Here is a 57,029-nt window from a genome sequence, read left to right as displayed (position 1 = left end):
CATCTCTTCTGGAATACTTGCCCTGTAGACAGTCTGGTTTCCACTTTAGCATCCTTGTGCAGGCTCCTTTTCATGTTAAATTCAAATTGACTACAGGATGGAGCAACCAAGGTACAGGCTTGCTTTCCCTCTGCAGACAGGGAGAAGCTCCAGCACAGATTGAAGTGGGTAACTGAGTGCAGGAATGTCTTCATTCCCCTTAGTAAGACTGAAAGGAGATGGCCATTAGGGCAGTTTGCAGCCACTGCAGCCAGCATTAGGTTCAACAAAGTGCACACGTGGCCTTCCCTCCCTTGAGTACCAAGGATCACATCAGCAGGGCCCACATGTTCTGGTTCCTGTGCCATAGGGGAACAATAGAGATAACTGAGCTAGGAGCTGGAAATTGTGAAAGCTTTCATGGAAATGAAAAAAAGCTTATTTGCCCTGAGTTCTGAAAAAGCTAAAAATCTCCTAAAGAAAATCCATTGACAAAATTACCCCGATGCTTCAACTGCAAGATTGGGTGGTAGCACTGTTGATGCATGTGTAATTCAGTCCTTCATCCCTCATTGAGAGAAGATGAGGGAATCAAGTATTGGGTCTCTAAGGTAAGTGTTTTTACTGCTAACTTTAGTTACCAGGGTGAATTAGCCTGCTCATCCCTTCAAATTCTTGTATTCAGTGAAGCAAGAGTGACCCCACCAGATGAAGATCAGAAAGCTAGATATGAAACTGTCACTTAATGTCTGAAAGAACCTCTCTCCTTACATTAACTGTAGACGAACCTAAGCAAAGGCCAGTTGGCTAAGCTAGAGGCTAACTTCATAAATCCCAGCCACTTGTGGGAAGGGAGGGGACAAATCTGTAAGCCCAAAGTTCATGTGGGAAGAGGTAATGAAGGAATATGAGCACCTCAGAGGAAATACCTGTGGAAGCAGCAGCTGATGATCTCAACTACTATGACAGGAGACACAGGGAGGGAAAATTCCTTTAAGAATTTGTTCTACTCTCGGGGATTACAAACCCACATCTCTCCCAACTGCCAGTGGTATGTCCAAACCAAACTCGGCCTTGGAGCAAACACTTGACTTTCTAAAGCCAGTGGCGCTGTAAGCTGTTAACAGGGAGATGCTGTAAATAGCATGGGATTGCCTCCTTCGGAGCTGGTTTAATACATTGTTTGGAAAGATACAGATAGCTCACAAGAGCAGATTTACGTCAAGACTTGGTTTTTCCTGCTCTTCCCCATACACATATTCAGGTTTGGGATTGCTGTCCTTGTTCTCTGTTGCACACACAAGGTAACACCAGTCCTCCTGACAGAGCTGGGCTGTTCTAGTTCATTATACCCAAAACTCAGCTTGTTCCAACATAATCCCTCAGCTCGGATTGGTTTTCCGGGCAGGCGGGGTGATTACATCAAGCTACTGCCTCACGCCAGGATGCTTCGGTTCTGTCTCGGGAACAAGAGCTCGAGATCTGCAAGAGGCAAAATGCTTGCTGGAAGCACCACTGCGCCAAGCTGAGTTCCTCACACTACTCCAAGCAAAAGGGAGAGACCCTACAGAGGAAACAAGCGGGCGAGCACCCAACACCCCCGGTACGGGCACACATTGACACCGCCCCGGAGAACACCCCGGTACGGGCACACATTGACACGGCCCCGGAGAACACCCCGGTACGGGCACACATTGACACGGCCCCGGAGAACGCCCCGGTACGGGCACACACCGACACCGCCCCGGAGAACGCCCCGGTACGGGCACACACCGACACCGCCCCGGAGAACGCCCCGGTACGGGCACACATTGACACCGCCCCGGAGAACACCCCGGTACGGGCACACACTAACACGGCCCCGGAGAACACCCCGGTACGGGCACACATTGACACGGCCCCGGAGAACGCCCCGGTACGGGCACACACCGACACCGCCCCGGAGAACGCCCCGGTACGGGCACACATTGACACCGCCCCGGAGAACGCCCCGGTACGGGCACACATTGACACCGCCCCGGAGAACGCCCCGGTACGGGCACACACCGACACCGCCCCGGAGAACGCCCCGGTACGGGCACTCCCGGACGCCGCCCCCAGGCCAGCCCCTCCCGCCGCCGGCGCCGTCGCTTCCCAGCCGCATCCCGGAAGAGCTCCTGTTTCCCAGCGTGCCCTGCGCGCTCCTTTCCGGCCGGTGCCCGGGCAGGGTGAGTGTGGGCCCGGGCCGGTGCCGCGGAATCCGCCTCCATCCGCCCCGCAGACCCCGCGGCGCGGCGCGAATGCGGCCCGGCCCGGCATGGGGGGCGGCCCGGCAAGGGGGCACCGCATGGGATCTCCCGGCGCGTCCGCGCTCGGCGGGAATGGGGCCTCTCTCCTGCCCTCCCCAGGCCCGGGGAGGCCGGCGGGACTCATGGGACGGGGATACGGCTGTTGCCCCGGGGAGGAGCCGGTCTGGCCCCGTCATGTTCATTCCGGGACGGGCTGAGCTGCGCTCCTGAGTCTCCTTGCAGAGGGAGGGGGCTTGGGCTGGCCAGGAGGCCGATGTGAATGCGAGGTGGTCGAAGAGTCTCGGATGTGCTTCCTGCTCTTCTCAGGGAGATGAAAGTAAAGCACCGGTGATGTTGGGAAGTTGCTGCGTGAAGCCTGCGACTGGTGCGACCCCGGGGGTTAAGGAAGCTTGGGTTTAAATTTCTGAATGCGGGAGTTTGCGGTTTGCAATGGGCTGGGGACGGCGGGAGGGAACGGGACGGGGAAGATCCGGGATCTGCGTTTGATGTGTGCGTGGTGCCTTTTAGCGTCGCTGACATGGCTCCCGCAAAGAAAGGCGGCGAGAAGAAGAAGGGGCGCTCTGCCATCAACGAAGTAGTAACTCGGGAATACACAATCAACATTCACAAGCGGATCCATGGCGTGTAAGTTCTTTTTATCAGCGAAATTTGCCTTCTGTGAAGTGGCATTTGGAAGTCGGTTCGGTAGGTTCTAAAGAGCAGAGAAGGACTGTCCTTAGAGTGTTGTTTGTGGTCCCTTGTGCCTCTGTTGTGTCCCGAGGCAGCAGCTCTATTCCTGTGCAACCCCAGACTTGCCTTGTGGCTTTCAGGGATAAGCCCGTTTCTGTGATTGTGAGTGTTCTGGGACTTAAGTTAAAGTTAGATCAATTTACTTCTGTGCGCAGGTTGTCATTCTTTCCCAAGCAAATGCTTAAACTTCAGCCCACTGAGAAAGTTTTAGAAATTAAATACTGCTGTAGTCAGATTACTGGTTTCATGTTTATCACAAAATTGTGTGAGGTGTAAACTGGAATATGAGTTGTGTTAAAGGATATTTGTTGTTTGTAGGCAAGAGTGGCTTTTTAATTGACCAGATGCTGAACCTCATGAAACTGTAGTGGAGAAGTGCTTCAGAGGAAGCTGCAGTGCCTTTGCATTCTGTGTATCTCTGCAGGCACATGGAAGGCACCATCCAAATCCAAACATTGGTGCAGTGGCTGCCATGGAGTAGGAGAGAAATGAGGCAGTGGCTGGGAATGGAAGGCAGTGGTACTCTTAAAATGGCAGTAAGATGTTCTGGCCTTGCCTGTTGATTAGCACTTCATTCTGTTTTAATGGTTGATGGTCCTGCTGTCCACCTTTCTTTTTGTGCATGATATGCCAGAGTTAAAAGCGAGTTTAGTGCTTGTCTCACTTGTGATCAATACCCACTTCCCATTTCTAGCACAAAGTATCAACAGCAGTGTGCACATAGTATAACTAAATATAACCCACTGTGGGACCTCAGGCACTACTGGCACAGCCCCGTGTCGCAGTGTGGGTATAATATATATGGCAGAACACTCATGGTGCAGCTCTTCTGCTGTGGATGCCCAGCCCTGCAGGATCTGGCCATAATGGGCATGAGACTATACGGAGGGAAAAAAGAGTTCTGATTTGGTATTGGTGCAGTCCTGGTAGTGTGAAAGAAAGTAACCATCAAGTACTGTTCAGCAAAAGCTGATATTCAGAATAACATCATTTTTGTTCTTCTGCTGTTTATTTCAATACTGATAATACAGTTCTGTCATGTTTATGTTACTATTGCACTGCTTTGCTCATAGGGCTTTTATTCAGAGTGTCTGTGACACCTCTGATCTCTTCAGTGTTACTGAGATATTCAAACATGTTGACATTTAAATGAAGGTTTAAGACCCAGGAGATCTTGTGATTGCAAAATTTTACTGAGATTATTTTACCTAAGTGTAAGTGGTTTGTGTTACAGTTAGCATCTGCCTGCCAGGGTAAAGGTCTAGTCAGGCTGGTGCAGCTGTTTGCTGTTGGGGGTTTTATGTTGGGAGAGCACATGCAACAAATGTCTAGTGCTGACAGTGTCCTGAAGTTAAAGAAATGGCTCTTTTGTTTGTCCCAGGGGCTTCAAGAAGCGAGCACCACGCGCCCTCAAGGAAATCCGTAAATTTGCGATGAAGGAGATGGGTACTCCTGACGTTCGCATTGATACCAGACTGAACAAAGCAGTCTGGGCTAAAGGAATAAGGTGGGGTTTTGCACTTCGTGGGTCCTAGGGTGAGGAAAGACATGGAGGATTAGGAAAAAATTTCATATTTCTTGCAGTATTTGAGTTTTCTTGGCAAATGCTTCCTTCTTGTGGCATACACACCATCCTAATCTGTCACCTCTGTGTTCTGGTCAGCTGGCCTGGCATATTTGTAACAAAGCTTTGGTAAACTCTAGGATTGAAAGAATTTCCTTCTGCTTTTAATGAGAATAAAGCAAAGGAAAGAAGGAGTGCATGTTTGGGAGTTGAGGGCAGGGAAGAGAAAGGATTGGGGTATTGTAATTCTGTAGTACCTTGATCCATTTTGTAGCAGATAGTTTTTATAAACCTGACCTTTTAGTGATACCTACAAGCCCAGGCTAAGTGGGATTTATGCAGTGTGTCCAAACAAGATTAGGTTTTGAAGCATGCTGAATAAATGCTGCACAAAAGGAGGTGTATTTTCAACAGGGCCATTAATCTTGAAAGTACAAATAAATAAGTAGTTTGGGGACCAAAAACTACAGCTTGTGTTTAATCACTGCTACAAAGGCAGCTAATATGACATATGTAAAGATGGTCAAATAGAACTCCTGTGGGGAGTGGGACCTCTTAAACGCTAATAAAAGGTTAACTGATTGGGACTGATGCTTTGAGAGATGCACATGGTTTAAACCACATCTTCTGGAAATTAGATCCTTGAGTCTGGTCTATGACATACATAGAATGCTTTGCTTGGCATCATGTGGCCAACCCTTCCTTGAAAAGCAGAGTGGGAGGATGAGACTGAGTTACTGGGTCTTACAGGCAGGGGTTCTCTGTCCTCCCTGTTTAACTGCCCACTTCATAGGGAGTGAAGAAGTAGCGGTGGAACCAGGAGACAGCATACATAACCCCAGAGCTTTGTAATGAGGCTGCTAACCAAGACTTCTTGTATTGACTGGTACAAGTGCAGTCTGTGGAGCAAGGAGTCGCCACATCTATTTTTCCAATGTGAATCTGCAGTTTTTACTAGTTAGAATATGTAATATGTGCAAAGTAAGGTATTTTCCTCTGGAAGGATCAGCAGAGACTAAAACCAATATGTTGGCTGGAATGATAGCCGGTGATCTACATAAACTAATGAAAAATGCTTTTGACTTTGGTAGGAAGGGAATAAAGCAAAGCCAGTTCCTGTTTCTAACTGCTATGTCTACCTGATGCAATAAGTATGTTCTTGAAAAGGCTGTTCTTGCAGCAGGGAGGAGGAGCAGGTTCCTTCACATAGTACTCTGAGCAGGAGTTACCTAAAATCTTGAGTTCGAGGTGGCAGGTTATGTGAAAAATGGTGTGGAGAAAAAAATTCAATTCTGTGCCTTCCCTCAGCAGCGTATTTTGGGCATTATTAGGTGAGGACACTGAGCTGTGATTTGCCTATTACAAACAAAATCATTAAACAATTTAGTTATGATTCCATGGGCTTTGTAAGGAAGAAATTATAATAATTTTTGTGCCCATAGGTAAGAGCTTGGTTCAGTCTTGATGCTCACTAGAATTTCCACGGCTTCTGGCATAAAGATAGGCAATACTCTGACTTTTGACAGAGGCATTGGGCTTTCAGGGTAGATTGTTGGGTTTTTCCTCACTATTTTATATTGTAGTAAGAAAAGCTTGTTACTAACAGCTGCTTTGCTGATTGTGTTCGGTTGATGATCATCTTCAAGGTTCATTTCCTCAGTAGTGAACTGATGATGCACTTCTGACTTCATGCTCCTCCTGGATTATGAATTCATCTTACTCAAGGCTCAGTTAAATCTTACCTGCTAACTTGAATAAAACCAAGCAAAACAAACAAACAAAAACTCCTCTAAGGCAAACAATACAGTCTCTTAAGGTACAAGATTTTGCTCTTGGTGTGATGCTGAGAAAGAACTTTCCTATGAATTCATAGGTTTCAGTACATACTTCACTGCAACTTTATCTGCCATCTTCACTTTAGGAATGTTCCTTACCGTATCCGTGTGCGTTTGTCCAGAAAGCGCAATGAGGATGAGGATTCACCCAACAAGCTGTACACTCTGGTTACCTACGTACCAGTCACAACATTCAAAGGTAAGGCAGGTTCGTGCATCTCCCATGCCGTGTTTTTCTGAACAAGAAGCAAAGCAGGACAGCTCCTCCTGTAGTGCAAAAAGCACGCTGCAAGAGTCAAACCACTGGCCTAAACTTCCAGCTCTGCTATAGAGAACAGGGCTCCCTGATCCACATCAAAAAGGAGTAAAATGATCATGTAAATTTTGAGAGATTGAAAAACACAGACCATAGTCACTAGGGTAGTTCCTAAGCCCATCCTTTGCTGTCAAAAGCTCAGGCAGGTTAAGCCCTCTCTGCTTGTCATCTGATAAAAATCAATTCTGTAAGTGTCACTAAGTTTTTGTTTTAGCATTTGCAGGAATACTTGTCTATATAGTTTGCTTTTCCAGAAGTAGATCAGCAGACAACCCTTGAAACTGTAGGTGTAATTTCTTGGGAGGACTTCCATATATATAACAGGTGGTGATAAAATGTCTTGTTTTGCAGGTCTACAGACAGTCAATGTGGATGAAAATTAAATGAATTTTCATTACAATAAAAATACAAAATATATTCTTTAGTTGTTGTTTTTATTGTCCAGTCTTTTCAAGCTCTCAGCTGTGAAGCATTGAGTTGAACAGGTACTAGCCTTTTAAAATATGTTTCTTTCTTTGAATTTGAACATAAAGGTGTAATTTTCTTAATTAAAGATACACTAGATTTCCATTACATGTGAATGGAATAAGGAGGAGATTCAAATGCTCTTTGTGGGTGGCAGAGTTGTGGTGGGTTTATTTTGTTCTGGGTATTAAAGAGCCTTTACCACAGGTATTTTAAGTTTGTTTAAAAACAAAACATGAAAAACTCAAGCAAAACTGCTAAATCATATTTCATGTATGTAATCTCCTGTGGATGATGTGCCCCACTGGCCTCTTAAGCAGACTCAGTAGGCTTCTCCCAAAGCAGCTCTGTGTACAGCATAGAAACAGGGTTTTGATTAGTGAAATAATTGTGATCATGCTATCTCAGGGTATTTGTTTAAAGCGGTAGGGACTAAAGGTACTTAGCTTCCCTAAACCAGTAAATACTGTCAATGCCAGTCTTGTACAAAAAGGGTTTATTGAAAAGTGCATGTTTTCACAGACCAACATCAGAAGCACAGTCCATGTACACTTAACATGTCAGCAAGACATAAAAATTGGAATACAATCAAATATATTAAAATAGTTTCAATTACCAGCATTGAAACAGTTTTCAGTATTAGTGCAAAAAAGACAACTGAAACAAACTGTGGACAGCAGATGAGAAGTGTTTTCCCCTGCTTAAAAAAAGACAACTGGAGCCAGCCTCTGCTCTCCCAATGCAGAAGAGGGCTTCAGTTTTTCACCCTGTAGACAGATGTTTCCTTTTACATTCAAAACAAGAACATAATAAGTCAATGGCAGAAAACAAATCTACCCACCCTTTTAGCTTTTAAAGCTCTTAAACTGAAAACCACAGACCCAACAAATTGGATACCAGAAGTCCACTGCCAACTGAAAGCCTTTTACAGTATGTCCTTTGGCATCATTTCAGTGCATTTCATTTTTGCTATGTTTGCTGCTACTGCATGCTTGGTTTTGCATGTTCAGTCCGTGACTGGCAGCTCATTCCATTTGTTCTGAGACTGTATTGATTTAGCTTTGCATTCTCAAGCTTTGGTTTCAGTTCTAAGGGTTTTTCAAAGAAATTAACTAATGATTGTTCAGTCAAGAGGGAGGCTAAAATATGTTCAAAAGAGACAGTCCAGTCCCCTTCGGTCACAGGTGAAGGTTGAGAGTCTTTGTGAGGGGTCTTCACAGTGTCAGTAAAAACGGCATCCTGGTCTGAAGCAGAGGCCTCGGGCTGTAAGTCCTCAGTGAACTCATCTGATCCACTCCCCAAGCTGATGCTCCTTTGTCCTACTTCTCCAATCTGAAGTAACAGTGTGGTCACAGTGGCAATGGCTTGGTACAGATCATTCTCCTCTGGATCTTCATGAAACATGCTATACAATGTTTTGCAGAACTGAATGAACTCCTTCTGTAAAGGATGAAAAACGAGCATCAAAGTCCTGAACAGCCACACTAAGGGATCACTGCAGGAGTCAGGCAGGGCAGTGCAAAGGCAGGTGGAATGCTGTGTACATTTATATGTTCTTTTATAACTTCTACCTGCTTTTTAAAAACTCTTAGTGAAAGGATTTCAATCCCCAGTGGTGCTAGGAAACCCTGTGCTGAAATCAAAAAGAGAAGAGGGCAGTGAAGTACTTTGATGAAGGAAATCAGGACCTGCCAGATGATCTACGGGCAAGTGAGAGACAAGGCAAGGGAAAATCCCTTATTGGTGGCTGCTACACAGAGTGGGTTACAACCAAAGTAGCCATCCACAGGCCTGCAGGCAAACTTCCCTTCTGTTTCTCTCCCCTCTTTCCTAGCTCTTCTAAAACAATTCAGAGATCTTCCCTGCCCAGCTCCTTTTTGTCTCTCCCTTGCTCACCCATTTCAAGTGGTTATCAGGCTACAGAGGATGTCTCCATATATCCTGTTAGGAGATCGTGAGCCCCTGGAGAGCTGACAGGCTAGGTACATGCCACCCCTTTAAAACTTCATTTAGAAACACAAGCACAGAAGGGATTCTGGGGGCAGTCCCATCTTTCTTTGTATGTCTGTATATTTGTTTTATTAGTATGGGGCCCTTTTCCCTCCAGTAGCTTTCCTTATGCCAGCAACACAAAGCTACTGGCATTAGGAAACAGATGGTAAGACTGTGACAGCCTTCAGCTGTCTCCCTGCAATTCTAGTCAGTGTTTGGCTAAGACAGGGCAAGTTCCAGGTGTGGCAGACTAAGAAGCTACTGCTTTGGTGTAGAGGAGGTATGGAAAACAGAACAAAACTGTGCATTCTTGGGAATTCTTTGGCTTAGGAGGAGGCCTTTTTCCAGCCTGCATAAGCCTATTTGCTTGCATATTCTGCTGCAGCTGAGGGCGAGTCTGAAATTCTCTTCACCAGCCAGTCTGAGCAGAGGGAACTGCTAGGAAGGTAGCTTTTTGAAAGTGAAAGTTTTTAAGCACCTGCTCCCCAGATCAGAGGAGCCCAATCCTCAATGCCTGAAGGACTGAATCCAAGTTCAGACTGAAGTTGTACTTCATGAGAGACAGCCAAAGTGTTGAATTCAATAATTTCATTTTTAGTACGCTTCTTCAAAAACAGTACAGTCTCTAAGGTACATACCTGGCTCATTTTTGGCAATTCCTTTTCAGTTTTATTATCTTTTTCTTTGGCTAGATCCTTCAGCATCTGCTTCAATTGCTTTTGGTAATCTACTGCATCACCTTTTTTGGAGCAGACATAAAAAGGATAATTAATTTTCAAGTCACTGTAGTAAATTTACATTTCAAAATAAACCCCAGAGAGCAGAGATAACATGGTAGGAATCACAAGTGGAAAGTTGGTTATCTCATGCACTCACATTAGAGAACCATTCTGGACATACCGTTTGATTTTCCAATGACCAGTGGTCTTGATGTTGACAGCAAAGGATTCTTTAACGGTGACTGGCTCTCTCGTTCATTTTCTGTAAGAGCTATTCAAGATATGTGACAAATTTAATCCTTTGAATTCGGCATGATGGTTATTTATTTTTCTAAAATTTACATACTTGAAGAAAGTGAAGTAATTGTGCAAAGATGTTTTGCAAATGCTTTCAGGTACTTTATTAAATCATACTATAAATCATGTTCTTTGTAAGACTGGTGCTGCAGTTGGAAGCTTGCCAAGAACTGCACATTTAATTAAAAACTTTGCACAGAGAAACTACCACAGAATTTTGTCACCTAATCAAAACTGGATCTTGTATATCTTTACAAGGAGATCTCTACTGTACATGGAGTACAAGCCATTCAAAATGTTACTTCAGTTCGTATTTTGTCTGGAAGTAACCATATAATTGGCTGCAAAAGATCTCTGAATGCAACAGATGTGTGAATTTTGACATTGTAATCTATACATTTCATCTAAAAAGGTTCCATTTGTAATTAATGGAGTAATTTGTAAAGTGCAGTGAGTGTAACTACAAATGCACATCCTGTATGCTCCAAGCTGGAAGGAAGCAAGATGGGGTTATTCATGAAGCAGCTTTTTCCCAAAAGCAAGAAATTTTTTGGGGAAACTGAGGTATTCATTTCCTTTCAGATTTCTTACCTGGTGGGATATGCAGCTTATACAGTAACTTTATCTTTTCATTCATTTCTCCATTATACATAACATCTGCAAGGAAAATAAAGTACAAGAAGGAAGTGAACCACAGCATTTACCTCCACAGTTTAAAATAAATCAGGCACAAAGGATAATTGTTTACATGGACAATAAACATACGGCCAGTGTATAACTTTAGGTTGTGCCTGTCAGTGAGGAACAGCAGGTGACAGCCATCTGTTTTGGTCTTTGTTCTTGTGAAATAGACTGGGAGCACCTCACCCTATGGAGCTTCAGCATCTAAAAATATCAAGGAGGATGGCAGGGAATCTACTAAAGGCTGCTTGCTGCCACAGATTTACAGAAATGTGAGGGTGGGGGTGGAGACAGATAATGTTGGGGACATCATATTCTTAGCATTTCTCCCCTTCAGCCCTTACTGCTGTTCTATAGAGTAAGCCCAAAGGAGGTAACTCTTTCACATGTAATATGATTCCCATATTCAATGATCAATAAAAATAAGATTCTAAACTTCCAAATGCGCTCAAATACTGTGGAGAACTTTAAATTAAAAGTTGTATCCCTCCAAGAATCAAATAAAAAGAGCATACAGGGTGCCTTAGTGTTCACATTAAAAAATCTAAAAATCTTAAGTGGAAAGAATACAAAATCACTGATTTTTACGGAAGCTTTGACTTTCATTTTTTTTCACTTGAGGTCAGCCAACAGTTGAGATTTGCCACTTTCTCTTCAGCCAGATTTTGGACAGTCAGTTTCACCCATTAGGACAGCTGGTGGCCTCAAGACCAACCCTAGCATAGCTCTCAGTCACTGCTGGCTGGCCAGATTTTTTTTGTTCTGCTTACTGCCAACACGCAAGGCAGGCAGCAGTCAGCCTGCCTTAATCTGTGTAAGGTTAAGTCTTCAAGAAGCAGTTTCAAAGAGGTACACTGAGATTTCAGAGGTATACTCAGAGCAACAACCCGGTAGAGAGGATTTCCTAGCATTCTGTGCAGACCCGAGTGTAATTCTTCATTCATACAAGATTTTTGACAAAATTACTATTGTCTGAGAAATCAAATATTTTAATACAACATTCAGTCATGTCCTCAGGCTGTCTTTTAAATCAAATTGACTTCAGATGATTGAAACACAAAAGAATGAGTAAAGGTCACTGATAAGGGTAATTACAAGCCCTAGAAACCATCCTCTCTGCCAGTTAGGTGGCATTTTAACACTCCTGTCTCTCCCACGTGCCACCCCCAGCTCTGCCCCGCGGCCCAACCCGCAGCGAGCCAATACCCAAGCAGCTGGCGAGCCCCTTGAACTCGATGAGCTGGTCCATGTTCTCATCCAGGAGGCGGAAGGTCCTGTGGGCGAGGAGGTCGGTGTGCTCCCCACAGGTCCAGGGCGAGAGCAGGCGGTAGAGGCTGGCAAACTGCTGGGCGTCGATGCGGTACTGCTCGGCGTACGGCCTGCTGGGGTCGTGGCGCTCCGACACCACGCTCCTGCTTTCCCAGTAGCACCTGATCAAATGTTCCCTCTAGGAGAAATCGGACACGCGAGAGTGGTTGTTGCGGGGCGCAGCAGCAGAGAGCACAACCAGCAGAAAAAGGCATTCACATCAAACTATGCTGTAATGTGCTCTAAATTCGCTCTGTGCAAGGTGTCATAGTGATACCAAGACCATTCCTCTGTGAAAAAGCAAATCTTTCATCAGAGCAGCCAGCCACTCTCCAATTATCCAATTTCCAGTGGATAATTAATAAGGGTAGATTCTTGAAAAAGAGTCACTGCGGGCTACTGAAACTCTGTTTAACCACATCTGATCCAGGATGTCCCTTAGCAGTCAAAGGTACAGAGGGTCACAAAAAATATGGAGTAACCATAGGCTTGACCGGCTCATTTATTCTCTCAGACGGCTCCATTTGGATACTGTAGCATTAGTCTTCTGTTAGGAACAGGTAAAACAAAGAGTCCCAACAAAGCAAGCTGTCCCTGGGAGAGCAAGGCAAATAACAAAAAAAGGAAAAAGGAACCACTACCAGAAAATTATATTAGGGGAAGCTAGTCAAAGATCAAAACCAGCAGTGAGGAGCAGGAGAGAAGCACTGAAGAACTAGCCCAGGCAGCATCATCTTACAACCACTAATGGAGGCAGAATACAGCTGCTCTTGGTGACAAAGCTGTGTAACACTAATGACATAGCACAGTCATATTCTGAGTATTTATGGCTATGAACAATACACAGAAGAAATGGTCCTTAAGGGAAATAATTACAGCTTGGACCTCTAAATCAAGTATAGCTGTATAAGCTTAGATGTCCCTGTCTCCAGCTTTATTGTAAGTTTTATCAAACATCAGCTTGACAGAAAGGAACTGAAACTGCTTTTAGTTAAAAAAAAATCCCAAAAAACAAACAAACAAAAAAAAAAACTATTAGAAAATTTGGAACAAATGGCAAGGACACAAGGTTGTGGGGTTTGGGGTTTTTTTCCCCCCCATGGAGAAGACAGTCTGCCTTTAAAAAGCATTTAGAGAACAGGGTTTAAAAGCACTGCCAAGTTCTCAATGAGCACAGCTACATAATATTTAATTTATTCTGCATGTGAAAGTTAACAGAACCTAGCTTGTCAGTGACCATTTCCAAGCAGAAAGTTAGAAAAAACTCTGGAGCAGTTCTCTGAAGAATCAGAATATTACTGTTCCTCTTTAACATCTGCACAACCACAGAAAGGACAAAAGGGCAAGATCCCACTCAAGGAGCACGGCCCTGCCAGAGGACGGGAGGTCAGTGCTGCGCTGCCAAGCAACAGCTGGAAGTTATGCCCAAAGAAGCCTCAATGAAGTGCACCCCCCGCTTTTCAGGGAGACCAACCTTGAACAAGTCATACAATTCCTCTAAATCTTCAGGAAGAATTGAAACATCTGGGATGACAACTCGGAGCTTAAAAAGAAAGAAAATCATGTTAGTGACATCACTGACACAGGCAGACTCATGAGCTGTACTTAGGTGGAACAGCTGAAAACCACTACTACAAGATTTTTTTTAAATCTTTGCGCTGTTTCCCCCTTCTTTAGGTTCACCAGTTGGACACATCCATGAAAAGAGAAATCCCTCAAGGGCTATTAGAAACAAAGACAGGAAGTCCCTAAGCTACAGGTTACAGAGGCCAGGGACGCATCGCATGGTGCTGTCCCTCCTCATGCTCTTCCCAGGCATCTGCCAAGGGCCGGCCACAGTCACAGATAAGGTGCTGGGCTGGACAGCCCTGCAGTTGTTCAGAACTTTAAAGCACCCTAAACTATAATAACGTACATGGCTGACAAAAAAAAAAGCATTGGCATCCCAGGAAAGAGCTTTTTGCACAGTCAGCAATGATTTTTCAAGACCTGGTGACACCTTTTTAAAAACTAAACCGATGTGTCTCCAGAGGCAATGCTGAGTTACCTCAGTCATATCAATACCCTGCTCACCACATTCTGCTTGGTTGTATCTTCGTGGCTCTGCAGGACACGGATCCGGTGTTTGTAGCGCATGTGCTCTATCTGTTCCACAGAGTGGTCTCCAAATTTCTGTTAGAGAGGAACAGAAATTTATTATTTGTGTTGTGTTTTATGATACTTGTATTAATTGGAAATACAGCTTCTAAAGTGCAGTAAGACCTTGAAGAAAAGGCATACCCAGTCTCTAATTAATCTAGGTACTCATACTACACCTAGTCTTGTGCATGACAGCACATCAGTCAAGGAATCTGTAAACGTGTATTAACTTTCAAAGCACCCAAGCTGAATTAAATCCTCTCCTTTAAAATTCTAACTTAACTGACTAGTAGATACAAAGAATTATTTTACCTCATAGGAGTCATGAATCAGGTTTGCTATTTCAGTCACTGGAAAGGGTTCCTGGTCATCACTGAAGAATGCATGGTGATTACCAATAGGTGGCAGAGGGCTTTCCTCATTTTTGACATGCTCTAAAAACCTGAAGGGAGGAAATATGTCAGAACATAGATCACATTGCACTGTGCTCTTCTCAATTAAAGTAAGCAAGTAAGTCTAATGGCTCAGACTTAGAAATAAATTGAGTTTTGGGCAAGCTAGACTTTTCAAAAATGCCCTTGTGATTACTCATCTGAGGAACGGCAAGCCAGCCAAATGACTAAATGCTGCCCAAGGAGTAAAACTTCTGTCTCCTTGAAGTCTGGAGCAGGAAGCCCGTCAGTCTAGGGAAGGCACGAAGAGCAGCAGTAAATATTGCACACTGACGCAGGCGATGCATGTCTCGGCAGTGCCAGGAAACTTCACAGGACATCTCGTCCAACGTACAAAGCCATTGTTTAAGGCAGACACTGCGACAGCAGCAACAGCAGGGTGACACAGAAGGGCCCTGGTGCCTACTGAGCAATGCCTTTGTTTTAAGGCAGAACAGCCTGAGAGGAAAGGAGCACTCCTGTGTGGCCATACCTGCTCAGGATCATCAGGGCCTGCCCATCATCCTTGCTGTTACACAGATCCACAGCGTTAGCTTCCAGTATGGCCAAGCCCAGCTGGAAAATGGCTTTGATGCCATCATAGAAGAAGCAGTCCACAACATTCACAGCACTTTCCAGGGGCATGATGCTGAGGAAAAGGGTAAGGAACCAGGAAAGAGAGATGGAAGCTAGGGCTGTCAGATCCTTCATATGTTCAGCCAGCTCTGGAAGTTGTTCTTTTATAAGCTCTTCAAACACTGACTGGTCTACCTGAGCACCTACAAGTCAAAGGAACAACATTAGTCAGGACTGACACAGGAAAAAATATTTTTTTAAGCTAATCACTGCTGTCAACTGTTAACTGCAAGACTTTCTTAAAATTTCAACTGGCAAGGTACACATGCATCTATAATGAAAAGTGCCATTATCCTCCTGCTGTGATCTCAGCCTAACCCTTGTGTCCATAAACCTTACTGTACAACTTTCTGCAAAATGTATGTTAATTCTCCTAAGTGCCTTTAGGGTGCAATGAAATAGCAATAGCAGCAGCTGTTGGTCTTGGCTACAAAAGCACATAAAAATTAAGTGCTAGCAAAGCAATCTTAAAGTATTTTACTGCTCCACTTGGGATGTATGTAGTAAAAATAAGATAGTACACATTCCTCTCTGATGTATGTACTCAAGCAAGTGGGCAGCAAAGGTTTTGGTCTGAGAAAATGTAGGATGGAAGTCCAGATATGCCAACACGCACCAAGCAGGAAGAATAATATTTACACGAAAGCACATGCACAGATACAAGTATATAGTTACAAGCATATGTATCTACACATAAAGAACAAAAGATTTCCGCAATGCCCAGATAAAAGAGTTCCTAACTGTCCCAACCAGTCTTTCCAAAAGGATCAGATCTGGGCTCTGATTTAGCTACTAGTTCAGTTCTGCTTTGTCAGCAGCTGTTACAGAATCAATGTAGTTTCTTCTCAATTAAATGGACAGTATCTACAAACCAAATTTGCCACATCAGGGCTTTGATCAAAGACACTGTAAGTTAAAAATATTCCTGAATACAAAATGCAGTTAGCTTTTCAATTATTTTGTCTTTCTTTTCAAGTTATTAATTTCTTTCTTATAGTCCATATTCTATTAATATTAGGACACAATTTTAATTGCTGAAACATATATATCCCTAGCACTCAAAACTTCTGTTGTTGAAAAGCAGAATATAACCTGGACAATTTGTGGCAGAGAGCCAGCATCTTTTGGCTTTGCATCCAAATCACTGGGAAAAAATAGCTATGACATTTCTCTATATTAGAACCTTTCACATCGGTCCACAAAGAGCTTCTGCTGGTGGCTGAACAAACATTACAGCACCACAAATCAAAAATAAAAGCCCATGGACATCCAAAAAGCTTTTGAGAAACACATGAAGCATGATGCTTTGAAGAAAAAGCTTCCCGTAAGATTGAAGAAAAGGAGAAAGACTGGAGTTACTCAACAGGGGGCAATTTTTGTTTGTTTTTTTTTTTAAATAAGCTTAATGCAAACAATTTAATAGCCATAGTTAACACAGACCCAAAAAACAAAGCTGGATTTAGAGAAATTTGAAGGAAGCCAGAGACAGATAGGCAAGACATATATAAATAGATCATTCCAAACTTAGAGACAGCACTAGCAAAACCAGAGCTTTAAAAGCAACACGCAACACTTTCCAGATCTTCCACAGATCTAATAAGTGCTGCCACTGTAGATGAAAGTCAAGCAGACATATTAAAATTGATTTTTCTGTCTATTTTTTCATTAGGCTCCCAGAAAACATGAAATCTGAGCAAATGAATCTGTATTACAGCATGAGACCATAATGAGGTAGGAAAACACCAGGGCATGCATTTGAAAAATGATGAACTTAGATGCAAGATAAATGGCATCTTCAGGACTGAAAAGGCAAATCAGAGAAATGAAATAAGGTTTTCAGTGTTTTAAGAATTACAGTGTCAAGTTGATCACAGTCTAACAGGTAAAGTGGGGTAAGATGCCCGGCTGGTATATGCAGGGGATGGAAAAGTCATGGTAATTGACAATAGGATATGCCTGACCCTTGCCACCACTCTTGACCCATATATAACTTGTTTCTATCTTGTACCTATCTGCCTATAATTTCCTCTATGCATTGCAGAGAGGAGAAGGACAGCGGGAATTCCTGAAGGAGAAGCCCTGCCTGCAAGCTTTTCCCATTTGCAAGCAGTGAAATAATGAAAAAGCTTGTGAAAGGGGTCAGAGCTGGCAAGGCTGAAGGAGGGAGATGAAAGTAAGAAGGCTGAGTAGGACTGAATTGCCTAAGTTTTGAAAGCAAAAATTCTAACTAGCTAAATAAACACACAGATAAAGAAATAGAGGATTTTGAAAGTCATAAAGAAAAGGTCTGAGACAAAAGGAAGCCAAGAAGGCCTGTTATAACCAAGGTCATTAATTTGGTAGCTGTTTGGACTGCAGAGATTACTGGCTGACACTGCAGAGGAAAAGCATAGTGACGGGTAGCAAGGTCAGAGATCACCAAAGTTATTGAGAGATCAAAATTTGGACAAACAGTATTGGCAGGGTGCACAAAGAGGAAAAGTTTGGTCTTGGAAGTGTTATACAAGAAGAAACAATACAAAGTTTAGACAAGAGCTGGTTGCAAATCAAAAAAAAGAAGGTCGACTGAAATGCAGAGCCAAGAACACTAACTCAAGCAACAGGAACCAGAGGAGGGGCAGGGTGGAGAAAATCAGTAGCACCGATTTGGGCACGTTAAGTTCTAGGGTAAAGCAGAGCTGCAGAAATAAGTGCTCAGTGAAGCAACTATGCTGCAAAACTGCACCAGTGCCACTCAGCCAGGGAGAGCAGGGCAAAACTGAATTCCTGGCTCTTCACACTGTGGTGAGCCATGGCAGTAGAGGGACACAGAACTACTTCCTTGGGATAAAGAGGGCCAGAAAACAGAGACAGGACAACCAAAACTTTCAGCACTTAAACAATGTATGCAGTAGCCATGGCAAGTGACAGGTAAGATAAAAAGCACAAATCAACAACTCAAGGCAGGGGTATGGCTGGCCAGGTGAGACAACTCAGGTGAGCAGCAGAGAATGCTACTTAAGGGCAATAACCCAGCAAGCATCAGAAAGTTATGAGTAATCCAAAGCACACTGTTGATATATAGAAATGCTTGAGTAGTGATAAAGCTGTGTTTCTGCTTTAATCAAGGAAGGAGATGGACAAACATGGAAGTCAGTTATCAAAATAGCAGTTTAAGGTCATGTCTGGAGACAAGAAGAAAAGTTCTGACAAGTGGGACAGTTACAATGCCCAGTCCACTAGCAGAAAATACCAATGGCATTCAAAGCATCACAAAACATGCTAAGCATCCAGCTAAACTTTAGACTAACTCAACTTTAACTTACCTTCTTGCCAATTCAGTGACAAGACAGAAACTAAGTAGTGACACAGTGTCTGGAAGGAGGTATAACAACCCCATCCTTCATGGAAAAGACTGGAAATCTTCTCAAATATCTCCTCCTACTCCACAGGCAGCACAAGAGTGCCCAGAACCACTACTGCCAGGGCTTTGCTCCTATCCTCACTTCCTCACACGTGACTCTGGTCCCTCTCTTTGCCACAGCAAGGGTGTAACAGCAGATGCTGCAGCTACAGACTAAGGTTAGCACTAAAAACGGAAAATCTGTCAAACATTTCTGTAAGGGAAGTGACTGCAAAGAACAAATACTGCTTAGCCCCTCTCTTTCTGTGCATTAGGCAGTCTGCACAACGATCTTAAAAATAATGGCACTATACAAGGGACACAGCACACACAGTGCATGGCAAAGGGACTTGTATCAGCTCTCATTACAAAGGGCTAGTGTAGATGCAAGCCTGCGTTGCTCCAGTAGCCAGGCAATTCAGACAGTTCAGATCACAAAGCAGATTTCTCCTACTTTCATTTTAAACAGCCTGAGTCTCTAACACTGCACACTCCTAGCCAAGACCCACAAGCTCTTCTATTTATGTAACAGCCAAAAGTGTCACCATCTTCTGACCAACAGGAAAGAAAAAAACAAACTGTGAAGTTGAGCATATACTTACAGATTGTGCAGTTCAAACCCTTCAGACCAAACCAACCCTGGCTGGAATCTGAGCAGCCACTGCTGCTGTCCCTGCACACCACACAAGTGGATGGAGCACCTCGTCCATGGGGTCTGGACCCAGCTGACCCTGAGCACTTTCCCCACCCCTGCACCATATGGCTACCCCTTCCCAGTCTGCAAGACAAAGAACATGGGCTCACCTATCACTCGGTGGTTGAAGTAATCCGGCAGCATCCGCTCACACACAGCAACCAGCAGCCAAAAGGCTTCTTCCTCTTTGGCATACAGCAGCAACACAGAGGTCAAAATATTCATAGACTTACAAGGGCAAAGAAGAAAATGGGATTTGTTAGTGACAGCAAATCCTACTGACAAAAGCTCAACTGTGGCTATTTTTATAGAAAGAAAAGTAGCCTAACAGGATGTAAAGAACTAAGAAAAAAAAAAGCAAGAAAAAGAGGCAGCAAATACATAATTGCAACCCACAGGCATAGCAAGTTTTCCAAGCTTACGTATACTGCTTTTCATAATAGCAATAGAATAAAGAAAAGCACAGCACTCTATTTGCCAAGATACAAAGCAGGTAACTGATACTGCAAGATGTTATGGGGCTCCTTTCACTGCCCCTATTCCAGTATCAGGACCACTCTGATGTTAATCAGAATTCAGGGAGCTGACCAGCTGGACAAACTACTTTCATCATTTATCATCAGTTTTGGAAGAAAGTGGCAGAAAGGTTCATTAAGCCTCTGCCCCAGTGCATTACATAAATCATCATCTGTGCAGGCCAATTTGTCCTGCACTGCTTGCAAGTACTGTCCAAGAAATGCACTTTGCAACAAACAGAAGCAGCAGAAACAATTTTTCCCCTCCTGTAACTATAAATGCAGTTTGCAAAATGCTGAAGGAATGTCGTTGGTAGAACAGAGCCTTTTGGTGAGACTATGTAGTTGTTTTCCAAGGAAAAATGACATTTAATATCTAAAATTATGTATTTTTCCAACTGAAAGGTCTTTATTTATCAAAAGCACCATTAAAAGCACTCTCAAGAGAACAACAGAGAGTGGGAAGAAGGGGAAGAAAAAGCAGGGAGTATTATCCCACTGGGAATTTCTCACCTGGCAGTATCCTATTTTGGGGTTCCTGTGCGCATACGCCGTAAGCACCCTCCTGAGGGCAGCTATCCCTGTCTCGCTCTGGAAGGCCGGGTGCTCGGGCAGTGAGCGGTGCAGGTCACGCTCGATCTCCTCCGTCGCCATGCAGCACTTGCCCATGGATGCCTCCACCAAATGTACGTAGTACCCAGGATGCGAGACGAGATCCGTCTGGGCGTCTGAAGGCAGCAGAAGGGAGAAAGTGGAAGATGGGAGCGGATAAGGACAATGCTAAACCTAAGTGTTGGAATTACTGCTCAAAAGGGTGTAGTAAGCAAGGTGGTTTTCCCCAAGGTCTGTGAATATCCAGACCTAAAGACAAAGTCCTAACAGAATACACATCTTGAAAACGAAGTATTAGCAAAGCTTACATGACACAACATCATCCAAAACACCTTGATTGAGCAAAAGATGTCTCCAGCAGAAAGCACTGGTTTGGGTTGAAAGTATTGGTTAAAGATCATCTCATTCCAACCCCCCTGCTGTGGGCAGGGACACCTTTCACAAGACCAGGTTGCTCAAAGCCTCATCCAGCCTGGCCTTGAACCCTTCCAGGGATGGGGCATCGAGAGCTTTTCTGGGCAACCCCTTCCAAGTGTCTCACCACCCCCACATATTACTGGGAGAAATGTACTCTGCACTGTTCACATCCTTCCAGGAGGAAAAGCTCCACATTTACAAATGTCTGAATATGCCATATATTGGATTAAGGACTAAACTTGAGATCACATTGTAGGCACATTCTGGCTCTGTCATATTTGTCAATGAAATGAGTTGTTTTTTCCATCTCCAGTTTCTGTAAGCCCTGCCAACATTCAACGAGAAGCAGGAGCAGGTCTGCCAACTTTGAGCTTGTCATTATTTTGCAATAATCTGATTTGTCTAAGGCTAACTCAGTATTTACGCTACAATCTAATTGCTGCTTGAAGATGAACATTGTTTTATGAAAACATGATGCTAATTTTAAATTACATAGATTACAAAGATGTTACTTTGATTCTTCTGTACATCATAGGATGTCATCCTGAGATAAAACTTTTACAGATCTACCTGGGTACATCCTTGCATATATTATTTCAGTTCAGATCATGTCTTTTCCTTAAGCAGTATCACAGGTTCCATGTAAAGGACATTTAATTGCCCTTGAGAGATTTCTTGCCTAAATGTTTTGCCATGTCCAGAATCAGATGATGCCTACAGCCAACATTTACATATTTAAGCACGCCCACCTGAGAAAAGCAGCCAGAGTTTGCCTCTTAAGGATTCGGGAATTCCCATAGCAACAAGTTTTCTGATCTTCTCTGTGCGAAACATGCACACAGTTCTGCCATACTCTACAAAATGGTCATTCCACAGGCTCTCTTTGATTTGCTCTCTAGACTGGGAATGAGAAGATATATTTAAAAAAAACATGTGCATGTGAGACTTGGTAAACAAAAGCATTTCACATACTAGAAATTCCACAAGGTATTCCATTACCAATGGAAATGGGAAGTCTGTTCTAGGGACTTTGACTTTCCCCACTTTGCATATCTAATTCACCACACAGGGATAAAATTATAAATATTCACCAGAATGAAATGGGGGGAGGGAGAAGAAAAAAATCCAAATAAAAAAGCTGTTATCCTGTATCTAATTTCTCCAACCAATACAGAATGCATTTTACTAAAAACACCTATCCTGAGTGAATATAACCCCAGCTTTTTAAAAAACTAAACCAAAAACTCCTACAGCACTCCCCAAATGTTACATACCTTTCCAAAATCAAGGCCTGGCACTCCTGACTGATGAAAGTCTGACCTTAGTGCTTCTGCATTGAGCAAGTAATTGTTCTCCTTTTCACATTCACTTCTCTCTTTCCCTTGTGAAGCCTCTGTTCCCAGACACGCAGGTTCATCATCCCCCAGCGTGCACATGGATCCGAAGGCAATGCTGTTCTGCAATGCCAAATCAAAGTGGTAATGACTGAAAAGGCTAAGAACTACATGCTCAACTGTCCTCAAGACAGAGTTGCATTACCCTTTGCCTTTTGCATCAAAACCTTTAACACCTTTCAGGAGAAAAGGTCTTACTCAAGACTTTATACAAATTGTCATCCGTTTGCATGTCAGGAAAAGGGTTGTTACTTTAAAACAGAAGTTGTTAGCCAATTCTAAGTGTCCTTGATGACAAGCTACCCAACAGTCTTCTACTGTTATGATTTGAAAGATAAAATCACAGAACAATTTAGGTTGGAGAGGACTATCGTTTTCAATCCCCTGCTCAAAGTAGGAGCCCTCAGCCCTGGTTGCTGGAGTCTCTGCCCAGTACAGGTGAGTAGCTCCAAGAAAGCAGAGTGCACTGCCGCTCTGGACAGCCCAGTCCAGTTCTGCCTAACCATGAGGGGAAAGCTCTCTTTTTATCTATTCAGATTTTTCCTTGCTAAATCTTGAAGCTGTGGCTGCTCGTCTCTCAACTGGTATATTGAAGAAGAGTTTGCCTTTATCTTCCAACTCGCCACTACTTGGCAGAAGACTGGCTGAGGAAGCCCTGATCCCTCCACCTCTCCTTAAAAAGCATGTGCTCCAGCCCCTGACCATCTTATAGCCCTCCACTAGACTTACTCCAAATTATCAATGCTTTTCATGTGTAATTGAGCACAGTCAAACCTGGACGCAGTACTCCTGATCAGCCTCATAACTGCTGAATAAAAGGGAATAGTAACATTCCATGACCTTCTGGTTATAATCCTGCTAGTACAACCTGATATGGGGTTGTCCCTCTGCATTGTAAGAGCACACAGCTGAGTTACAGGCTGGACTTCTTCATGACTCCTCCACCTTTTCCACACAGCTGTTCTCCAACCAGCCATTCCCCAGCCTCTCCTGTCACATGGGCTTATTTTGCCAGGTTTCACATTTGCTTTTGTTGAACTTTGAGAGGTCTCTATCAGCCCATTCCTCCAAACTGCTGAGGTCTCTGTGAAGGGCAACCCATCTGCCCATCACAGTCCCTGTTCTCCCCAGCATGTCAATCACAAATATGCTGTGAGTGTCCTCTATCCCACCAGCCAGGTCTTTAAAGGTGGCATCAGGTGAGCATTGGCTCAAGATCAATTTGGGGGCCTCACAAAGAAGGCAGGACAGTGGAAAAATGGATAAACATATTGAATTAATAATAAAATAAAAGTTCAGTACCTGATTGTTATTTTGCAAGTTGTTGCAGTGCAATGGGTTGCCAGAGTTCACCTCTTTGAACCTCTGAAGCAGGTTCTCCACCAAAGTATCCCGGTCCTTCAGCTCAATGAACTGAAAGGCTGTCTTACTCCTTATGCTAACAATGATAGGATTAGGCAGAAGGCTTGTATCCTCCATCTTCTCTATACTGATTACCTTTTCCAGAGACATTACAGAAAATACATTAGGCACCACATCCACAAAATCATATTCAAATTTTCTACGTGTACCAAAACACAGCATTTCATATGCATGCTTTAAATGTGGTTATTCATATTGGTGTTCCTTAATTGAACACATCCTACTGCCTGAAGTTCATGGTCTCTCTAAAAGGTCAAAGCAGATGCCAAAAAGTATCCTAGATGCCTTTTTTTTTTTCCTAAATTACTTTGCATCCCACTTCTAAACAGCAGACAGAGGGAAAAGATAAGAAAGGAATGTATGATTAAAAAATGATTTATAGAAAGATCAACTTGATCAAATTCTGGGTGTGGAGGAAAAAATTTACTTTCCCACCTTTGAAGATAGGGAAAAGCAGTTGTTTTGTTAATTTTCAATAAGTATACAATACTGTTCTCATATTGTTTTTTGTTTCTGCAACAGTGGAAGGTAAGTTGCTACAGTTACAATATGATTTGGATGTTACTCTATTATTAGTCCAGAATGAAAGGAAAGCTTTAATTAAGAGATCATAACAGCCTTGTATTCACAGCAGATAAGGCAGGTGTTAGCTGACAGCTTCCTTCTCTCGTTCTACTCCCACCACCTTCCCTTGCGCTCTCCCTCCATTTAATCTTGTCTATTGATTTCATGGAAATTTGTCAGCCCATCACTGCATGCATAACATCCCCTCTTTCTCTCTGCCCTACAGCCTGGCAAAGTACCCACAGGTTTGTTAAAGGCTGTCTATGGAGGGAGAGCTCAACACCTGTGTTGATCCCAGGCTAGGATGCTTTTGCATTGCTGGAATGGGTCCAAGCCAGTCTCCATCAACATCAAGCTGGATGTACGTGTTTGTGGAGCTGGGAGGGGAGCCCTGTTCCAGTCTTCCCCAAGTCTTAGGCCAAGCAGACTCTGTTTCTGCAGTGTTCTGTCCTGCTGCATTACTTGTCCATACTTCACTTTGAGGATAGTTTTGAATCACCCATATTTTTAGGAGCTCAGGCCCTAATGAGTCCCAGAACAAGCTGTACAAAAATCCTGTAGGCAGGATACACACAAACATCCAACTCTTTTTCAACAAACAGTACTTTGTAGGTAAGTCAAGTGGCAGCAGAGGCTTAGGGTAGAAAAAGGTAGATAAGGACCCAAAAATTAAACAAACAACAAACTCTACCTCTCTAAGTGGGATGATCACAGTGCAGCAGCCATTTTCTTTACTGGCAAAACAGATATAACTGTCTGAAGTATACATTGTCCCTGCTGTGTGACAGCGACTGAACGGCGTCCAGAGAGAGCAGTCCACGACTTCGTGCAGCTTCTCCTTCCTGGGCAATCTGAAGAAGGCCCGAAAGAATTCATTCTGTGCTCTGGCTTCAAGATCCCTTAAGAAAAAGCAGCAAGAATAATTTCCTTTTTGGCCTCACCAAGAGCAAGGAATACAGAATAAAACCACCATCACAGCAATCTTCAGTGCCTATGTAAACAAAGCACTGTATAAGCAACTCTGAAATATGTTAAAAGGAGAACTTATCAATAAGTGCTTGTTTAACAATAAGGTCAAAAGCAACTAGTATAGTAATTAGTAAGGGAAAGGACACTAATTTGAATCAGCTGCTTCGCTAGTTTGGGTTTTTTTTACATTATTTCTTAACCATGCATTTTCTATGGCTGCCGTATGACTTTACATACGCCAGGAGTTACAAATTTCAGTGCCCAGGAGATAACTAAATCTTTCATCTGATGAACATATATTGAGCAAGGGAGATTAGCCTAATGTTCCTTGTTTCCCTTCACAGTAGCATTACCAACTTGCACCTGCACCCAAAAGTAATGCATTTGCTCAATGACTACCTCCAAAGTGGTCAGTAATAGAAGTGTTAATGATGGTGGCATTTAAATTATGGAATCCTTAATTTGGAGAGGTATCAGCCTCAGAGAGCCCTCAGAACAGTTTCAAAATGCAGAACAGTTTCAGGTCACTTACAGACTCAGTTGGGAATAAGAGCACCAGCCGCACTCAGTTTGAACTTGGCCTCCTTTCAGCCACCCATCCACATTTATATGAAAAGTTTAAATAAATGAAACTTTCATTACTGAGCCATGGTTATACAGACTTGGCTTTGAGGACTTATTTTTCTTCTCCTTTCTTAATAAAGAAGCCTGCAGTAATTTAGAGAACTATGCAATTACATCATAAACAGGCCATGGCTATTAGCTCACTAACAGCAGCTCCAGAAACATTAGGGCTTAAATTCTATAATTTTCTTTACTACAAGTAAATTTTTCCTAGCATGATTCACCATAAGGAAAAAAAAAAAAAAAAAAATCTTGATTTTGTGCCACTGAAAGAATTTAAAGCGTGGGCTGAAGCACAACAGGGAGTGGTACCTTGGTGCTGTAAATCCCCTCTCCACTCCTTTCTTCACCCACCTCTTCTGCAGACAACTTCCCTCTACCCCAGCCCTGTTCCCTGTTAAAATATAAGTTGAGACAAATGAGACTGCCTCAATAAGTAAATAAATTGTTTGTTTGGGTTTTGGGTTTTTTAGTTTAGTTTAATCCATAGAAAAAGACGTAGCCATGTGGAACAGGGAGGAAGACAATCCAGAACAAACTGAGATCTGAGAAGGGAGGATCTGTATCTGCAAGCAACAGAAAAGACAGAATGCGCTCAACCAGCGTTCAGCTTCTGTTTCCTTCTCAAGCATTATTTTCCTTAATAATATTATCCAAAGAAAGCAGACAAATAGTCTCCTGTTTTTTCACAGAGAACAAAGAGAAACCCTCTTTGTGAAGAAAGACAAAAAGGTTGCTCCTGAGCTAAAATTCCACAGCGAGAGTAACTCTGATAAGTGCCTGCAGCGATCTACTATTGTGACAAAGCTGGATCAGGATATGCCTCCTAGTTAACTCACCACTAAAATATTTTCCATTTCTGCACAGCACAGATGAATGCTGCTGATAGCATCAGGTCTGGTAGAGCTGTGCTCTCCTGCTATTGTGCTGCAAGGTAAGAGCCTCCCAGCATCTACTCAGCTGTGAAGATTTCTCGACCGGTATGTGAAAAGAGGCTTTATACAGAAGAGTGGGACCTCTATTGAGGCACATGTTGTCTGTTATTTAAGGGATGACTGTTTCCTATGCTCCAAAATCTGAAGCTTCTGAGTTTTCAGGATTTTCCTGCATTTCTTGGGGCTGTGGGCTCCACATGCACGGTCCATAAACCACAGGATTCTAAGCTGAAGAAGAATGACATTAATCACATCTGAAACTAAGTAAATTCACCAGCACTGTATCACCCCCACTCACCCGTGGAAGGCTGCCAATCCCAACATCCCTGGAATTGCCTGTCCTCCCATGACTCACACACAGGCTCACAGAGGGACACCACAGAGAACACACCACAGCCAGGGCTGCCCAAGAAACAAGTGCTGAAGTGGGCCAGCCTGCTTGGAGGAGGGATCTCAGAATGAAAAATGGTAGCAGAGAGACAAGATGCTGTCAGCACCTACCACTGTGGGCTCAAACAAGTGGTTTTATTCCAAAGTTCAACACCAAGAATATATTTCCTGTTAAGCAAACAAATTCTAGGGCTTAAAGGTTTCGCTTCATAAACACAGCCAAACAAAATTAGAGTTGGTTAAAAAAAACCCCAACCCTACAACTCTAAAAAACCCACAAACAAATTTAGCTCCTGAAACAAGACAGGCAATTGTTTAAACATGATGCAACAAAGATGGCCCACGTCACCGAGTCCCACAGCTTCCATTTAGAGTTTCAAAATACCTCCAATACCAAACAGAAATGCAATCTTTCTACTTGCACCCCTACCTGTTTGAAAATTTCTACTCTTGCTTAACTATTTCCAAGTCAGTTTGATTTTTAAGCAAATGCAGCATGCTGAGTGGTACTTAACTAAAAAAAGGAAAGCTATCATTATGTAAAAATAATGTTTACTGAGTATTTATACAAGCATCAGAAGAATAAAAGACAACAAGATGCAACTGCCTTGTTCCCTACTTTTCAAAAAACTCAGCAATTCCTTCTAAGTGCAGCTCCCAACTTGCATGTTACAGGATCATGGACTGCTTCCAACTCCAGCACTTCAAAGTGAACGGCAAGCCTGAACTGCAGTAACTCCTTGTGCATGACCCCCATGTTACCTTCCAAGAGCTTTAAATGAAAGGAAATAACACACACAAGACTAACAAAATGCCTAAAAGCATCAGGATGATTAAAATGTTGTCCTCACTGTCAAATGTTTTTCTGTGCTTTAAATCTAGCAGAAGCCAGCTTGGCAAGATTTTAGCTCTGCTGAGTCACTTGTTGCCTATCTAAAATCTAAACAGCCTTGTTGACCTCTTGCTTTAAGAGACAGATTACTAGATTCTTCTTACTGCTGAGACTCCAGAAAGTAAGACACTTTGGAAGTAACACATCCAACAATATATGTCTTGTTTTTCAGAAAAACTGCTAAATTCATGTGGGAAGAAAGGCTTCTTATAAGCAAGTCAGGAGATGTTATCTGAGAAGAGCTAACATGGACTTGTCAGGACACATGTAAACTGAACATCATTCCCTTACACAGCAGGAGCACTAGATTGTAGATGAAGGAGTTGCAATGAATGTTTTAGCCAAAATTTATTAAAGTCTTGATATATCCTCTCATGGAATTAATTAAACTAGAAGTGGCAAACTGTTGTACCAACACAGTTACAAAAGAGTACTTCAAAACACAGCCCTTCAGGGCTTGCTAATAAATTAGAAGGTTGTATCAAGAGGACCCCCTTCAGAATCTGTCCTAGATTAGCTTCTGTTCAATGTCTTCATTAGCAACCTGTATGATGGATCAAGAGCTTGTTACTAAACCTGCACTTGATGCAAGGCTGGTAGAGGCTAATGAACATAACAGGATCAGGTTCAGATTTATATTCACAAATTTAAGGGATATTGTAGGGAAAAAAGCATTACAAATATTTTCAGCTGTACTTCATAAGCTTCACAAATGCAGCACGGTGCAGAACTCCACCAGGAGCCATCCCTTGGGGTTACATAGGAACACAAGCTGAACAAGAGCCAGCAGCCTCATGCTCACAGGAGGAAGAGAACACTGGCTGGGCTGCAGAAGTTCATGGCCACCAAGATGCAGCATGGCAGTCCCAAAACTGGCAAGGTTTCTGGGGCAATCCTATATCCCGCGACCGCACACCTGCCCCCACAAGGCATCAGTGATGAATGTGACTGAGAAGAGTGACCAGAATGGCTGAAATCCACACTGATAAGAAAACCCTGGCAGAAGTAGGGCAGTGCAGCTTTAAAAAAAAAAATTTAAAAAAAAGAGAGAGAGAGAAAGAAGATACACATCAACCCCCAAACACACAAATGATTGCTCTAAGGGAGCACAAAGTGCTCTAAAGAAAGTGAACACTTCTGATCTCTTGAATAGTACTTGTTCAAGAAGTGACAGACTCAAAAAGTGTGGGAGATTCAAGTTAGACCTCAGACTTCTAAGTGACAGAACAGTGAAGTACTGGTATGGATCCTGATATGCCCATTACTGCAAACCCTAAAAAACACATTAGGCAATCGCAAAGAGATAACCCAAACCCAACCTTTTGCTACAGAGATGCAATAAAAGGAAGTTTTTTCTAGTCACATTCTACTTGTTGCTCAAGGTTTAAAAGCATTCTCAGATTCTCTCTCTGAATGAATAAATGCAGATTGGAGTGACATTTATGACTCAGGATACTTCAAACAGTTTCCATTGAGCTTAGATCAGTGTTAACAACCTTCTTTGCCTTCATATGAAGCAAAGTCATTCTCATTGGTAATTCACAGTTAAACATGAAGAAAAAAAGCTGACGTGGTTAGAGCCTGGGAAAACATATCACACTGTTGAAACCTTACTTACACCAGCACAAAAGCTTTTAAATTGTGGGTTTTGCTCTGGAGAATTTCTCACTACATTTGAGAAATGCAATGGGTACTTTTACATCCTGAAAGAGATGGAAATTAGAAGTACAAGAAACCTATACCAGAAACTGCTGCAGCCTTCTTTTTAAAAAAGAAAAAATAGTTACCATATGTGTTCCAGTAAAATTGTATGGCATATACATATGTCTGCAAGAAATGGCATTTGTAGGTACCAAACACATCAGCTTTACTTTGCTTTTTATGGTAATTACTTCCATTGCCATTAATCCCTTCATAATTCATTGTTCTGTGCCTAATCATTTCATTAAACAGCACAAAAAATTGCATACTGATTTGTTTGACTCAGGCTATGATATAATTTGTGTCACAGGCTGTGGGCCTAATCCCACAGCCTCTCTGAGTCCCATCCCTCCACTGCTCAGCAAGATGATTCCAAGAGCCTCAGGAATGGCAAAGGTTTACGGTTTTCAGACTGCAGAATATACTGATCATGACAGCACTGAAAAAGTTTTTTTTTTTTTTAATAAAGATATTGAAACAAGGCTCTCACAAAAGCCATCCACAGTACCTTCATTAATTTGTCAGAGCTGCAATAGTTCCAATGATGTGTATGTCTGCTTTCATTTTCATAGATTATTATTTGCTTCCAAATCATTTTCAAGAATTAACAACGACAATTAGAGGGAATGTGTTGAGAGGATAGTAATTGCTCTTGTAGTACTAAAATGGCTTCAAGAAAAAAAGCAGCAGCCAAAACTTCATACACCAAAAAAGTAAAACATCCCCCCCAAAACATGTTAACACTGAAAACCAGTTTGTCCACTATTCAAACTACAGTCTTGCTTAATCACCTTACATCAAAGTGGTTGCTGAAGTGGGACAAAGGGCACCAGAAACAGCAACTTATCCAACCACTACCTAATTCATGCAGAGGAAATGGGATTTTATCATCTTCCGTGCCATCCCAAGCCACAGCACAGATTAGAGAACATCTTGAAAGAGAAACCTCCAGCAAATATATTTTTGTCCTTCCTTCTCCCTCTGTTCCATTTACTTTCTCTTTTCTTCTTCAGTTGAAGAGAAGGAGATAGAGAACCTGTTTGAATAAGTGTGGGATGGTTTCTCTTGCTTGACTGTTAATAGACACATTACTTTTCAAAAATGCCACAAGGTACTTAAAAGTTGATTCCCTGAGAGCCCCTTTTTATAGCATATTACTAAGCTTATTCTTTTCTTTACAACTGTAATTTTACTTTCTTTCCATTCAGTTAGTACCCCTGATTTAAAGACTGTTTTGGGAAGTGACAATGATAAAAATTGGTAGATGCTGAAAAATATCTCCCCCCAGGTTTCTGTTACATCTCCTCTGGATTTCTCATCTTGCATCTAACTTTTCAGCCCAAAAGCAGGAGGAACATAAAGTGGTAATGCATGGAAAGGGGCTGAGATACAACCTACCACAGCCATATTCTACATTAGCTAAAGTACGCATCCCTACACCTCTTGAGCCAAAAGCCTACAAGGTTAAAAAACCAAGTTACACACATGGAGTAAAAACAATGGTAGTTCTTGTATTCCAAGGAACCCTGGTTACTAAAAAAAGTCTGCAAAGATGTTTATTGTTGCTCATCACTGTGTTACGTCAAGTGAATTCGTCAATGATGAAATCCTGATGTCACTAATTTTCCTTACTGTGTGTGCATATGAAATTGCAGAGGAAGTCCATTTTATTGTTTTAAACTCCATTATGAAACTTGGCAGAAGTGTTTAGCTGAGATATAGGCCCACCACCACTGTAAAAATGTCCCTCAGAAACAATAAAATGGCTACTGGTCTTTCTTTTTTTGGGAAATGATACCATGCATTCCTCATGTTTTAGTCACGAAGCAACACCTGATTCCCTTCATATCCCTGGCATAGAGAGAGGAAGGAAGAGCAGGAAAGGGCATGATTCAAGAGGAGATAACCACTCCACAAACAACCCATTCAGAATATAAGTATTTTAAATCAGCACCTTAACCTTGATGCCCCAGGCAAATTGCAGTTTGGGGTATTCCATCCTGCCCACCTAAAATTCCTCAGGGCAGCTTCCCTCCCCCTTTCTCGAGGCAGCAAATAAAACACAGAGTTGTGTGTTGTGCTACCAGCAGAGAAATAGCCATCAATCTTTTCCTGAGAGCCAAATGCATTTCTGTAATGGAAGAGGAATGCAGGGATGCATTTCAGGGATGCAAGGGGTAGAGCTGGCAATAGCAATACCACAATTGTGTATTTTTTAAGTCCTGTAACTGCTCACTAAATTGGCTACGGCAATCACACTAGTGGGAATTCTATGTTTCAGATATGATCAAAAGTAGTAATTCGAGAGAACTGAAGGCACTAGGAAAGCCTACACATTACCAAAAATGTAAGCAAAATAATGCTGCTCTTCAGGGAAGATGGAAAAAATCCCTTGCTGCAATCTTCCCTTCTATGGGAACAGTACTTTTGAAACTTTTGTGTTGTTTAAGGGAAGAATATAAAGTCAAAAAATGTATCTTGCATACAAGTTAAAATACACCTTTTGGATACACCATAACACATTATGAAGTCTCTTGCAGCCAATCAAAAAAAGCTTTGAAATCTTACCCAGCTAACACACCAAACCATGAAGCCCACTACTGAACCTCCACTCATACAACAGTCTAGCTTTTTACCTCTTGGTAATCTGAGTAGGGTCCTGCAGGCCTGGATCCAGCTCAAAGATTTCATTATCCAGTAGCCTTCGGAGTGTCACATCTGCCAGTTGCTCCATGATTCTGAAAGCCTCAGAGATATTGAGGAACGTGGAGAAGTCGCGCTCTTTATTTGCTGTAGTGACACGAACTGTGTCCGTCATGAAGACATTGGAGGTTCTTTCCAGTTTCTGGACCTCAACCCAAGGAATGATAAGTTTCACTGCAATCCAAGAGAAGAGCAAAAGTGGGTTGGAAACTTTGCTTTCATATTTCAGATTTGGGAAACAATCAAATTCAGAATGAAATGCAAACCAAAGAGGAGAGAGATACATTTTTTGGGGCAAGATCAACGCTGAAATGTCTGTTATGACTCAGCATTCAATCTCACCCACTCCAAAAGACATGTATTTTTCAGAATCTCTCCCTCAAAATTTTAACTATCTTCACAAGAAATGCTAGACTGGGGAGTGGTGCCTTTACAGAACATCTGCCATACACTGTGCTCCCAACTCCTTTACAAGTCATTTCTGCAGCCTGCTTCCTTACCACTAGAAGAAACAGTTCATCTTCAGAATACAAAGATAAGGCTTTGCAATCTCCTAGAAACAAAACAGTAGGCAGGTAGAAAAATAATTACATGCACAGTTACTTTAGCTTTTAAAATAAAGCTAACTCCCATCCAGAAGAAAACTTTTTGGAGACTGCTATAAAGTGTAATTACTACTATAAACAAGACATTACTTTTGCTTTTTACTGAAAAGATGCACAGGGCACATCTTGCCCTAAATATTAACTATAGTCAGGCTTGTTTATAGAGAACAAGAAGTGTAGGACACTGTTCTCTATATTTAAAGTTGTTGAATCATATAAATACAAGTGGCAAACAGAATCAGCTTACTTTAGATAACTACTGCAGGATGTTACTCGCCTCTCACATGAATCTCTGGGTAGAAATTAAGCTGGAAAGGACTTTAAAATAGATTCAATTTCTTCTTAACAACTGTTGGAAGCTTCCCAGATTTCTCTGTGCCAATAACATCAAGACTACACCCCTTAACATCCCTAGCTGGTCTCCTGATGCCAATAAAGCAATAAAAAGGCAGTAATAACAAACATTGTCATATATATATGACACTTATCAAAGATCATTCATCACCTAAGGAGCTACCCTCAGCAAGTTTTCTGTACTACATGAACCACAGCTGTCAAGATTATTTACAGATTGCATTTTTTCTTACTTAAATAAAGCACAGCTGCATCAACATGCAGAGACTGTTGCAAATGATTATAAAATCAACTGTACCAGCCCAGCCAAGGGAAGAAAGTTTAAATAATGCCATAGCAACAGCACTGCTGTTCAGGCAGGTCAGAGTCACACAGGCTCTACAGTGTTGGTTACAGAAAAACACAACAGCCTGTACAGGACCCAAGAGTGATAAAAAGTACAAAGTCTTCGAAGTTTCAGAAAAACACATATTTAATTAAAAATGTGAAGAAACCCTGGCACACCCTTTCAAGCTATCTGACGATCTAAGCCTCTGAAATCCTACAAACACTTGGAAGCTTAGATAAAAGGGGACTTGTCCTGGAAAAAAATTTCCATGGAGTTTGTAGTCACATAAGCAGTAAATTAATTTCATGAGAAGTTGAAAACAGGTTCTGATATTGCATTCCAGGTCACTTCAACACAAAATGAAACAAGAAAAAGGGAAACAACTTGCCAGAAGCAGAAGACTTAACGCTTTGCCTATAAAGAGATTTCAGTATATGATTTGGGGGGATTTTTATAGAGGTAAAACACAATTGAGAACTAATTTTATTGCAACTCATATATTGGTTTTTTTCTCTGTGTAGTATTGAAGAACACAATAAATGTGATTTCTTAGCAATATTTTCAAGACCAGATTTAACCAGATTTCATTTGTGATTGCTACCTGAAAAAGTCAAAGACAATGAATCACTTGTTCTGCATGTAATCAGCATCAGCTTCTCAAACAGTAACAACCAGAACTGTATTAAATCTGGATTATTCCCTGTAACACAATATTTCATAAACATGACAAAACACTAGCTGAGAAACAGAAGTAATCTGCTTTATCTCAATCAAGGAAGTATTTCAGCATATATGCTGCTTCCCACTGAGCTAGGGAAGTTTGTTTAACCAAAAGAAAATTCAGGGGGTTTTCTCACATTTCCATGCAAATGTATGGGAACACAAAGACAATGCAACTGTTTACATTGGGGAATGAACAGTGTATTTTCCGAGTTCAAAATAAGAAGTTGCAAACATGTAATTGTTTGTTTGGTTTGAGTTTTTTTGTTGATTTTCATAATGAATATTATTAAAGATATGAGAAGAAATCTCTTCTTAAACAATACAACATGATATTGTATTTCCATTATCATTTAACAATCTGTGGTATTGCATAAACAAAATTTTTGGAACCATATAAAGGGTTTTTTGCTCTTCCTCCTCCTTCCACTGTTATCTATCATTAATAAGTATAATTTCTGCTTTGTGTGCTTTGGCAGATTGGCTATCTCAGTTTTAATGAGAGAAAACCTGCAACGATAATAAGAAGAAATGATTGACAAAGGATATTATTTAATACTAACCAGAGAACAAGGAGATTAAACAAGAACTCATATATCTAGTACATATCAAGAAATTCCATTCTAGTCTTTTCAGCATAACTCAACTTTTGTTTTTATAGTGAATAAAAAACTTAGCTGCATTTCAAATATAACTCTTCCATCTTTTGCTGACACAACAAAATAACTGGCTTGACATAATATAAGGGAAGAAAAGACCTCCAGCTCTAAGCATGTTTTTGTTTGTTTCCAGTCTTAGAAGTTACTATCTTTATTATGATGAACTTAATTTCTAAACCTACAGCTATATCTCAATATTAAATCCAGATGGAATATGGCAAAGTTTTCCTAATTGATCTGACAAACACTTCTATATTTACAGCAGTATAGGTTTCTATTGCTAACTTTGTTTAAGTTCCACCAGGATAAACAGGCCTTAAAAGGCTAGAGGTTTATTCACAATTTTACTAAACAGAGAAATGCTATAGAGTTTTAAATGGCTACATTCATTTTTACCATCTTACATCTGTTACTTTTATATTTACCTTATAATATCTATTCTGTCAGGCATTGCATTCACACAATTATTTCTCTGTAGAAGAACACCACAACTGAATCCTTAGAACTTGCTGAACCATCTGAAGGGCCAAAAAGCCTCAGGATACGCTTCTTGTGACTTTACTGCACTGCTATTCAGAAACACAAACAAATCCCTAAATTGCTGTTGTTTTTCCTTAAAAGCTATGAATTTTCACCTGGTTCTCCAGGGCACATTCCTTTTATTTGTCCTGGGATTTCTTCAGGCAGGCAGCTTGACTCAGGCATCCCTGTTCCCACCAGCCCTTCCCCTACCACCCTGCTGCGATGTGGGGATTCTGCTTCCCTGCCTGTGGGAGGGACTCATCCTTACCATTTTCAGCACTAAAACTCCTTAATTTAGAACTTGTGGGAGGTCTGCTACATCTTAAAGTTGCTTCACCATGCCAAAAAGAAAAACCAGGTAACAACTATGTCTGTGTGCTCTTGCAGTGTTATTTTTATTACAGGATTCATATTAAAACACAAAGGCTGAAGTGAAAATTAAATTAAACAGGATTTTTCACCTGAATAACTAAAAACTCAGAAACTAAACTTCAAAAGTGAGCTAGGCTTTTCATAAGAACCCTGGCTATTCTTGCTTTTAAATGTAGTTACATTTATATCTCGCCCCAGCATAACGTTTCTTAATGCATTTACACTTACATTCTTTGCCCAGGAAGAAGGAATAAAAACAGAGATGATTGATGCTCAAATAAAGCCAGCCTTGCCGAGGAACTTTTCCTTTCCAACAGCAACAGGAATAATAGGTGATCAACTTCTCTGCTTCAGGAAAATTAAATCTGGATTCAAATTTCACCAGGGCTTCTCGGAACTTCTCGGGGTCTTCCTCCTGCTCAGCGAGTTTGCTGCTCGTTTCCTCTGCAATCAGTGCCTGAGTCCGGAACAAGACCATATGGCAGGATAAAGCTATGGCACTCACACTCAGGCAAGCTGCTACAAGCTACCCATTCAAATCCTAATAATGCAACACTTTCTGACAAAGAAATTCCAGTCAATTTTCACAAATGGAGAAATTTCTCTGGTACTTGCATCTCTCATACATTTTGAATGCTCCCAAAGCAAGACTTTGGGGCCTTCTTTACCTTAGCCATAGGTTTTCCAATGAGTCTGGCAGGACCATATCTCTGCACGTTCATTATGCTCTTATTTCATATACACAGAGTAAAAATAGACTAACAGTTGTGGCTACTGACCAGTACTATTTACCTATGAAGAAGCAAAGCAGTCAGATATGTCAATAACTTGAGACATGTTTGGAACCATTACAAACACAGTTTCAAGAACATCTACATAAATATAATTAAGATTTCAGATTTTTAACAGTGGTATTACAACAAAGGAGTTAAGTATGCATTGCACCATGCAGACAAATAATCCATATATTACAGCATCTGCTATAGTTTGTAATTACCAAGCAGTCCTAACATGCTAAAAGTCTTCAGCAGGTGCAAGGGTCCAAAACCTGGATTTAACATTAACTAATGAAACCTGAAGAATTTTAGATATGTATTGTGCTAGGTAACAGGCTGTCACTGTGTTATCAAGAGAGATTAATTGAATTTGGTATTTCAGTGCACTTTAGATAATATGCCTTTTTTTAAAGAAAGCAGGATAAAAACTAGGATTTGTACAGTGATGTTTTGATTTTGTCCTCTGCTTCCCCAAATTCAGAGCCCACAGAGCTCACAGCAGCAAGGTTGAAATTCACCAAAAACATTATGTTCCTACAAAATTTCCAAATTGAAAAAGAGGCTATGGAGGGAAGAGCAACCCATTAAAACTCTTAGCAAGAAAAAGCTTGTAGCAGGACCTGAGGAACAGCAGCCACCAGTGAACCCACACCCCTACCAAGCTCCTCTTGTATGTATTTCATTAAAAGTGGAGCTCAGAACACCAGGCTTTTAAAGTTACTTCCTACATGCCATTGTTATTTTTAATCTGATTTATGGTCACAAAATTCCTCTACTTTAAAAATTCTTTAACCATCCAAAAGGATGCTCATTTCTCCAACCATGTGGCAAGCCAGCAGCTTCATGTGCTGGCCACATCAGGTGCAAGAGCCACACAGAAAACAAGTCATGTTTATATAATCAGAACCAAGGATGAGTGACAACAACTTCATTACATTCTTCTAACAAACCATATGTAATCGGGAAGGGGAGGGGGTGAGTGAGACAGTTTCCTTACCTTCACTTTCCCTTTGACAAAGCTAACAATATCTTCCTTATTGTCAAACACAGACAAAGTATGGAGCAAGTTTTGTTCCAGCCATTCCCAGTGCTGGTTTATTTCCTCTGCAGTAGCACCTAGAAAAGCAAAAAATATTATATTGAATCTAATCATACAAAAAATAAAATTGAAAGCAAGGGAGAAAGAAACATAATAAAATGCACTATTTCATAAATTTATTATGAGAAACTGAACTTTCAACCTCAGAATTCTTAGCAGCAAGCAGGTCAAAAAGGTCTCGTTCACAGCAGCATAGTTAGAGAAAAACAAAAACCTCATTGTTTTAGAGAATTAGTTTTAGGGCTTTTAGTTTTATCTTCTTGAATGCTCTCAGCCAACAAATGCTGCATTAAAAGTCAAAGCAGAAAACCATCAAAACTTCATCCTGAGCTGCCAGACTGCAGCTTATTCTGACATGACATCCTCTAAGTGGCCACTGGAAACCTTTGATTTATGCCCTGTTCCCAAAAGTCCCCCATCTTCCTCTCTGCCTCCCTCAATACACAGATGCACACACACCCCCCACACACATACACATGCACACCCTTTGAGAGGAATACAAAGCCCTCTATAATAAATAAAGAACCTAAAAAGGAGTTTGCAACACCTAAAGGTTCTACAAGCGCACATTTCTACAGTTTGGGGAAGAAATAATGTGAACAGAAATCTTTGACTAATACAGCTTTTCAAATCTTTAAAGCTTATTTCTCTAAACATCTGAGGGGTTTGCTGGTTCTTTAAATGTAATCTGTTCACACTAAATCCAGAAATAATATTTCACTCATTACCGATTTGCTTTGGCTCCTTCTGCTTGGAACTGAATTGTCTCTGCATGACACGATGACAGAAAAGTCATAGCAAGATGGGCACCATACAGGGCCAACAAGGGAAAATCTGACCCCTTCAGTTCTTACTGGTCAGTAATTAGACATTATAGGCAAAAAACTAAAGGCAGTAATAGTTGCTTCTCCTAGTGCCTTGCTTGTGGAAGAAAGAAGAGAAATAGCTGTACATAAGAGACATACAAATCACACATGAATATAATAATAAAATTAATCTCAAAAAGAAGACCCATTATCTCAAGATTTGTTTTGTGTGTACATTAGTGATGCATCATGTTGCCTCACAACAACAAAATATTATAAATTTAGGTGAGGATTTTCCATTTCCCACTGCTCTGTTTTCCATGCAGAATGCCAGCTGGCAGGGAAACCTTCCACGCTTTAACTTCCCTGACAGGAACGTCTTGTAATGAAACTTCTTAAATATCATTAATCAAGGTTAAATTTAAATTAAAAAATCATAAAATCAGAGACACTTAAAAGCCCTTTAGGTCAAGAAAACAAATTATATAAATGTTTAAGAACACCAGAAATACAGTAATTTTATACTGAAATGGCTGCACAAAGCAAATACTGAGTTGAATCTTTATTTCTGAGTAACCGAAAAGATACCAAATGCATGGGCAAGCTGTCAGGCTGCCTCTTGTGAAATAAGCTGTGAGCAAGATCCTTTAGATAGTAGTATCCACACTGCTGGGACTGCTCTGAGCCCAGGCAGCAGCTATACTCCACAGGGGCTCCTGCAATGTATCCTGCCTGCCTCCAGGGTTTCTGTTCAAATAGCAAAAGATCATTTTGGCCCTTTCATTTGGTCAGGCCAACTCAACTTTTTGAGTCCCTTCTTTATTTCTAATTTCTATTTCGTAGTTTAAAGTTGTTCTGTGATTTGACCCAAGCATTGCCAATCTCTTATTTCCATTCCTTATTCCTCTTCCAGTGCTGATGTTCTGCATAGCATTTTACTCCACCTTTTACCACCTTATTCATCTGTCAAGTGTTTTGTCTAACCACAGCCTCATTCCTCAGAATCTTTTCTTTAAACCCACTTCTCATCAAATCCTTTGTTCTCCCTCTCCTAAAACCAACTTTGCTTGACTGAGACTTGAGTTTCTTTTTTGCCCATGAGCCTTCTGAAAGGAAAATTTCAAGTGGCTCTACACAAGGGATGAGGTTAGACTTTTTTTTTTTCCCCTGTACTGGTATAACATGATTAACCATCTGGATTAAAACATCTCTGCCAGAACAGCCATGCAGGGATCAGATTTCCTAGCACCCCTTTGAGATCTGCACATGTCTGTAACAGACCTGACCCTTATGCATATATTATCATTTAAGCCTAGAGCTCCTGCAACAGAGGACTGCCAACATACAATGCAAAATGTCATTTAATTAACTGCTTGATGACATGATGGCTACCCACAATTAAGTTACACTGGGAGAATGAAAGGAGTTCCTGGAACTGCTCCTTGCCCTCACTATACAGCAGCAGGAACAGGCCACTTCTGTGTGGGGAATGTCCTTCTCCACCTTCCCAAGAAGGGGTTGGGGTGATGCTCCTCTGACTCCTATTGCCAGCTCTCCCCTGGACACTCATGTCAGGGTTTCACAGTAGCAATATTATTCACAAACAGCTTCTGCTCCATGGTTCTTTAGTTCTGTGCAGCTCTGGCAATTGTCTATGTTCTACCCATGCAGCACACAAAACAGACGCCTCTGCTTTCTGCTCCATTACTATAAATCTCATTTTCTCAGGGATGAGCATCCATTCAGAAGAGCCAAAGAGAATTTTAGAAAACATTAATCATGTAAGTTTGTCTCAGCAAAATCCTTAGCCATTCCAACCCAGCAAGTTTGTCATCTGGAGTTCCTTCAAAAAATAAAAAAAAACAAAATCAAAAAACCACACCAAATTCTGTGTGCAGTAAGAGTGTGGGTGGGGCAAGGATCAGCCCCAGAAAGTAGTATTGCATATGCACAAATAATCAAGAAGCCATGAAAGCAATGATTTTCCAGCGAAAGCTACCTAGTTTCATCACAGGACTGCAAAAGCATGAAGGTCTTAAATTTCTCCATGAGATGGCATTACTTAAATATAAAAAGGAGGGGAGGAGGGATAGAAAGCACACAGCAATTGCAAAACAAAGAAAACCTAGCCAAAACAAAAATAGCCCAAACAGACTTTACGCAAGCTTCTTAACACACACATCTGGCCCAGGGAAAAATTCCCAGTATTAATGGGGAACATGCAGAGGGATCTCTGCTGAACCAAGGAAAAATTGCTGGATGAGCACGTAGAGAGGAAAGGGTTAGGGTGAATATACAAACTGACTCTACATAAAAGACTACTATGTCAAACACTATCAGTGACATGCCAATATTTACATTATCTAACTATTTCATGGCTTGATCTGTATAAGAAAGCATAGAAAAAGACAGCTTATTTTCAGTTGGAAGGGATCTACAACAATCACAGAATTGGAAAGGTTGGAAGCGACCACAATGGGTCATCAGGTTCAACCTCCCTGGTCAAGCAAGGTTATCCCAGAACATATTGCACAGGATTGTGTCCAAATGGTTCTTGAAAGTCCCTAGTAAGGGAGACTCCACAACCTCTCTGGGCAATCTGTTCATTTAGTAACAGGCCCACATTATTCTTTGTTTTCCTTTTGTTACTGATGCATTTCAAGAAGCTGTCCTTGTTTTCCTTGAAATCCTGGGAATCTTCTAGTTCAACCACCTGACCACTTCAGGACGGACCAAAAGCTGAAGTTATTGAAGTTAAGGACATTGTCCAAATGCCTCTTAAACATTGGCAGGCTTGGTGGGACATCAACCACCGCTTAGAAGGAATCCTGTCCCAGGATCTGGCCACCCTTTTGTTAAAGAGATGCTTCTTAATTCTCCCCAGTCACAGCTTTGAACCATTCCCAAACAAAAACTGCTGTAAATTTCAATGCTAAGATCTTTTAGATGGGAGCAGAAGAAGTAAGAACAGCAGTGCATACTGGCCAAGCAACAGTGGGATGAATAGAACTTCAGATAGCTTTTACTGGGTCATGGCAAGGTTGCTGCAATTCATGTTAGTATCATGCTCCTGAAGATAAGCTTGACTTTCAGAAGTTACAGAAACATTGCAAAAGGGATTAGTGCATAACAGATGAGGAATTTGACATTCCCTCCCTCCCTAACGACTTTACCTCCTAAATCTTCCAAATGTTCTACTTATATTTCATTATAGTAAAGTGTGTGAAGACATTTCACAGTAAGCAAGTGAAAGATTAGGCTGGTGAAAGCCTAGACTAAGTAGCTTCTTGCTGTAAGGGATGACCACTACTATATGAAAAGATATAGTAGGAATAGGAACAGAACCACACCACTTTGCAACAGAGAAAATGAAAGCAGCAAACCACCCACTGCTAAACAAGTTTTCCATTGAAACTTAATGCTCCTAGGTAACACTTTATCAGTGATTTTAACCAGAGGTTAATTTGGTTGTTAAACAAGCTTTCCACACGCACACAACTAGCTGAGGTTACCTTGAGCTTCCTGGACATGCAGACACTGACCATGCTCAGAATCAGTTTGGGGTTTTCCATCTGTGACTCACCAATAGCTATGGCCCAGTAAACTTCTGATCCATTCAATAACTCACCACATGCAATGGCAGAGTAAACCTGTGAGCCTGGAACTTGGAGTAAAATTCGAAATGGAGCAACACGTGCATTAGAGTCTAACACGGCATCGAGGGCTCCAACCAAGCGACCTGCAAAGAAAAAAAGGGAGGAAAGAGGATTAATGCCAGTTCTCACATCTGTAGCCTGCAAGCTGTTTCACATTTAAAGCTGTAAAATTAAAATACAGAATGAAATGATAACAATTCTTCCCCAGTTTTATATTCTAATTTACAGGTGCTCAGAATGCAAAGGCAAACCAGATTAGAAGATCAAAAGCATATGGAATCCTCTGCATTTCTGGTTTTGCCTCATATATATGTATATAACCACAGAACTGAAGTGGAAAGACCTGAGGGCATCTTAAGAAGTTACTGTTCCAGCCCTGCTCTGAAGTTGGATAAATACACCTATACTGTGAGTGGTGTTTGTCTAACCTGTTCTTCAAAACCCGCCACAATCAAGATGTAACAACTTCTCCAGGCAGCCTCTTCCACTATCTTCATTAAATATTCTTACAAAAAAAAAAAACAAAAAAAAAAAAAAAAACCACAATCAAACAAAATCAACCAAACAAAACACCAAACAAAACCAAACAAAAACCCTAACAAACAACCCTACCCCAAACAAACAAGTCATCTGCCACAATCTTAAATTTTCTAGCTGGAAATTAACCTTGCTCCCTGGAACATGCAGAGTAACTGGCCACAGGCACTTCTGATATTAATGTTCAACATAATGAAAAAGTAACATCATGGTTTCCCACCCTTTAATGATTTCTCTTTTTCTAAAGAAACCCGAATCACCTCATCTATTCCTTATGGGTCATGTTTTTCAAACACCTCGCTGTTCTTGAACTTACACTGGAATGTCTCCAGCTTATCTTTAAGAATGACACTCTCAAGTGGACCTGATGCTCACTGCTACTGAAGTCTCAGCCACTAGCAGAACAGAAGATCACCTCCTCTATCTTGCATACATACCTCTGTATCCAAGAAAGCTTGCAGCAGTATCCCACTGTAAATCAGCACTTGATTTCAATACAGAAAAATTCATTTTTAAGAGCTGCAGCAATTGCTGACCCCAAAAAAGATTTTCCAATCTGGAGAACACCTGGAGTTCCTGGAGCTTCTTGCTACCCATTCCCCTGAGCAGGCAAAACCAAGCTATCCATGAAAAAGTTATCTGAATGCCATGATTTGCATATGCAAGCTTGCATATTAAAGTAACTCAGAATTGGTTTATGGTGCTTACAAATAGCAATTCAGGGCAGCTTTATACTCAATTTTCCTGTGCATTCTGCAGAGACACATCTCCTAAGGAAAGGGATGGCAGAGGGTGAGGAACAGCTTTCCATGTTTGTTTTATCCCTAGAGTATCTAGGAAGTTTTCTGTAATACTTTTTTTGGCTTTGCACATGTAACTTTTTAAACCTGTTGTATTTTTGTTTCTTCACCACTAACCCAACACAAAAGGGACTAATCTCCATCTCCAAAAAGTTTGTCAGCCCTTGGCACCACATGCTGGCATTCTCCAGTCCATCACCCAAGTGATTAATGGAAATAATAGAGACCTACAAAGTCCTAATTGCCTTCTCACTTGGATAACAAATGGCAGATAATTAATTTGAGTATAACACAACCAAACAACATTTCAACCACTTTCTGGTCTAGAATTGTAAGAAGCTCACATGGAACAGCATCAATAACCTGAGACCAAAGAGAATTACATTAAATATTTCCTCCTTGCACACACACAAAACATTGATGATGCTTTCAAAGCCAAGCAGAAGTTGGACACAATATGTCTTAAAACTGCACAGTGAAACATTCTTCAACAGCAGTTTGCTTCTCACTTAAATATGTGACCAGATATTACACCCATCTATTTAAAATGGAGATCTGAATTTGCAGACTGATGACATGTATAATATCTGAAATTGCTACATGCTCTCCTATAACTACAAAAAAACCACATTAAAACTCATCCTAGTATGAAAGGTAGCAAATTGGCTGTGCTCACAGAAAACAGTGTGCAGAAAACTTTAGTGTGCAGTCTTCAAAACATTTGGATTAAAGCCAGTAAGAGAGCATCAAATGATGCAGAGAACAAAAATAGGGTTTAAATTTCACATTTCAAAAGAATTGAGACACCACAGAAAAGAAAAAGAAGAAGACATTTCTGTGCTGTGCATGTTTTCCCCTGATGATAGGCCTAGGAGAAAGATTCTTTTTCATTTCACTGAAGTCATAGAAAAAAGTCAACTAACAGCAAGTGCTACCAAAATCCCTAGAGAATGCTTAACGAAAATCTGATTTATGAAATACCTTTTTTTCCTTTCAGAAACCATGAAAAAAATACATGATAGCACAGAAGTAGCTGCAAAGTTTTACTTTACTAATTCTTAGCCTGTGCAAAAGTAATTCCTTTTTCTCTTCCTGAATAACAGACCAGAAAACCCAATTCCTCTTCTCACTGTTTACTTCTGCTTACAATTTCAATTTTGCTTACAAACTATTAAAAAGAAACCCATTCTTCCTTCAACTGTACAAAGAAATAATCACCTCCCTTTTCTAAACTACCCATAGCTAAAATATTAACTCAGGATGACAAAGAGGAGCCAGAACTAAGACGCAAATAGAAGAAAAAGAGCGTGGCCATCAGGATACCTGCCAGAATAAAGCCCAGGTGGCCTGGCCCCTCTATGAGCACTTTGCAAGGAACAGCAACCCCACACATAAAATCTAAGCCATCCACAGGGTGTCCTGTCCTGTCCCACCTCTGCCAGGAAGGGCTGCAGTGGGGTTGCTGCAGAGGGGACATAAGGGGAGCAAAGGAAAAGAAAAGCAAGTACTGCTAAAGTTGAGCAAGCACAAAAAGTGGGTCCCATCCCCGTGTTTGGGGGCTCCTTTATTTTTTGGATGAGAAACTGAGAGAGGTAGAGAACAGGGAAAAGAAATTACTAAGAGTGCATTTGCAGAAGCATGAACAGGATAAACACTAATATAAACACCCTGGCCAATATGGTAATTCAGTTGAAACTGTGGTAGCAAGAAAATTACAAAAACTAATTCATCGGGGGTAACTTTTGCATCATAACATTGAAAAACAACCAACCTAAAGACCCCTGAGTGAAGAAACAAACAACAGTACACTGATGCTGAAATCTGCTTTGAAAAATACCCAGCTTGTGAGCAAACACCTTTCTCACAACATGTCCAAACGGTCCCATGGAAGGGCCTTTTTTTAAAACAGAATCTGTTTAAAAAACAGAAGGGTATCTGGCTAGCAAGATAAATTACATTAAGAGCCTCTGGCTCACATATTGATGCATCAGTCAGGGTGATGCAGACCTCTTCCACATCACTGATGAAAGTGAAACCATTTATACTTCAAGACAGCAATAAATGAAAAGGAAGCAGAAGCAGAAGAGGAAAAGAGAACTGCCAGCCTTGTTTTCTTCCCAAAACTCCCTTTTTATTTCCTTTTTTTTTTTTTTTTTTTTTTTTTTTTTTTACCCTATATGAGACAAGATTTCTGGGAGGGATTTAAAATTCAGAATAGCTCTTCCCCTTTAATGAGCCACTTCACCAACTTCTTGTCTGTTTTCCGACCTCCCAAGACACAGAAATATTTCAGGAAAAGCAATTAACCACACAGTAACTCTACAATGGAAAGCCGCAGACATGGGTTTGCAAAGCCTTCCACAAAAGACCACTGACAGAACATTGCAGGTTCCTCAAAAGGTGCAAGTTTCTTCATACAGAAGGAATATTTTTAGGCTAAAATTCACATGCAAATGTCTGGTGTAATATGCATACTTTTGACACATATGGAGAAGACAGGAAAAGTGGAAAGACACTTTTCTACTGAAATTATATGCTTCTCAATAAATGTAAACACTTCAGCTGGAAGCTGGATTTCAGATAGACCCAATATCTATCTATAGTTTTCAGAAGTAAATTTATAAAACATATCTGGAAAACTCACTAGAAATCTCGTTCTTTACTTGGTAGTTTTTATTTCACAGAAACATCTACTTTCATGCATATCTGGTTACTTGAGTAAAGAAAACAGGATACCTTCAAGTAAAACAAGCCTGTTGTACTTCCAATTGCACATCTATTGGTATCAAATGTACATGCATACTATGGATACAATACAAGAAATAAATTAATGAAGTATAAAATTACCAAGAAACAATTTCAAATTCTACAACAGGTAGGTACTGTCTCTCCTTTACAGAGGTCAACCTGTAACCAAATAGAACACAATCGGGATGTCATGCACTATGAATTTGCTGAGCATTTCTTCACACACATACAAAAAATTAATCAACAATATTTCTATAAGAATCAGGTTCTCAAATGATCTATCAGAAGTGCACAACTCTTCATCTTTGAAGATATGGTTTCTTCCCCCACATAAAGATAAAAGATCCCATTACGATTTCTCTTGTGTCATGTTTTCATCTAGGAAAAGGAACATGCTTACAGTAAGTTAACTTTACATCATCTTCTACTAAATGTTCCATATCTTTCAAACTAAAGAATGCAGGCTCCTTTCTTGAATCACTGTTAACCATCCACATAGGATTTCTAAAATAGTTTTAAACTTCCAAGATGTGGCGCAGAGGGTGAGTAAAGCTGAACTCAAACTAGAAACTCAAACTGAAAAGCTATCTGTTATTTCCATCTTTTATGACAATGTTCAAGAGGCAGTCCAAGACACCCTCTCTACATAAAGCAAGATGATTTCTACCTACCTCCATCATATATTAAAGGCCTCAAAGGGAAATTTTTGAGACCTACTCAAAAACGGGGTGGCCGCTTCAGCAGCTAAACCATGCTGCAAGGCAGAGGCACTTAGGAGTCTGGGACTAATAAGTTAATAAAACCCTTCCAAAAAATAAAACAAAAAGGGAAAAGGTTACAGCTGCCACTGTTTTGTTTTTTTTTTTTTTTTGTGGTTTTTTTGGTGGGTTTTTTGTGGGTTTTTTTTGGTTTTTTTTTTTTTTGTGGGAAAGAGGGAAGCACTGGGGGAAAAGGGACGGGGAGAAGGAAAAAAAGGAGATTTAAATCTAAGTGACAAGGAAGCCTGCAGTGCCCCAACACTCAGCATTGTTACCCTTTCAGTTCTACTTGGTTTTTAAGTAAGACATTTAGTCACCACAGCCAGGATCTTTTGATTAACATGAACTCATTCATCCATTACAAAGTGGGGAATAAAAGCCAATGTACTTCAAAGAAGCAATTACATGCAGTACCTGCAATTGGTCAGTAAGAAATTCTAATGGCACTTTTGAAATCTGAGGAACAGTGGGTCAGATGCACAGAGACAACTGTTCCCACACAGCCCTGAACTTCCCAAATCAAGCACTTACACCCTCCCTACCAAAATGAAAGGGTTGACAGAGAAGACAGAGTCCAGCCTGCGTCTCCAGCATCCTGGGGAACATCTTTAGTCACTGTACAAACAAACTGACTGCTGCAGAAGCTTGAAGCAGAGAGAAAACTGTCCTTCCATTCCTCCTAAGTCTACTTTGGAAAAAAAAAACATACTTGAGATTTCCACTGCACCTGACACCAGCTCAGCTGGACAGATGTGCCACAATGCCTGACTTAAGAGCATCTGCCAAATCTAGCCCTTCCAAGAAAACAGGCACAGGACTAATGTTGGAGTTCTGGATGCTGAGAATTTTAGACTCCCTATACAGACAGACTCTGACTCCCAGGAAAGCACTACATTGGACCTGAGGCTGTGGAACAGGCTTCCAAAGTTGATTGATAGCACTACACTACAGGTGTGTAGTTGGTTAGAAGAGTGTAATATCACAGGGTGGAAAACTTAAGAGTTTGGGGTTTTAGAATATAGTAATAAATATGAAGCAAGATGGAAGTTTTAGGGCAGAGGCCTAAAACCACCATACAAGGACCCAAACCAGTACGCTCAGTGACTCTAAAGCTGAAGTTTCTCTCTGCTGCAGGCACCTGGCACTTCCAAAGTCAAGAAAATTATAGCACCACATGGTCTCTACGGACTGCAGTGGCTGATCTGCAGCAACATGAAAAAGAGCACTTGGTGGCTGCACTCACTTATATCATGCCAAAGCCATGTTTTAAGTACTCAAACCCTCTTTTTTTCAGTCAGACTAGGTTGTTTTTGTAAGACAAAACCAGCAAATTGGGTATTTACAATTACAGTCACAGAGCAGCATTGCTCCAGTGCAAAACCACAAAGGAAAAAGCATGCCTTCAAATTCATCCTTGGGAGCTCACTGCTGCTTGCTACGTCTGCTCCACCAGAGAAAGCTAAAGGCAGAAAGAAAAATAAGCCCAGTTGTCTGAAAAAAGCTGTACTCTTACTGGAAAGGAGAAAGCTCTTCCAGGAAGTGGAAGGAGCTAACAGTACATGTTGCTTCCCAGTGGTTGCAGTTTTACAAGGAGAGTTAACAGCTGCAAGAATCACTCTAAGCTGTTTAGGCATGTGAACTGGGAGAAAAGAACAAATTAAACAATTCACATGATCATAAAAATAAAGGTGTTTTTTTTTTTTAAGGACAGTGAAATTGAACTAACAGCATCAGTAAAGCAGAATTAATCTTGGCTTTTTGAGGCAGAGAAGCACTTCATACCCTGAATCCTAATTACACTTCTCCACATAGCTTCCTCCATCCCACAATGATTTGCAAACAATTAGTGTCTCAGAAGAGCCATGGTGGGCAGCAATTAGACATGCTAGAGGAGGCAAGCAAACTGCCTGAAGGAACAGCCCACCACCAGGCAGGGAGGGACACATGGATGTACCTGTTCCCTTCCTCCTGCCATCCCTGGGCTCCAGCTGGAACAGAAACCTGCTTTTCACACTAGCCAGGATAAGCTCAGCCTGGCAAAAGGGCACTCCTGGGACAGCACCAAATAGCACAGATTGCTTGCCTGGCTCTGCAAGGCATCTCAGAAGCTCTCCCTAGGACCAATGTCCTTGCTAAGAGAGGGATGGGAGGACCATGAAGATGATTCTTATCAGGCCTCAACCAGCCCACCATGCAGGAGCCCTAACTTGTGACCATGACCCCACGGGTGGCCCAAAGCAAGACCCAGGTCGGAGATGCAATGAGGACCACTGCAGCCTCTATCCTCACCTCTTACAGCCCACCTCCAGAGTGCCAGGCCCTGGGCATTCCAGGCTAAGGTGGAAGCTTTTGAGCTGCACCAAGGTAGGAATCAGCCCAGGGCAGTGGTCATGAAGCTACTGTTGGCCAGTGGTGGCCCCCAGCATAAATGATTTGGGACATCTCTAGATCTTTCATGTTATTTGATTACTCTAAACGTTCAAAACTCAGATGTTTAGCAGGTTGTTGATTTCACTCAGGACACCCTAAAATACGTGTTTGTGATGAATAATAACACCATCAGCTACGCAAAGCTGCTAATAACAACAGCTTAATGCAACCACACTGTCTTTGTTGAATTTTGCAAAATTGTATAAACAGGTTTTGATACAGTACAGTACCCATTCAAAAGTATTTATTACACTTCTACCACCAGAAAAAAAGAGTTGCAAAACTTATTTGGGTAAGTACATAAGAAAAAAGGATGAAGGAGGACTCCTCCAACGGCTGTAGGAAGGCTCTGTTTCCTTTAAAACGATAAGGGCTCACCACACTGCAAGATAAGAACAGGCAACATTAGATTTCAGCATAAAGACCTAATGCTCCAAGTGTTTATTCACCCAGGAAAATACCCAACATCCAAGCCCTTAGATTACTTCCAGCATAGACCTTGCCAGATCAAACACTGCCACTGAGTAAACTGGTTTCTGTTGAATTGGGACTTTTTTCAACCTGGTATGTAGAAACAAATTGCAACAAAATGCTTAATCATTATGCCTAGGTCCCAGTGATCTGGAGGGAAGGTGGACATGAGAAACATGGGGAGTTCACGCATTTCACTGTGGGGGTTGGTGTCCCATGGTACTCATGACTCCCATATCCCTGGATGTGATGCTAAGAGCTTGTGTCAGACCACCACGTGCAGAGCGAGGGACCACACAGGAGGAAGAAGTGAGATGAATTATGAACTGTCTCTCCTGGAATGGTGGAAACAGCATCCCCACCCTGGAGCATCAATTATTTCTCCCCAGCACAGCTTCCCCATGGGCTGTTTCCCCAGGTGGGCATGCTGCCATGACAAAGCACTCACAGCTGCTTATCTCAGTCCTCTGCCATCAGTCCAGTCCAAGCCAAGCCTATTTTTACAGCCCTGAAGGCCACTGAGCCAAATGCTTTGGTTCTCATGTTACAAGTAAAAATACCTGAAACTGTTTTCCACCTGAAAATGGACAAGAAGATGGGATATACCAGTTGCTGCTGCAGCCCTGTAAATTATTCAGACACACACCACTACTCAGGGGAATATAAAAAAGTCTTTTTTTTAGTGGGTGCTGTAAATAATGCTGAATAGACCAAACTAGTCCTACATTAACTCTGCCACCACTGACATGCTCATTTATTTTATAGGGAAGACATTTTTTTCTACAAGGGTGATAAGACACTGAATCAGGTTGCCCAGAGAAACTGTGCATGCCCTATGCTGGAAGTGTTGAATGCCAGGCTGGATGGGGCTCTGAGCAATCTGGTCCAGTGGGAGCAGTCCCTGCCCATGGCAGGGGAGTTGGAACTAGATGGTCATTAAGATCCTTCCAGCCCAAATCATTCTAGAATTTTCCTGCCTTTTTCTGTGCCATTTGGCCTCCACATCATGAAAATAAAAAGCCACTGTAGGTGTTTACCAGATTAGTCTTGCACAAGGTGGTGGTCAGTCCCTGTGCAGACACAACCCTCCTTTCCAAGCACAGGTACTTCCTAAGTGCTTTAATATTAGCACTTAACACACTGCTAACATTTCAACACAAGCACCTGCATTTCACCTTAGCCATCTCAGCACCACTGTAGTGCTCAGGAGCAGGTAACTCACCCCAGAAAGGCAAGCAGAGGGGGCCAGAGTGGAACACACAGCTCAGGGGGGTCAGAGGTCAGGAACTGGGGTACCCAGCTTTGCAGGAAGTAGCTTGGCACCCTGCTCCTATCCTTCCTTCCAGCTCATGACTCTTGGCCAAACACTGTAACAGAGAAGCCACCCTCTTGGGAAAGTGCTTGTAAGTATGTATTCTCCTAAAAAAATGTTACAGTAAAATAAAGAGAGGAAAAAGGGGAAAAAAACCCTGCTGATCTGAATTCCAGTTGTGGGTAAGGCTAGATAATGTTTTGACAAGAGTCCAAGCTTTCAATAAAGTATGCATATTTCTCTTTCTCCTGTGCAAGGCTTGAGAGAGCTGTTCCTTAAGGAAACAAAGCCATGAATACTGATAGTAACCATTACCGATATGCTTTATTAACATCAGTATTGTGGCATCTTCCTCTCCTCAAACTGCTTAATTTAAAATGAAAGTGTTCTGTTGGGTTTGGATTTTTCTTCATTTGAGCTCAGATTGAGCCTAACTTATTTTGGGATCCTGAACATATATTAAAACAAAAAGGAACACTTTTTGAAACCTGTATGGGGACAGGCCTTTTAATATGATTCTATTAATATGCTACTCATTTCGCCTTTTGCCCCTCCAGAATGTAAAAAGATACTATGGGGATTCTCATTCGCATTCCCTAGTAAAAATCCAAGTCTTCATGTATTTTGGACCCTCTTCTGCTACATTGTAATGAACAGGGGCAATCTAGATGAATTCTCCCTCTTACTGCCTTTCCCAGAAATAGACTCCATTATGAAATTATTTACTTCAGACCTTGGGAGATGTGCAGGGCCACTAAAAGCTGAGCTATTGACAATGATTACAGGACTGCTTGGACAATAGAGTATGAAAGGGCAGCAAGAGATCCTTTAATTTTTAATTTCCAGAACAATTTTCCAGAGCTTATCAGTAACCATTTCTCTGTATGCATTAACAAGCAAAGGGAAAATAAGGAAGAAAGGTCTTATCACACAAACTAGTCAGTTCTCCACTCACAACCAAGAGGTATTTGGTAGATGAGTTCAAAAGCTATTGCCCAGCAAGAACATTATTTAAAAGAAAATGTTAAATCCTAAGATGGAACTTGGAAATGTATTTACCATGCCTAACACATTTATATTTATTAAAGCAATAATAAGGTTTAGATTCATATACAGAAGATGCTTTTTTCTGCCAGTCTATTATACTTAAAGTTGTGAACCAAAAAACTGAGAGCTGAAAAATAAATTCATTTCCTTTTTAAATGTTCATCCTCTGCAAGTTGCAAATAACACGAAACTATATCCAGCTTAGAAAGCGCCCTGAGCTGAAAATGGAAGCTAGAAGAAGAGTAGAGAAAAATATCATAGCTAAATCAATAACATAGGTAAAACAGGAACAAAACATAATCTTTTATTGAGCTACTTCAAGCAAGAAGTTAAAGAATCAGCGTATCTCAACCAAAGAAAAAGCTGCTTGAAACAGGAGTTCATTTTAAGGTCTTATTTAACTTTATTTATAAAAGGAAAGATTCACAGGAGTTGCTAAGTGGGTTTTTATATGCTAAGAGTGTGCAATGTCAAGTACTGTATAAACAAAAACTGCAACACTAGCTGCTTGGGAAGAGTGGAAGACTCCTCTCAGTCCAGCATTCGTGATAAAATCCTTCCCAACATATACAAGAATAAGCAGTTTTGCTGTCAAAATGCAAAAAACTAATCAAAGAGGAAGGTGCATGAAGGTTTTGACATCCCTTCCTAAAAATTAAAGTAGTGATTCACTTAAAGGCTAAACTATCTTGCAGTATTTACCACAAGGCATTTGACAGTATTTTTTACTACTGTCATATAAAGCTTATCATTAATATGTAACCTCAGAGCCAAAGACATTAGTAAGTATTAAATCCAACTAACTTTGATCTGTTAATCGTGGCTACATCACAAATCTTTTTCTGTAGAAATCACTACAGTGCTCTCCAATTAGGCAAAGAAAACCCTAAAATCAACAGACATTGATGAGCTAAATAATTGTTTTAATCTATAACTTAAAATTAGTCATTAGTTTAAACATTACAATTCAGATTTTTAAAGTATTTCTAAAAATTTTCTATTTTCTTATTAAGTCTCTGATCCAGCAGAGTTGACAAGTAGAAATCCAGGTAAAGTAGCAAGTTAAACATTTACTTGAAAAAGCATATCCCTAAGGAAGACAGAAACCAGAATGAGACTGGTCAAGTAATGAAGAGTTAAATACAACCCCTATTATTGTTTGTACCCTCTGTTTGCAAGCCCAGTGTGCATTTGGGAACTGCCCTAGGACATAAATAACAGTAGGAAACATCACTTACAAATATCTGCTCAGTGTCTGACAAAAACATTACACAAAAAAATACAGATATGGGGAAAAAAAAAACACTTTTGTGCAAGAGACCATCTTTAGTCCATTCTTCAGGAATTAAATCCACATAAAATATACCCTCCAGCTGTGTTAACTTACTCATACCTAATAGTTAAAATGCCCTGGTAAGAACAAAGAAGTGTCCTAGAAGAAAGAAAGACAGGCAAATATGAGAATTGGACTATATAAAACAGATGCCCTCACACAGGTTCAATGCAAATACCATGTTGTGGCAACAGACACAAAGGCAACTCGGGTATCACACCCTTCCACCCAGCTGAAAGCAAATTATGCCACAGGTGGTCAGCTGCTCCATCTAAACTCTATGAAATCTAGTATTCTGAGAGTTTCGTTCTGCTGATCCTACACAGGTCTAACACAGCCTCAGGATATGCAACCTCCTCCTCCCCGCAGGAGCTACAAGATTCTCTTCTACTGTGGCACCTGTTCTCATGCACCAAATCTTCACATCTTTGAAACTTCTTCCTTTTCATAAAATGTAACTGCAATTGGCCAGGGATCGAGGTATTAAAGAGAAAACAGATTTGGATATTGTTCTTACTTAAGCTTTGCTTCCCCAGTAAAACAAACAAAAACTTCTAGCTTTTGACTTTACCACTTGGTAAACCATACTCTGAAATATGGCAGAGCTTTACTGCCCTTCTGCCAGTTTGGAAAAGACAGGTACTAATTAAGGGTCTCTATAGTCATGTAAAGCAAGAATCAGGAGGTAAGGTTTGCACTGAAAGCAAACACCAGCAAAGCTTTGCTGTTTTTCAGTACCCATCTCCATTTCCTTCACTGCAAGTAAAAACTGTGAAAAAAAACTACACTATCTAACCCCAGCCATGTTTTAGGACTCAAATTCCTAATCCCTTTTAAATACAAACGTTTCCAAATGGTTTAAGAGACCATCAGAATCTACAGTTCCTTTGGAAAATGTGCAAGACAGGAGTGGCTTTCCTTTGCCAGCCAAAAGAGATTTGAGCAAGCCTGTGCACCGTAGATTCAGCAAAATGATTCACCTGAAACTCAACCAGAGAGAAAAGCAGTTTGTTTGGTTTAAGCTTGCAAATTTCCGTAGTGAAATCTCAGGCGCAAGGCACTAACATTTGTGAAACTGAACCTCATGATTGTCCTGGACCTAAATCAAGCAGCTGTAAACAGCTATTTTTAACTCTGAAAATTAATCCACATCGTCTTTACTGTCACAAAAGAGCGGCCTGACTTCCAAACAGGAGGGCAGAAGAAAATAGGAGGTTAAGCGTTTTAACTCACTGGCAAAACTTCCATTTCATTAGTGATACATTGCTAGCATGCAATCTACCAAGCCACAGTTCAAGTTCTGTGCATTTTATGGACAGGTAGGATGAGCTCCGATTAAAAAAGGCAACAATGAAGAAAGCAGTATTATCAAATGGCAAGGGTCAATAGATCAGGAAAAAAAGGTTTTAATAAAATAAATACCGAATGTGGTAATGCAGCTTCTTAAGCTCCCTAGAAAATATTGATTTTGAAAATACCTGACAATTCTTTCAAATATATAAGCTACCATTAAAAATTCTCACTTTATAATATTCAAAACAGCCTCGTTTGCTTTCAAGTAAGAACTACACTGTTAAACTATATTAATTCTCCAAAGCATTGTTTATTTGAATTCAGTTGCTGCTGTCTTTGAACCAAAAGTTTGGCCCAAATTCTCTACGCTACAAGGTCAGCGCAAGCCTAACATATCATTCTCGCTGGAGTTATTCACGGATCCACACTGTTACGAGGGTAGAGCGTGATCCTTCTCCGTGCATATCCTTCACTACACGTATCTGGAGTGCCACATGGATATAATGTGCCGGATCTACAGCCACCATAACCCGTAGTAGAATTAATACAAAAAATAAGACAGAATGCACTTGATCACAACACCGAATTCAAAACCCCCGCCCCGTAATGTCGTGTATCGTCCAAAAGCCAGGAGTCCTACACGTACTTATATAGCTCTCGTTAACGAAGGGGGAGCCGAGCCGCAGGTCGCGGACGGTCCCGGAGGGGCACGGTACCACATCCCACTGTGTGCCCCCGGCATCCCTTCACCTCTCACGGCTGGCCCCAGGGACCTCCGCCGAGTCCCGCGGGCTGCAGCCCCCGGCGGCTCTCCCCAGCTGCATCCTCCGGCCACGGACCCCGGCTCCGCACGTCCTGACGGGCTCCGCGCCCGCCCTTAGTCACTCTGAGAAACCCATCGGGAGGGGAGAGCGGAGAAGTAACAATAAAAGTGTCTTCAGCTGTGCTCAAGGCTACAGAAATACGAAGCTGCTCCCCAGGCAACTCGTGGGAAGCCGGGGCGGCCCCCACCTCCCGGCCGGCGGCTGCCTCCGCTCCGCCCGCGGCGGGGGACCCGCGGCGCCCCGCGCTATCGCCGAGCCGGGCCGGGCCACCCGAGCACGGCCCGAACAAAGAGGCCGCTCCCGCTTCCCGCAGCCCGACCCGCCGGCGGGTGCCCGGCGCGGCCAAGTTCCCGTGGGGCAAACGCAGGGGGGATCTGCCACCCGGCCCGGCCCGGCCCGGCCCGGCCCGGCCCCCGCGGAACGCCCGCGCCACCAGGTACCCGTGAAGCGGCCGCCACCGTCTCCGTGGCCCCGACGCCGCTGCAGGATGAAGTAGCCGCTGCTCTTCTGCGTGACCCACAGCTTGAGGGCGTTCTTCAGCAGCACCTCCTCGGGCTTCAGCCACATCTTCCCCCGGCTCGAAGTCCCGCTCTCTCCCCTCTCCGAGCCCGCCTGCCCCGCACGGCACCGCACCCGGCCGCCCGGGTCACATCGCCCCCCGCGGGCTGCGCGGCGCCGGCTCGGGCTCCCTCAGCGCGGGCCCGGCCGCCGGGGAGGGGCCGAGGGAGGAGCCCGGGCACGGGCCGCCCTCCCCGCGGAGCTGGGGGCTTTGTGCGGCGGGGCCGCGCCGCTCCGCGCCGTCGGAGGGGACGACGGGGCGCTCCGGTCGGAGGGAGGGGGATCGGGGGGAGGGCCAGGTTCGCCCTTTCGGGGATCCCGTGGTGCCCCGAGCCCCACACAGAGCCCACTGGGGCTCCCGCGGTACCCCGGGGTCCTGGAGGATGCCCTGCCGCCGGGACCGCAGCCGGGCGGCTCCCGCTGTGTTT

General features: G+C 41.9%; 2 protein-coding genes across 4 annotated transcripts; one reads left to right on the top strand and one right to left on the bottom strand.

Moving 5' to 3' along the window:
* Window positions 1-2,144: 2,144 nt before the first annotated feature.
* On the top strand, window positions 2,145-7,128 carry RPL31 (ribosomal protein L31). Of its 2 annotated transcripts, none has more exons than XM_068180377.1 (5): window positions 2,145-2,186; window positions 2,775-2,891; window positions 4,378-4,503; window positions 6,482-6,594; window positions 7,063-7,128. In XM_068180377.1, the coding sequence occupies exons 2-5, from the start codon at window positions 2,785-2,787 to the stop codon at window positions 7,092-7,094; spliced, it is 378 nt and encodes a 125-aa protein (XP_068036478.1). In that variant the 5' UTR covers window positions 2,145-2,186; window positions 2,775-2,784; the 3' UTR covers window positions 7,095-7,128. The 2 variants fall into 2 exon arrangements, with proteins under 2 accessions (XP_068036478.1, XP_068036479.1); XM_068180378.1 differs by lacking the exon at window positions 2,145-2,186 and adding an exon at window positions 2,578-2,631.
* Window positions 7,129-7,655: 527 nt separating this feature from the next.
* TBC1D8 (TBC1 domain family member 8) lies at window positions 7,656-56,799 on the bottom strand. Of its 2 annotated transcripts, none has more exons than XM_068180362.1 (20): window positions 56,484-56,799; window positions 42,463-42,573; window positions 37,927-38,045; window positions 36,382-36,610; window positions 32,527-32,767; window positions 25,071-25,230; window positions 23,696-23,890; window positions 22,274-22,456; window positions 21,749-21,899; window positions 20,484-20,698; window positions 19,566-19,683; window positions 15,237-15,522; window positions 14,625-14,754; window positions 14,247-14,345; window positions 13,648-13,716; window positions 12,072-12,312; window positions 10,776-10,841; window positions 10,069-10,158; window positions 9,807-9,907; window positions 7,656-8,616 (listed from the first exon to the last, which is right to left on the bottom strand). In XM_068180362.1, the coding sequence occupies exons 1-20, from the start codon at window positions 56,608-56,610 to the stop codon at window positions 8,158-8,160; spliced, it is 3,390 nt and encodes a 1,129-aa protein (XP_068036463.1). In that variant the 5' UTR covers window positions 56,611-56,799; the 3' UTR covers window positions 7,656-8,157. The 2 variants fall into 2 exon arrangements, with proteins under 2 accessions (XP_068036463.1, XP_068036462.1); XM_068180361.1 differs by having other exon boundaries at window positions 25,071-25,278; window positions 56,484-56,798.
* Window positions 56,800-57,029: the final 230 nt, after the last annotated feature.

This window comes from Anomalospiza imberbis, chromosome 2 (assembly GCF_031753505.1).
Source record: "Anomalospiza imberbis isolate Cuckoo-Finch-1a 21T00152 chromosome 2, ASM3175350v1, whole genome shotgun sequence".
In the NCBI taxonomy this organism is placed as follows: Eukaryota; Metazoa; Chordata; class Aves; order Passeriformes; family Viduidae; genus Anomalospiza; species Anomalospiza imberbis.
The sequence above is the reverse complement of the archived record's forward strand: the minus strand, read 5'-3'. Positions and strand labels throughout refer to the sequence as shown.

Excerpts from the sequence above, each read along its gene's own strand:
- RPL31 (XM_068180377.1), top strand. The coding sequence starts at position 2,785 with ATGGCTCCCGCAAAGAAAGGCGGCGAGAAGAAGAAGGGGCGCTCTGCC. Across the intron at positions 4,504-6,481 it reads GTCTGGGCTAAAGGAATAAG|GAATGTTCCTTACCGTATCC; the intron begins GTGGGGTTTTGC and ends TCTTCACTTTAG. Across the intron at positions 6,595-7,062 it reads ACCAGTCACAACATTCAAAG|GTCTACAGACAGTCAATGTG; the intron begins GTAAGGCAGGTT and ends CTTGTTTTGCAG.
- TBC1D8 (XM_068180361.1), bottom strand. The coding sequence starts at position 56,610 with ATGTGGCTGAAGCCCGAGGAGGTGCTGCTGAAGAACGCCCTCAAGCTG. Across the intron at positions 25,279-32,526 it reads CCTACTCAGATTACCAAGAG|GGATCTTGAAGCCAGAGCAC; the intron begins GTAAAAAGCTAG and ends CTTTTTCTTAAG. Across the intron at positions 14,346-14,624 it reads TGATTCATGACTCCTATGAG|AAATTTGGAGACCACTCTGT; the intron begins GTAAAATAATTC and ends CCTCTCTAACAG.